Below are 72,089 nucleotides of genomic sequence, written 5' to 3'. Positions count from 1 at the left end.
GGTAGAAAAAAAGGTCAGTTGGCTTTAATTTAGCTTATTTTTTTTTTTCGTGTTAAGGGGAATGTTGTGAATTGCATTATCTTAATCGTATTTTATAATTATTTTTGTTAGTCATCATAACTGTTACTTAGTTATGACTTTGATACGTTCATTCTCTCCGACGGAGAGAATGCTTTTTCACTTTTTAATGTTTTAACTTTGAGATTAGTTCACTTTTAACCACGTTTTTATCTGTACATAAGTAGAATTAGCTGTAACAAAGGAACATTTTATCATGTCGCAGTCAAACAGTAACGAATCAAACGTGAGAGGTTTACCTTCATTTTGGAAAAACCATACGGTGGACCCTCCAATTCCCTGGGAGGAGTGGAGCTATCTATTCCAACACAATTTCTCTTTTGTCCACCGACTAGTCATTATGAGAGGCTGTAAACAGTTTTGACGAGCTCGTTGATCTCGATAGTGAACACTTTAATGCAGAATTAAAAATTTTCATTGGAGACGACAAATTGCAAAACTGAAAACTTTTAAAACTTAAACCCTTATTACCGAATGTAGTACCCAGTGTAACTTTTAGTGCTAATTATTGTGCTTAGTTTTAAAATCACTCAGAGCCTGTAAAAAAACCCTGTGCAGAGTGGATTACTTATTTTAACTATTCAACGTATTTTTTTTCTTTTGGGGCGTTTTCCGCCGGATTCATCATGCCTCTCATGCTGATTTAACCTTATTAAGCTTATTATGCCTTAGTTTAACTGCCTTCATATCATAAATTTGATCTTACGGAGTATTAATCTTTTACTATAGTATTTTTGCGGTATTATTAAAATTTCGTCAGCTTGCTTCAGGGAGAGAAAATGGTCAGTTGCCTTTAATTTAGCTTAATTTTTTTTTCGTGTTAAGGGGAATGTTGTGAATTGCATTATCTTAATCGTATTTTATAATTATTTTTGTGAGTCATCATAACTGTTACTTAGTTATGACCTTGATACGTTCATTCTCTCCGACGGAGAGAATGCTTTTTCACTTTTTCACTTATTTTAACTATGCAACGTATTTTTTTTACTTTTGGGGCGTATTCCGCCGGATTCATCATGCCTCTCATGCTGATTTAATCTTATTAAGCTTATTATGCCTTAGTTTAACTGCCTTCATATCAAAAAGTTGATCTTACGGAGTATTAATTTTTTACTATAGTATTTTTGCGGTATTATTAAAATTTCGTCAGCTTGCTTCAGGTAGAAAAAAAGGTCAGTTGGCTTTAATTTAGCTTAACTTTTTTTTCGTGTTAAGGGGAATGTTGTGAATTGCATTATCTTAATCGTATTTTATAATTATTTTTGTAAGTCATCATAACTGTTTCTTAGTTATGACTTTGATACGTTCATTCTCTCCGACGCAGAGAATGCTTTTTCACTTTTTAATGTTTTAACTTTGAGATTAGTTCACTTTTAACCACGTTTTTATCTTTACATAAGTAGAATTAGCTGTAACAAAGAAACATTTTATCATGGCGCAGTCAAACAGTTACGAATCAAACGTGAGAGGTTTACCTTGATTTTGGAAAAACCATACGGTGGACCCTCCAATTCCCTGGGAGGAGTGGAGCTATCTATTCCAACACAATTTCTCTTTTGTCCACCGACTAGTCATTATGAGAGGCTGTAAACAGTTTTGACGAGCTCGTTGATCTCGATAGTGAACACTTTAATGCAGAATTAAAAATTTTCATTGGAGACGACAAATTGCAAAACTGAAAACTTTTAAAAGTTAAACACTTATTACCGAATGTAGTACCCAGTGTAACTTTTAGTGCTAATTATTGTGCTTAGTTTTAAAATCACTCAGAGCCTGTAAAAAAACCCTGTGCAGAGTGGATTACTTATTTTAACTATTCAACGTATTTTTTTTCTTTTGGGGCGTATTCCGCCGGATTCATCATGCCTCTCATGCTGATTTAACCTTATTAAGCTTATTATGCCTTAGTTTAACTGCCTTCATATCATAAATTTGATCTTACGGAGTATTAATCTTTTACTATAGTATTTTTGCGGTATTATTAAAATTTCGTCAGCTTGCTTCAGGGAGAGAAAATGGTCAGTTGCTTTTAATTTAGCTTAATTTTTTTTCGTGTTGAGGGGAATGTTGTGAATTGCATTGTCTTAATCGTATTTTATAATTAATTTGCTAGTCATCATAACTGTTACTTAGTTATGACCTTGATACGTTCATTCTCTCCGACGGAGAGAATTTTTTTTCACTTTTTAATGTTTTAACTTTGAGATCAGTTCACTTTTAACCACGTTTTTATCTGTACATAAGTAGAATTAGCTGTAACAAAGGAACATTTTATCATGGTGCAGTCAAACAGTAACGAATCAAACGTGAGAGGTTTACCTTCATTTTGGAAAAACCATACGGTGGACCCTCCAATTCCCTGGGAGGAGTGGAGCTATCTATTCCAACACAATTTCTCTTTTGTCCACCGACTAGTCATTATGAGAGGCTGTAAACAGTTTTGACGAGCTCGTTGAACTCGATAGTGAACACTTTAATGCAGAATTAAAAATTTTCATTGGAGACGACAAATTGCAAAACTGAAAACTTTTAAAACTTAAACCCTTATTACCGAATGTAGTACCCAGTGTAACTTTTAGTGCTAATTATTGTGCTTAGTTTTAAAATCACTCAGAGCCGGTAAAAAAACCCTGTGCAGAGTGGATTACTTATTTTAACTATTCAACGTATTTTTTTTCTTTTGGGGCGTAATCCGCCGGATTCATCATGCCTCTCATGCTGATTTAACCTTATTAAGCTTATTATGCCTTAGTTTAACTGCCTTCATATCATAAATTTGATCTTACGGAGTATTAATCTTTTACTATAGTATTTTTGCGGTATTATTAAAATTTCGTCAGCTTGCTTCAGGGAGAGAAAATGGTCAGTTGCCTTTAATTTAGATTAATTTTTTTTTCGTGTTAAGGGGAATGTTGTGAATTGCATTATCTTAATCGTATTTTATAATTATTTTTGTGAGTCATCATAACTGTTACTTAGTTATGACCTTGATACGTTCATTCTCTCCGACGGAGAGAATGCTTTTTCACTTTTTCACTTATTTTAACTATGCAACGTATTTTTTTTTACTTTTGGGGCGTATTCCGCCGGATTCATCATGCCTCTCATGCTGATTTAATCTTATTAAGCTTATTATGCCTTAGTTTAACTGCCTTCATATCAAAAAGTTGATCTTACGGAGTATTAATCTTTTACTATAGTATTTTTGCGGTATTATTAAAATTTCGTCAGCTTGCTTCAGGGAGAGAAAATGGTCAGTTGCCTTTAATTTAGCTTAATTTTTTTTTCGTGTTAAGGGGAATGTTGTGAATTGCATTATCTTAATCGTATTTTATAATTATTTTTGTGAGTCATCATAACTGTTACTTAGTTATGACCTTGATACGTTCATTCTCTCCGACGGAGAGAATGCTTTTTCACTTTTTCACTTATTTTAACTATGCAACGTATTTTTTTTACTTTTGGGGCGTATTCCGCCGGATTCATCATGCCTCTCATGCTGATTTAACCTTATTAAGCTTATTATGCCTTAGTTTAACTGCCTTCATATCATAAATTTGATCTTACGGAGTATTAATCTTTTACTATAGTATTTTTGCGGTATTATTAAAATTTCGTCAGCTTGCTTCAGGGAGAGAAAATGGTCAGTTGCCTTTAATTTAGCTTAATTTTTTTTCGTGTTAAGGGGAATGTTGTGAATTGCATTATCTTAATAGTATTTTATAATTAATTTGCTAGTCATCATAACTGTTACTTAGTTATGACCTTGATACGTTCATTCTCTCCGTCGGAGAGAATGCTTTTTCACTTTTTAATTTTTTAACTTTGAGATTAATTCACTTTTAAACACATTTTTATTTGTACATAAGTAGAATTAGCTGTAACAAAGGAACATTTTATCATGGCGCAGTCAAACAGTAAAGAATCAAACGTGAGAGGTTTACCTTCATTTTAGCAAAACCATACGGTGGACCCTCCAATTCCCTGGGAGGAGTGGAGCTATCTATTCCAACACAATTTCTCTTTTGTCCACCGACTAGTCATTATGAGAGGCTGTAAACAGTTTTGACGAGCTCGTTGATCTCGATAGTGAACACTTTAATGCAGAATTAAAAATTTTCATTGGAGACGACAAATTGCAAAACTGAAAACTTTTAAAACTTAAACCCTTATTACCGAATGTAGTACCCAGTGTAACTTTTAGTGCTAATTATTGTGCTTAGTTTTAAAATCACTCAGAGCCGGTAAAAAAACCCTGTGCACAGTGGATTACTTATTTTAACTATTCAACGTATTTTTGTTCTTTTGGGGCGTATTCCGCCGGATTCATCATGCCTCTCATGCTGATTTAACCTTATTAAGCTTATTATGCCTTAGTTTAACTGCCTTCATATCATAAATTTGATCTTACGGAGTATTAATCTTTTACTATAGTATTTTTGCGGTATTATTAAAATTTCGTCAGCTTGCTTCAGGGAAAGAAAATAGTCAGTTGCCTTTAATTTAGCTTAATTTTTTTCGTGTTAAGGGGAATGTTGTGAATTGCATTATCTTAATCGTATTTTATAATTATTTTTGTTAGTCGTCATAACTGTTACTTAGTTATGACCTTGATACGCTCATTCTCTCTCTCCGTCGGAGAGAATGCTTTTTCACTTTTTAATGTTTTAACTTTGAGATTAATTCCCTTTTAACCACGTTTTTATCTGTACATAAGTAGAAGTAGCTGTAACAAAGGAACTTTTTTTATCATAATCTGCTCGAGGGATTTTTCTCCGGACTAGAATGTTCCTTTAACGATTTGCTGCAAAGTCTGTTGCCGCAAAATTTAAGGTTGCAGCTGTTTTTGAAACTAAATGAGTCAATTTGGACAGAAGAGAGCGAGAAACTCAGTAAATTGGAGTAGTGCAATTAATTGCATTTACTTGCTTATTTTTATTTTTTGACACTCTTTCATTGCAATTATTTTTTTTTGGCTCAAAAAATTGATTGCTGAAAGTGCAGCCGTTTGAGGACTCAAAAGACCCAATGCTGTTTGGAATCTAATTCTAATTCCGAATAAAGAATAATTTGAGTAAAACTACTTTTAGCTTTCGCTATAACTCTGCAAAACTAGAAGACTATAATTGTCGACTCCCAAAAAAAATTAGAAATCTAAACATCTGCTTATAGATTAAAAACAACAGGAAAATTTTCCGAGTTTTTCATCATCAATAAAAATTCAGATGCAGCACATTAAGGCTAGCATTTCTATTTCAAATCAACTTAGATAGAAAGTTAGATAGAAATCATAGAGTTTCAAAGTACTATTAGTACAAACTCAATTTATTATAGAAACACCGCAACAGTTTTAATTTAAAAAACTTTTAATCTAATTTTGATACAAATTGTGATTAAAAATTGAAAACCAATTGAAGGGTTTCAGCCAAGGAAGGATGTAAAAGGACGTAAAAGACATAACGAATTAGTTCTGACTTTGATTACGATTATAACTATATTGATAGTTTTTTCAACACCTTTGTTAAAATTAAAAATTTAAACAGAAAATGTATTATCTGTAAGCATAATATAAAGTTCAAATGATGCTTAGAAAAAATCAAAACAAGAAAAAAAATCAGTGTGGAGATGAACTCCGTTTTTTTCTTTTAGAATCAACACAGGTATCCAATAAAAAAATGCACTTGAAACCAAACACTTTCTTAGTATTTAGAGACGAAAAAATGCAAGTACCTATTTTTCAGCTGAAAAACTTTTGATCAGAGTGATTAGTTTTTGGACGTTGTTCAGTGCTGATTTAAATTAACCGAACAAAACGCGTTAAACTTGAAATTTAAAACGCGTTTTTCTCAAACTGTGTTGAGTTTAGGTGAAAACTTATGGAGACAAAACTTGCTGAAAATTTCAGCTGAATTAATATGGTGTAATTTGTTTCGCGAAATTCGGGCCAAAAATTTTACCCCAAAAATGGGTCATTTTGGTTTTTCAAAAATTATACCCAGTCAATCATAGACATAATTATTTCAAAGAGAGCGTCTTACGTAGCCCAACAAACTTTAAGAAGGGTACATTCTCCAAAAAACTGCAAACCGTTTAAAAAAATTTTTTAAATAAAAAGTTGGTCTTTTATAGAGTAAAAACGACTTTTTGTCAATCAAACAAAAATAAATTAACTTATACAATGTTTTGAAGAATATACCCATCTTAAAGTTTGTTGGGCTACGTAAGACGCTCTCTTTGATATAATTATGTCTGTGATCGACTGAGTTTATTTGGCATAATTTTTGATGCACTAAGAAAAGCCGAAATGACCCATTTTTGGGGTAAAATTTTTGGCCCGAATTTCGCAAAACAAATTAAACCATAATAATTCTGCTAAAAATTTAAGCAAGATTTGTCCTCATAAGTTTTCACCTAAACTCAACCCAATTTGAGAAAAACGCGTTTTAAATTTCAAGCTTAGCTCGTTTTGTCCGGTTAACTTAAATCAGCACTGAACTATGTTTGGCTTTACTTAGTCAATTGAACATTTACGCGAAAATTCCTAATTCAATTGCTGCTAACGTTATTTAATAAAGAGCTTCTGATGAAATACAACAAAATTTAAGCGGGGTTTAACTTTCAAAATTGGCGCAAAACAGTTAAGATTTGTTTTGAAGTACAGCAATGGTATTTATCTAAGTAGAAACTACTTTTGGTGGCTACCCAACGTGAAAAAAAAAAGAATTATCTAAGCAAAATTGAGAAATTTATACGCCTCTTAAGCATTGTTGGCTACATGATATAATTTTGTCGACAATTGAACCAATACTTTTGGTTTAGTTTCTGATGGACTGAAAAAACCGTTTTGTTGGTCGTTTTGTTGTGTATTACGGCAAAAAATTTTTAGCAAATTTCAATCAACAGTTTGTAATTGTCAAGTTTTGTATAAATTCGATCCAATTCGAGAAAACTCTTTTAAGTTTTCAAGTTTCATTCGTGTTGTCCAGATAGTTCATTTGAATTATCCATATTTAAAGAATAAAACTTGAAAGTTAAAACTCGTTTTTCTCAAATTGTTGAGGTTTTTAGCAGAATTGAAGGAGCATTTTTTGAAAAATCCTGATCCAAAATTATACCCCAAAAGCTACAGTGCTGATTTAAATTAACCGGACGAAACGCGTTAAACTTGAAATTTAAAACGCGTTTTTCTCAAATTGGGTGGAGTTTAGGTAACAACTTATGAAGACAAAACTTGCTTAAAACTTCAGCTGAATTAATATGGTGTAACTTGTTTCGCGAAATTCGGGCCAAAAATTTTACCCCAAAAATGGGTCATTTTGGTTTTTCAAAAATTATACCCAGTCAATCATAGACATAATTATATCAAAGAGAGCGTCTTACGTAGCCCAGCAAACTTTAAGAAGGGTATATTCTCCAAAAAAAATTTGCAAATCGTTTAAAAATTGTTTTTAAATAAAAAGTTGCTGTTTTATATAGTAAAAACGACCTTTTTTGTCTATCAAACAAAAATAAATGAACTTATACAATGTTTTGGAGAATATACCCTTCTTAAAGTTTGTTAGGCTACGTAAGGGGCTCACTTTGGTATAATTATGTCTGAGATCGATTGGGTATTTTTGGCGTAATTTTTGATGCACTAAGAAAAGCCAAAATGACCCATTTTTGGGGTAAAATTTTGGGCCCGAATTTCGCAAAACAAATTACGCCATACTGATTCTGCTAAAATTTTAAGCAAGTTTTGTCTTCATAATTTTTCACCTAAACTCAACCCAATTTGAGAAAAACGCGTTTTAAATTTCAAGTTTAACGCGTTTTGTCCGGTTAATTTAAATCAGATCTGTACTATGGGAAGGAAGAGAAACCATCATGTAATCATTGTGTGGTGCATTCACCAACTTTACAAAGCCATCAAAATTTCCACATTGCCCATTGCATTTTTTGGTCAAGTCAGGGCAATCACACTTAGCAGCTCTAGAGAATTGGTGAATTTTCTGAAATTGGTTGTTTTTGTGTTTGCGGATCTATAACTCATCTTACTTAGTATTTCTATTATGGACACGTTAGATTCATTACCGAAAGGCGTATCTATACATCAGGAGAGCCAAAACAAAAATTTTGTTCGAAATCAATTGTGCAGTGCAATGGAGAATTGAGGATACGATTCTCTATTCCTAAAAAGACATGGCATGATTTTATACTTTGCTATGTGATATGCTATGTTCAAACTACGGTGGCACAGACCGCGAGACTCAGATCGCAATGAGGAGTGATCATCTCTAAGGAATCGCATGAGAGCTAAGATTTTGCAGGCACTCCGTGTGAACTGAAAATCTTGCTTTTGGATGTGTTAAAAACATGTTTTTGTGAGAAGCCATAGATTCAATAAAAGGAAGGAATTGTGAAAAAAGCAATCCAATGCATTTAATTTGTTGTCACCATTCAACAAAAAACCAAGACGCAGGGTGCTGAAAAGACTACTGGTTGTTAGTGTAGCGCAAAAAGAGTAGAGGCCTAATTTAATTTCCGATAAAACTCTGCTGGAACTTGGATTTGAACACTCTTGATATAAACTCGTCAAAAAAAACAAATTGCTTCCTGACATTCAGAGATGAGTCACTGATAAATTGAATAGTCGAGATCATAGAAATTTTTCAAAATCCAGATAAAGAGCGTAAGTTTATAATTCATTCTCTTTTCTTTCGCAAATTTTCAGAAACACAAGAATTTGAAATACAAATGATTACTTTTTCTTTTTCGTAACCGGAACTGGTGATCAGAGCAGCGCTGATGCTCGGAAATACCCAGAGACTGGTCATATATTTGTAGCTCATTTACTTCGCTGCTGTAAGGAAGGATCGGCTTATGTGAATAAATAAAACTTTGTCCTTGGGTCCGCTTAGAAGAGAGGAAAATTAAGACTCAGTTTTCAATGGATCGGAAATTGTCTTGTTTTTTAAATATTTTTGTAAAGATATGCGTAAGCGGTTGATTTTAATTAGAACTACAGGTCATAGGGAGGCACGAGGAACACCATCAATTCCTGTCGCTTTGTTGAACTTCAGTTGATATAAAGTTGAATTGAATTTTTTCTGACCTGTGTCGAGATCTTCTTGGAGCAGAACAGAAGGAAGCTGATTTGAAATTTAACCCACTGGAACTATTGGTTGAGTTATGAACTGCAAGAAAGTTGTGGTTGAACTTGATTAATTTTTGATAGAAGACTTATCGTAAATAGGTACATTTTGTAAGCTGCTGGTAGAAGCTGTGATGAGCTTACTCCCATGATTTTTTGGACATTTTCTCTGTCTCTTTTTCCAAATAAGTGGCCTTATTGTCTGCCAAAAATTTGACGGAATATTTTGTATTTTCGATTAAAATCTCAAGTTGTTCTTCAGAGTCAGAGTCTTTATCGAATTCGGCTTTAGATTTCTGAGTTTTATAATACAGCTGGAAGTTTCAGGCCAAGTCCATATGGCGATGATCTATGTTATTTTTTGACAGCACGAATTTGTTTAGTGCTGTCTCAATCCAAGTGGACCACAAATGCATCATCAGATTGGGAATGTTCCAGCAATAAAAATTGAAGGCTGAAGCCTAAACCTAAATTGGTTGGGAAACTCTCGCAAAGACTATTTTATTTTAAAAAAAATTTATGCCTCCCAAAACTTGCTTTGTAAAAATTAGAAAGCTGTTTAGGCTAACAGACAGTCGATTAGGGTCGAGCAAGTTCTTCAAGTGCGGAGGAGCAGGGGAGATTTGATAGTTTGTTTTCAAGGTCTTCCGAGGGAACAATGAACAATATTTGATTTTATTTAGTTTTCAATCTAGTAAATTTCAATTGTTGTTCTTTCAAGTTATGGATGATGCTTTTTCAAGAGATTGAACACAACATACCACATTGCAACGGCTCAATTTAGATCTCCAATCCAGAAAACAGGCAAACACTTCAACGCATTATCTGCAACTTCACTAGTGTCAGCGAAGGGAGAGTTGGCTATAATGTTTCGATTCAATCGGTGGATTAAGGCCAGATAACTAACATAGGGCTTGCAAACTTGGATAGTTAAAGCATTTCAGCAACAACCTTCGGAAAGATTTAGGGCTTGGAAAAAAAACATTTGTTTTATGATTGCACCAAAGGTTGCCAATGTTGTCAGAGATGTTTCTCAAATTAGTCGTGATTGGCAAGATTCGATTGCTTACGGCCATACAAAAAATATTCTGGATGGTAAATAATGTTTTCAAACTTGGATAAAAATATCAGTAGCGTACGTATGATATGGAAAAAATCTATCAGAATGGATAGCTGAAAAGTCAAAATATGTCTAGAGAAATAAAAGCACCCTGGTCGCAAATCTTTGAAAGTTGAAACAATTACGTTGCCTTACGCAGCACTAGTAAAAAAAATTCCTCAATTGATTTAAAAGAAAACAGTTTTTCCCTGTGTTGTCACTCTATTAATTTTGCAATCTCTCTCGCCGTTTTTGCGTGCTATCTTTGATTGGAAGTTTTATTTTGCATCCGCCAAACTTCTATGCTTAACCTCATACCAAATAAAATACTAACGGCTATACGACCGATTGAAAATAATCAAACTTAAGGTGCCTGGTTGACGCCCACTTTTCCACATTGCGTCACTTCAGTTCTTAATTTTGTGTTAGTAAACTTTTATTTTAAACTTTTAAATTTTTTTAACCTGAAAAAAAAGGGCGGAAATCAAACGTAATAGAAGAAAAACCCGGGTTGACCAATAATGCTAGTCAGACAATTTTCATATATGGAAAAATGCTAATCATACACTTTTCATGCAATTCCATAAGTACAGAAAAAAGCAAGAAAGGTCTATGATTAGTATTTTTTCATATATGGAAATTGTATGACTAGCATTTTTCCATAAACCAAAAACATGGATTTCTTACATTTTAGTTTCTCAAAGTTTTTTGGTTGTGTTCGTAACCGAACACTACTGACATACACTTTGGTTACTTAAACGTAGTAACCAAAGGTTTGGCCGTCTCGCATTAAAAATGCATTGAAAACAGCCTGAAATGTTGTAATCATGTCTCATACAAATATTATAACGAAAGTAACGAACTTTTAAATTTTGGCAAAAATTTTCAAAGATGATTATTTCTAAAATTTGAATTTTTAAATTACCAGACATTGATCAAGGAATACAAAAGAAGTTCTAAACGTTTTTGAAGAAAGAGAAAACAAAAAAAATCCAACATTAATATACACAGGACTACGTTATACACACAAAAAATTAGATTTCGCAGGCAAAATTTTTTTTTCAAAAATGTTTGTTTGAGTACGAAAATCAATTTGCAACTAAAAAAACTCAAAAAATTTTTTTGAGGCAATTTCAAAATAATTTGAAAAATTTTTGTTTTCGGTATCAAAAAAATGCTAGTCATACACTTTCCATATATGGAAATTACATGATTAGCTTTTTTTGGCAAAAAATTTCATTTTTTATATAGTACGACACACCGAATTTTATGTCAAAACAAGAGAAAAGTTTTTCGAAAATTCGCGACACCATTTTAGCAAAATTTATGAAATTTGTATGATTAGTATTTTTTCATAAACTTAGTTTATTGAAATGTAATATTACCATTTTTGGTCTATGGAGGTCAACACGAGAAGTTTATCATTCATTTCCGCACTAGAAATCTAAGAAAGTGCATGACATACAGTTTATTTTTGCAAATGAACGATAACAATTTTGACAGGATTTTTGCAACCCATCAAAAACAAATCAATTTAAAAAAGGATAAAGATAAAATAAACGTTAAAAACCTGCGTATGTTTTTTTAAGTGGCATTTTGTATTTGGTGTGTAAAATTTGTGCTTTAGTTCTTTAATTTTTGTTTCTTTTTAGTTTTGTTTTCCACGCCATATTAGCTACCAAAAATCATAAAAAACCGATCAAATTAGGGCCTTTTCAGTCGTTATTTGAGTGACTTTAAAAGATTTTCAAAAACTCCCTCAACATCCAGAAAAACTGAGTTGAAACTTCGGATTTTTGGTCTAATTTCGAGCAAGTATTGCGCTCGAGAAGGCGCACAATAGCTTACTTTTGCTTAATGTAGGCAATGAAAACCTACTTCTACTAAATTGAAAGTTGTGTTTGAGCTTGATTAATTTTCGATAGAAGACTTATCGGAAACAGGTTCGTTTTTGTAAGCTGCTGGTAGAAGCTGTGATGAGCTTACTCCCATAATTTTTTGAACACTTTTTCATGTTTTTTTTTCCGAATAAGTGGCCTTATTGTCTGCCAAAAATTTGACGGAATACTTTGTATTTTCGAATAAAATCTCAAGTTGTTCTTCAGAGTCAGAGTCTTTATCGAATTCGGCTTTAGATTTCTGAGTTTTATAATACAGCTGGAAGTTTCAGGCCAAGTCCATATGGCGATGATCTATGTTATTTTTTGACAGCACGAATTTGTTTAGTGCTGTCTCAATCCAAGTGGGCCACAAATGCATCATCAGATTGGGAATGGTCCAGCAATAAAGATTGAAGGGTGAAGCCTACACCTAAATTGGTTGGGAAACTCTCGCAAAGACTATTTTATTTTAAAAAAAATTTATGCCTCCCAAAACTTGCTTTGTAAAAATTAGAAAGTTTTTTAGGCTAACAGACAGTCGATTAGGGTCGAGCAAGTTCTTCAAGTGCGGAGGAGCAGGGGAGATTTGATCATTTGTTTTCAAGGTCATCCGAAGAACAATGAACAATATTTGATTTTATTTAGTTTTCAATCTAGTAAATTTCAATTGTTATTCTTTCGAGTTATGGATGATGCTTTTTCAAGAGATTGAACACAACATACCACATTGCAACGGCTCAATTTAGATCTCCAATCCAGAAAACAGGCAAACACTTCACCGCATTATCTGAAACTTCACTAGTGTCAGCGAAGGGAGAGTTGGCTATAATGTTTCGATTCAATCGGTGGATTAAGGCCAGATAACTAACATAGGATTTGCAAACTTGGATAGTTACAGCATTTCAGCAACAACCTTCGGAAAGATTTAGGGCTTGAAAAAAAAACATTTGTTTTATGATTGCACCAAAGGTTGCCAATGTTGTCAGAGATGTTTCCCAAATTAGTCGTGATTGGCAAGATTCGATTGCTTACGGCCATACAAAAAATGTTCTGGATGGTAAATAATGTTTTCAAACTTGGATAAAATTATCATTAGCGTCCGTATGATATGAAGAAAATCTATCAGAATGGCTAGCTGAAAAGTCGAAATTTGTCTAGAGAAATAAAAGCACCCTGGTCGCAAATCTTTGAAAAATGAAACATTTACGTTGCGTTACGCAGTACTGAGTAAAAATTCCTAAATTGATTCAAATGAAAACATTTTTTCTTCCTTGTGTTCTCACACTATCAATTTTGCAATCTCTCTCGCCGCTTTTGCGTGTAATCTTTGATAAGAAATTTTATTTTGTATCCGCCAAACTTCTAGGTTTAATCTCATACCAAAAATAATACTACCGGCTATACGCCCGATTGAAAATATCCAAAAAATTTGAACTACCTGGTTGACGCCCATTTTTTCACATTGCGTCAGTTTAGTTCCTAATTTTGTGTTAATTAACTTTCATTTTGAACTTTCATTTTTTTTACCTGAAAAAAAGGCCGAAAGTCAAAAACACAATAGAAAAAAAAGCTTATCATTAATTTCCACATTTCAAAAAAATTTGAATCTTGCGCAGTAACCGGCAGTTTTTGTTTGGATTCTGTACTTTTTGGATGAACTCTTTAAGTGCCTGGCTTATCAGAAGAGAGTTGCAAAACCAGACAGAAAATTGCGCAATTTTTTTTAATATATGTTTTGAGGTTGAGTGCCATAGCTAAACGAGTTTAACTTTTTACTACGAGTCTAAAAATTTTCTTTGGAGATGCGTAATTACGATTGAAAGAAAAAAGGATTCCTTCTTTTTCTTCATGCCATCATTTTTACTTGTCAAGGTGGAATTATGGCTTGAAAGTGATTCTGTTTCCAATTTCATTACATTATTATAGATCAACGGATGTTTTTGTTACGGGGTAAAACTTTGTTTTATTTTCCTAACTCGCTAAATATAAGAGATATCAAATATACTTCTCCAAAGTGGGACTCTGTGAAATGAATTCAGACAGCTCAAAATGGTAATTTGCAGCGAAAATTCGGGCGTTAGAGTTCTCATTATTTTAAGATCCCCAAAATTTTTCTATTTGAGATACTTTTCATTGTGTGTGTGGGTCTGTCCTTAATCAAACAAGCGTAAAAGCTGTAATCCAGAAGTTTCATCATTCATCCACAACTCCGGAGTGTGGATTCTTATCACTCTCTCGTCGAGCAACAAATCAGACTAAACAAAAATATTACAGCATTTTCTAGATTTATACTGAACAAACCGATCACTTTTTGTACATTTAGGCTATAATCCTAAGAAGAAGTTGAGAAAAGTATTGACGACAGTGCCATTTTCTAATTTAAAACCAGAAATCAGCATTTGTTGTGTACTTTTAAAATCATAGATCAATTTCTTCGGCTTAGTTTCTCATGTATTCTTCAATGTCGTTGTGACCAACCTGAGTGTTTTTGAAAATTGGAGGAAAACATGGAAATGTGGATTTCAGCTCGTCGGGAACAATCTTATCACATTGGACATAGCAAGAAAGGGCTTTTGTTTTTTTTAAAATAAAACTATCAGGAAATACCAATTTTTGGTGGGAACACTCATCTTGACATAAATCTTCGCCAAACAATCTGTTTTGAATTGCTCCCATCTCTTGCAAAACCACATTTTCTGAAAGTGGTAGCCGTTTTCTTATGAAATTTTTTTTGTCTAAACTTTTGTTTTCCTTCTCAGAATCTTGCTCTGACAAAAAATGGACGAGTTTTCTGACAGGAGAGGAAGTGATAGTTTCAACTCAGAGCTTCAAACACTGTTTTTCAGTGATCGCTCTACCCCTAAACATAGAAACAGTCATTTTTGTTCTGCTCACTCATTGTGCAATTTTCATTTTTACAGTCAGGTCATGATTCTTGATAAGAGTACATAATGTTTTTCTCGAAGTTCCTAGATTTGTTAATTCTAGCTTTAAGGTGATTACAATCAGATTCATACTTCCATCTTGCGTAAGTCCTGTAGGCGTCTCTTGACACATTGAGAAGGAATACAAATGATTTGCTTCATTTAAAACAATTGTCTTGAACACGTTGTCGAGTTACGAACAAAAATTTAATCGAGAACTGCTTTTTGCGTGAAATTACGGATGCTCCAGCAGTCACTTCTTGGTTTTTATTCGACAAATCCTTGTCAATTTCAAAGAATGGATCAAACTTGTGATTTTTCGATTTGTGTTAGCAGGTATTTGCTAGATTCGTCAACGTGACTCTCAGTTTCAACACGTCGATGCCTTTTTTGTAGGAATTCATAACTTTTTGAATGGCTTCAAGAGGAGCAACGTATTGTTATTATACCATCGTTAGAAATGTTCGAAAAAATCTAAGTTGTGTTGTTTCCAGTTGATTTTCAATTTAAGTTATTTCCGAACCCTGCTGGTGGAGTTGATTGAAAACGTAGCTTTTGCAACGCACTTTGTTGATTACGTCATCCCTTCCTTTATTACGATTTCAAGATTTTGGTAATCCTTGAAAACTTTTTATAGAGGGTTGCTAAATTGTAATCTGCTGAAGAAGTAACTTTATTGGTATTCAATCCGTGCAGTTAGTTGTCTGGACTGTCGAACCACTCAAAAGGGAAAAAACTTTTTGTTTCAGTAGCTTTAATGGCGCTTAGAAAAAATTCAAGATTGTCCCATCTCCCACAAACTTCATCATATCGAGAAAGTGAAAATCTCTCAATTTGAAAGCTAAGAAACCATTTGATTTTTTAATAAGCATTGGTTTGATTTCTTTTTCTAAAGTAAGGCATGGAATCAAAAATGTTTTGTTGTGATTGCGATCGTTTCTCCCACTATTGAATGAAAAAACAGGAAGAGTATTTGTAAACATAGCATTCTAAATTTTGTTTTACATCGATCAATTGATTTTTTTTGAATTCTCAAGGATTATATACACTTGCTATCTTCGTCCCAAGTTTAATACAACTGTTTTCATGTTCAAACACTTCTAGCGTTTTATTCAATGTTCTGCCATTCAGTTTATCAAAGCTTTTGTGGACTCGGTCATTGACAGTATTTTCACTAAGTCTGTTTCTTAGAAATTACTAGGAAAGAAATTAAAAAGCGATTTTTTAATCTAATCAAAACAAAAGCTAGAAGGAGTTTGTCACATAGCAGCAGCCATCTATAACTATAAATTTGCTTGGAAAATTGTTTGTATATAAAAGACATAAACGCCTGCTCAGTTTTCATTTTTGAAAGTTTACACGGAATTTTTTTTTTCAATACTACTTTTGTATGGTTATTTATATGACTCATACTGCTTACTGAGTTTTTCATTTAATCTCAAAATTGTTTTGCTTATTTCTTTTCATCTAATCGCTCTATTCTTTTATTGAAAAATGATTTCAAGAAAATATAAGACTTCCAATTATATTGAAGTTTCAAAAAAACAAAAGAGATTTGGGAAATTTGTTAGGTACAAAAATTCCTACAAGGGAAAAATTCACTTGAACGTGTTTCCAAATATTTATAAAAAAAATTGGGTTGGGACAACTCGAAAAGCAAGAGCAAGTCTATATCGGTAAGAAACGAGAGGAAAACATACTTGGTAAATAAAAGTACTGTTATTACCAACGCTGAAATTTTTGGATTTTCTCCTATAGTGGCACTCAGTTCTGGCAAATAGTCCATTATGGATCAGGAGCTCGCTAATTGCAATTAAATGTAGGACATAGCAACATAAACTGGAAGAAGATTTTGTGTCGTGATTGAATGTGAAATGTGAACAAGCCTCCCTACATTCAGATTTGACCCTTCACTACAAACGAGAATGAAGCAAGGAAACAAGTTGCATTTATCAAATACACTTTGAACGAACTCAAAGATCTGATAAACTTTGGTACTCTGTATTTTTGTTGATAACAACGCGATGGTGTTCCCCATGTCTTATGATTTCGTTCAATTGAAACCCTAATCCGCCATGCGATGCATCGCATTTGACTCTATTTTTTTGGTCACATTGAAATGGTGATCCATCACCGTCTTAGAAACTTCCGTTTCGGTTTTTTTCGCAAATGGTTCTTGATGGTTCTTTATCCATAAAAAAGTTTTTTTTTGCATTATGTTTTTAAAGAGTGACAAGATTTCGGCTGATATTGTCCATAAATTTTGGTTCTTTCAAGTTTTAAATTCCATCTGCTTTGTTTGCAAGAATTTTTTTCCGAGTTGGATGATTTTGAATCTAAGTCATTCAATCTCCTCCGTCAAAAAATGACATTTTCCCCATTTGTCTTCCATCATTTTTGACACTTTTAAAACAGCTGCACTGTGTTTACAGGCTGTTCCGACAACAGCTATTACCATTTTATCCAAAAAACCATGAGAGTTTCAAGTTTTTTGTACCAACATATCCTTGATCTGGTAAAGTTGAATAGGTATGTCTCCCAATTCGTAAAATGCGGTTTTAAAAAAGCACAAGCCCGTGACATCTCCACGCGCCATATCAAATTTGCATTGGTTACTTGCCTTACAGGTTAGTGGGATCTGGCGTAAGGCGTATTTAAAGACTCTTGACGGGAACCATACCAAGCTTGTTGTATTTCTGCTCATTGTAAGAGCTACATTGTCTATTTGCTCGAATAGATTCGTCATTTGGTAGCGGTTTTAGTCGATTTAAAAAAAATCAAATTAAGAGCAATGATCAATGAGTCATCACGTTTAGAAGTTACTACAATGGGAGTAATGAAAGAATCTTTCGAGCAATTGGATAGTTTTCAAATATGGCCAGCTTTTAAAAATTTCTTTTTCTGAAGGGTATGGAAATCCTGACTTGGTCTTAAAGGCTCGATAAAATACGTTTTTACTTTCAGACTTTTGGATTAACCTTTTTTGTAGCAATACCCAGAAACTGTAGAAGAATAAGTTTTCTAAATTCAGTTTGTCGTGGGTTCTCGGTGGTTGAATTGGTTTACTCGTCGGATTCAAATAGGTTTTGTAACTGTTCTGCAGTAGTGTTGGCTTAGATTTGGCAAATTGACTGTTTTGTTTTGTTTGAAGGAGCGCGAATTTGTGACACTATGACACGCAAGTTTGGAGGAAAGAAAATTCTCTCTGCCCCGATGGTTTGGAAGGGCCACTTTTCGTTTGCGTTCCATCCATTTGAATAAAACTTCACGACAACTCTTCCTATAATGTTTATAGTGCTTCCACACCTTTGATATACTGGTTTCGTAACTTGGCCAACTGGCTCTATCTTCAAGAAACGATCAATAATTCTCAGTTCATGTAAGAGATCCTTTTCATGCGCGATACCGGATAGCTGATTTAATCTCCATTTCGGTTTCAAACGTATCGTTGTCGCCTTGGTATGCCTTCTGCTATTTTTCGATATCTGGTCCTTTGTGAGAAAAACTGTTCTAATACTACGCTATCCCGTATGCTATGGACTTCAATTTCCTCGATAATTGCTAAAATATTGAAGTCATTCATCTTAAGGACAAATTTGGGGTGTGTATTATTTTCCTGGTGCTGCTTGGCGTTATCAGTATATGAATTTGCTTGTTCGACTGTATTGGTTTGCACCTGTGGTTTTTCTTTGCTCCTACAGTGTTTTGCAAGATGTCCCTTCCGACCACAGGGTTTTTCAGATCAGTACTCGTAAACTTAAGTAGGTCTTACTGACTATTTGCTTTTTAGGATGTACCAAAGAGGGCACAAAATCAAATTAGTTGCTAGAAGTTTGACTTCTGTACATTTTGAATTTGTTGAAGGTTGTTCTGGAATTAAGACTAATGTGGTAACTAATGAAATCTCAATTGTAATTATGCTGGAAGTAAGCTCTGTAGAAACAAAAAAAATAAAGGTTTGAGTCCTTTGCTCAATTTGGTCCTAGAGTGTTCGGTCTAATAACTTTTTGCGTGATGAAACTGTGGCTAACATTTGTTTCTTTAAAAGAATGGTCTGTGTTTCGAGACTCGCCATCAAGTGTGCTTGTCAGGCAATATATCTTGACAAAAAAATAACTTTAGGTGCACTTTAAGGAGAGTCAGTTAGCAATTTTCCATGAACAATGGCATGAGAAACTCAAATCTTGTTTTTTTTCTTGTGAATAAATGGCATTCAGTTTAATTCAGATCAAATTTAGTCATAAAATTCCAGTATTCATCATAACAGCTTATCGTCAAAGATGAAAACCTCCAGAAAAGTAGCCAGTTGACCAATTGATGTGCAACTTGGACAGAGTGTTCCGTCCGAATACATATTAAAAGCAATAAAAAATAAAAAAAACTGACCAACATTTTTAGGTTTTTTTTTCTGATATACCATTTCGAAAACTCAAAATGAATCACTGATTGGGGGTGCAGCTACTATAAATTTGAACTATAAACCAAATGAGATAATAGTTTAACAAAATTTAATTCAGAAAACAAGATTCGAAATCCTTTGATACTCTGTCGACTCGATGGTTGAAAATAGATAAAAAAACCGGAATCAGACCATGTTTTGCATTTTTTTCTAAATTTGTTTTGGAAACCAAGTTGTCATTGCAAGTACTTCTCTGCCATTTGATTCCTCGCTAAACCATGTATAAAGTATACAAATAGTCAAAACTAAAACCAACATGCTCCATAAACCATTTAACACTGTACAATAGTGGTCGCTACAACAATAATGTTTTTTCATGGTGTTTTTTCATAGGCTTCTCAGAATAGACGCCAGTATATAATCATTATCTTTCTTTGACAAAAAAAAACAATTAACGGTTTTCTTGACGTTGTATTTCACGTTAACACTTTTTCAATTGTTTTTCACCCTTCTCAAAAATATAATCGGAGTATAACGGAATAAATATGATCGGAGTGGTTTTTTTATTCAATCTTTTTTCGCCGATCAAAATAATGGTTTTCAACAGAATTTTTTATATCCTATTGAAGATATTGACTTCCTGAGTTCAAATTTTAAAAAATATTTTAGATCCAATTTTTTTTTGTAAAAATCTGGGGCTCGAAAATCGCCAAATTGGCCATGTTCTGTACTGAATTATGCGTGCTTTGAAGAGTTAATTCATAATGCTGAGACTGTAATGCTAATTATTTATGCGTGGCGATTTAACCCGCACAACAAAATTGTTCCAAATTGAATTGAGGCTAGCTAGGTGGTCGTATTAATTTCGTACGTCTGAAAATTTTACTCACTGATATTGTCCAAAATGTATAGGTTATCAATATTTTTTTCTGAAAAACTATTCGATATAAATCAAGGGACAGTCGGAACACTCAGGCGCTTTGCCCTGATATACGAGCAGTCTTGTTTGTCCTTAAGTCACTAATAGTCTTAATACTGTAGTAAATAGTTCAGCTAAAGTTCAGGGGCGGATTTTCAATAAAATTTCAAAAAACTTGTCGACCTTTATTTAGAGATCTCCCGAAGCAGTAAAAAGACCCTGTTTCATCCAAATATTCTGCGCCGCAGACAAAAATATGAAAAAAAAAACGCCAAAAAGGCGTTTTAGGCTCTTTTTGGAAATTTTGACCAAATAATCAGGTTTTTTTTGGCGCGCTTCCCCCTCAAAATTAGTATATATTGGCGCCATAGGCGCCTTAATAAAAGTTTCAGTGTCAGTCACCAAAAATGGATATCTCAAAATAGTACAAAGGGGGACTCTTTGGGTCGGCAGGGGGTCGAATCCCTGAGGTGGGAGGGGGGGGGGGCGTCCGCATCTCACTCGACCCCCCCCCCCCTAAATCCGCCCATTGTCATCAAAGTTTCCAGCATATTGTATGGGGCTCTGATGTTACGATGTCACGATGGCTTTACCGCTAGCTGATCTTAAAACATGTCTTTTTATGATTCGACTTTTTGGAAAAACCTGGTCTCCGAATTAGGTTTGCTGTGAGAGACCAAGTGAATAATGGCTTAGGTATTTTTTGTTTATTTTTGAGACCATGTGTCATGCATGCATTCTAAATAATTTTTTAAAAAAATGATATGTGACACTTGAAATTTTATATTGCTTATATCTCTGAGCAAGTACAGGATATTTCACGCGGCTATTTTTGAATTTATTTATTTTTGTTTACTCCCCCACATTCAATTCTTTAAATGGCTGTTTACATTTTGATCAGATAGATACACTTTTATTGAATCAACCAGAACAATGGATTTTATTTTTCATCCCAATCTAATCAACCGGTTATCCAAAGTATACATAAAGTAGCACCTGCTGAAAAAAAATCGTAACCACGACAAACAAAGCAGAGTTAGTACGCTGATTTTAAATTCTTTTAATTTCATTCTTCCCTCCGTTCTCAATAAAGGTGAGTCGGTTCCGCTAATCATTTTGTCTCTCTTTTTTTTGTCTTTTCGCATACTCAAATATCACATTTCCTTGTTTTTTAAAACACTATTTTGAATGCTATTCTATATTATATCATATCAACTGAATGTTATGAAAAATTATAATAAAACCACCTATAAGTTTTTAACAGTTTAATGCCAATTATTACAAGACTTATTTGTCTAACTTGTGTTAAAAGCCACAGTATATCAAACCATTTTTCTTCATCTTTTTGCTCAAACCTAACATGCGTGTACTCATCTAATTTCAGAGCGCAAGTTTGATTTTATAACTTATTTATGAAAGTGTATCGAAAAGCTACAAGTTTTGGCATGAACCCTTGAACGCGCTCAGAAAGCCGCGATTTGATTAAAGCAACTTTAATTAATTTTTTTTTTCAGTATATTTGTTATTGCTTGTGTTTGGATTATGCATGACAACGAAATTTTGCATGACAACCACCTCCAACAAAATCTTGATTTGTAGCCATTTTCATTTGTAATCACTGTTGAACCATTTCAGCTTTCTGCTTTCTCAGCGCACAGTTGCTCAAAACTTCTCTCAGTTTCACAATAGAAACCTCCGAAAAAACTTCAATCTCAAAATGCGTGAATGTATCTCAGTTCATGTCGGACAGGCCGGAGTCCAGATAGGAAATGCCTGCTGGGAGCTGTACTGTCTGGAGCATGGGATCCAGCCCGATGGTCAGATGCCTAGCGATAAGACCATCGGAGGAGGCGATGATTCATTCAACACCTTTTTCAGCGAAACAGGTGCCGGCAAGCATGTTCCCAGGGCTGTTTTTGTCGACTTGGAGCCCACCGTGGTTGACGAAGTCCGAACTGGAACTTACCGACAACTGTTTCACCCGGAACAGTTGATGACCGGAAAGGAAGACGCCGCAAACAACTACGCCAGAGGACACTACACCGTCGGAAAGGAGATGATCGATATCGTCCTGGACCGAATCCGAAAGTTGGCTGACCAGTGCACTGGCCTACAGGGATTCCTGATCTTCCACTCCTTTGGTGGGGGTACCGGATCAGGATTCACCTCCTTGTTAATGGAGCGTCTCTCCGTTGACTACGGAAAGAAGTCCAAGCTGGAGTTCGCCGTCTACCCTGCTCCACAGATCTCAACCGCCGTCGTGGAGCCATACAACTCTATCTTGACTACCCACACCACTCTGGAGCACTCCGATTGTGCATTCATGGTCGACAACGAAGCCATTTACGACATCTGTCGACGAAACTTGGACATCGAGCGGCCTACCTATACCAACTTGAACCGACTCATTGGCCAGATCGTGTCATCGATCACCGCATCTCTCCGATTCGACGGTGCATTGAACGTCGACTTGACTGAGTTCCAGACTAACTTGGTACCCTACCCTCGAATCCACTTCCCTCTGGCTACCTACGCTCCTGTGATCTCAGCCGAGAAGGCATACCACGAGCAGTTGACCGTTGCCGAGATAACCAACGCGTGCTTCGAGCCTGCCAACCAGATGGTGAAATGCGATCCTCGACACGGCAAGTACATGGCTTGCTGTCTGCTGTACCGAGGAGATGTTGTCCCTAAGGATGTCAATGCAGCCATTGCGACTATCAAGACTAAGAGGACTATCCAATTCGTCGACTGGTGTCCCACTGGCTTCAAGGTCGGCATCAACTACCAGCCCCCGACTGTCGTTCCCGGAGGTGATTTGGCCAAGGTGCAGAGAGCCGTCTGCATGTTGAGCAACACCACAGCTATCGCCGAGGCCTGGGCTCGATTGGACCATAAGTTTGATCTCATGTATGCCAAGAGAGCTTTCGTCCACTGGTACGTAGGAGAGGGCATGGAAGAGGGAGAGTTTTCCGAGGCCAGAGAGGATCTGGCAGCCCTGGAGAAGGACTACGAAGAGGTAGGAGTTGACTCGGTCGAGGGTGAGGGCGAAGAAGAGGAGGGCGAGGAGTACTAGACTGTCACTCACTTCAAAAGCACTTTGATCACACAATCCAAAGCGGAAACTGATGATCACACATCTCATGCAACCAAGTATCATATAATTTATTTAATAAAACTTTTTGTCTTTTGACGTGTAGACGATGTTTTAGACATTGATGCAATTCCACTGACAAAGTTCACGATTAAAAATTGCAGTACAAGCTTTTCATTCATTTTTGAGCAGTAGCCTATGCAACAGAAAAGAAGATAAGAATAGTTAGCCATCATAACCTGGTGCGCATAATTCATTCTCGCTAAAACAGTGACCGAGAATTCCAAAATTTCGAAGACCTCTTTAAAGTCGGTAAAAATGCTCTCCGAGTCCTCAAAAAGTATCTGCTAGAATTTTTTTGGAGATCTTGAGGACAACACAAACCAATCGTCTTACGACAAATCTCAAGAAATTTTGGTCAGAAAAGGAAACCATCCATGGGAACCATCCATAGGTACCATCCATAGGAACCATCCATAGGTACCATTCATAGGGACATATTTAGGAAGATTCTGGTTTATATTCATCTTGCTGTTGACTTGATTCAAGCATTGGCAGAGATCGTACTTGGGTAGAGATTGTCCCGCGAAAGCAACCCCGATTGTCACCAAAATTAGTTTCAAAGAGTTTGAACATTGTCCAAAACTAAGTCTAAACTTAGTCTGACACAATTGAACAAAGTCTTAATATAGTGCCAAACAAAATCAGATCCTACGCGCAGCGAGCGTTCTTGGATCATAATCGGTTATATTGTCCTTGTATAGTAAATATCCATAAAATTCTCAAAAAAATTATTGACTTTCAAAAAACAGATAAAAATTCTTATTCAGTTCCGTTGCTCTACTGTGCCCTACAAATTTTTGAAATTTTGACCTTTCTTTGATTAATTTTGGAGCGCTTAAACTGCAAACACTTTGTTCAAAATTATCTTAAACATTTCAAAAATAGAAAAACAAATACAATTATAGAAAAAAAATGTCTACTGCTAGTTCTAACATTTCCCCTATTAAAACTGCGTATGCTTGTCCCTAATTTGCTTTTCTAAGACATGACGAGTGGCAGAACCTGAAGGGGAATTATCAGACAACTTATGCATTGATTGATATCAACAGGTTAAATGAAACCAACAAGTTAAATCAAAGGATGCATTTTTTTCTAAGTATCAGCAGCACTTGGAACGTCATGAAGCTGGATGGGATTTGGAGCGTGGCAGTCGTCATCTCAACAGGGTTTGTTTGCTGAGAAGCTAAGGGATTTTGACCCAATCCCCTTTACTAGTGACCATTGTAATCTGGTTTTAGGTCCTAGCATCAATGAGAAAACAACAACCGACAAAATTATTCCTCAGGACTGCGCAATTCATGCATACCTGGGTTCTACAACAATAAAGGGTGAAAAGGTGAAAATTTTGGATAAATACTCGAAAAAGACAAAAAAAAACGATAACCTTGCAAGATGCTAAAATTAATGTGGTCAAACATAACAAATCTGCAATGGAGATTTTTGATGAATTTACTTCTCTTGTGGATAAGTGTTTGAATCTGTTTGAACCTGGTGGTCTCGTAGTTTGCGAAATAAAGACTTTCAAAAAACAACCGAAACTAATGCAAAAAAAATTGTTGACATCAAAAACTTGTTGGATGAGAAAAAAAAATTATGATAAAGTACAGGCTCTCAAACTAAATTGTCTGATCAAATCATACCCTATTTTTATCTGTAAATTGCATTTTACAATGAAACTTATTGTGTTAGGTTGCAGCTGAAATAAAAAAAATAAGTAGTCCATACCTGAGGAAAGCGCTAGTGGAGCATTTGTTCAATACTTTGCATGGTATCAGCCAGTCTGATGTTAGTGGCGACACTGCGAGCCAATGTGAGGTGCGTTTTAGACAGCACAGATATCAACAGCTCTTTTTTCAACCCTTTTTTAGATGTCCAGATTATTTTTCAAGTGAAATTTTTTAAAATTGCTGTAAGCGGTCGAAAGTTCAAGTGTCATATCTTTGTAAGAAAAATGCGTCTAAATGACTTCTTATTAAATTATCTAACTGGGTACTCATTGGTTTTATCTACTCAATGCCACTGTTGCCCAATCATAATGCTTATAAGAACACTTTTTCTCAAAACCAGAAGCTTCAATTATAATAACCAAAATAATCCTATTTTGAGTTATTTTCACTAGAGATATTCAACTAAACCCAGGTCTAATGCTGCCATACGACAATGTTTTCAAAAACTATCTAAGCTTTCAATCAAAGTTGAAGTTTTTTGTGTGATTACCCCAGTCTCAATAAAAAACTATCTTCAGACAAATAGACTAGTAAACGATATAGGCCACAACTGTGTTTATGGATTTAATGAAACATGGCTATTATTTAAAACAAATGTGACACATACAATCACAAAAAGACCTTTTTCAGATTTTCCATTGTGATAGGGGCTCGGATAAGCAAAACAAAAAATGGAAGACTGCTTTGATTAGAGTTTAAAATTATGTAAGCACAGTTGAGGCCTGATTTTAACACTTTGATTCTCGGTTCAAAAGTTTGTGGATTGATTTTCAAGTTAATTGAAGTCAATCAGTTTTAGTTATTTTATCTTTCTGCCCTATGACAAATCTGTTTACTGACTTTCTTGAACAACTTGAAAAAAGCATCGATAAAGCAGGCATAGGTAAAAATAGGTTAAACCAGATGCTTGATTCTAGTTTGAATAATGTAAATAGGGAAGATTTACCCCTAAAAGACCTGCTGTTCATTCACCCATCGATTATTTTTATTATGACACCAGTTTAAAAACAAATGATACCTCCGTAATGAACTGTCCTATAAAAAGCGAACACCTTGCTTAACCAACAATTATGCACTTCAGCCTGAACAAAAAAGATCATGTGAAATTTATTAAACCTCTGATTAAAAAATCTATTCAGCTGATGAAAACAGAAAGTCAGTGAAAACATCAGTTTGGTTAAATTTTTTAATGAAAACTGATGCTGACAGTATGTTGACGGCCTTTGCAGATTTTTCGCATAGAAATAATCATAATCATGACGATCAAAAAAGTTTTACTAAGAAAAGAAAAACCGGTAATTTAATTTGTAAATTTTTAGGTGTCGAAACTTGCACGCACACTAAACGTGAAACGTGAGAAATCATGTTGACAAAAAATTTCCAAAAAAAATATAAATTTAAAAAATTTTTTGTCCAAGGAGTACAAGACATATTGTGATAAACTTTAAGACCTACTTATTGAATCAGGCTCATCAGATAGAAAAGTAAAGAATCTAATAAACGAGGTGAGGAACAGGAAAAAGACCGCTTGTGATACTCCTGGGATAAAAAATTTGTTTCGCATTGTTGTTTCTTTTTGAAAACAAACAGTGTGTTTACATAAGTTCAAATTCAGAGGCTACTTTTTGTAAATCCAAAATGCGTCAACTTTTGTAAACACATCATCAGGGGAATTTTTCTTTTTTAGCTTTGTTACCCGATATGAACTACTGAAGCTTCTTCTTGCTTAAGAAAAACTATGCCCTTTGGTCTTTCTAAAGCACCAGCATGGGCCCTAAATGATGCAGCCATTGAAATAGCATATCCAGTAACCCACTTAGCTGATGAATGCCACGCTCTCAATACTGTTCCGGAGATAGACTTAAATTGGCCAACAGAATACTTTTGTTAAAAAGGAATACCGAAAATTCAATAAACTCCAGACCAATATCTATAACTTCTACATTGGCAAAATTTTTTGAAAAAAATTTTCAACAACGAATGGTTGAGTACATAGATGAATTCTATTGATGAGACAGTAACATCAGAAACAATCAGAAATCAAACCGATCATAAGTCGCTGGTTGCGGGTACTTTTCTTGATATATCCGAAGTCTTCGACTCAATTGATCACAATTTTTTGTTCAAGTTAGGCTTTGATTCAACTGCTCTGAGCGTTATGAAGAGTTATGTGATCAACAGAAGTCATAAAATTGTCATTAGTGGAACATAATTTGATTGGCTCACTGTCGTAAGAGGAATTCCTCAATGTAGACAATCTTAGGATCTTTTTTGCTTAACTCATCTGTCATTGATAATTACAAAACTGTAAAGCAGACGAAACAATACTGCTAAAAAACGGTCAAAATATAAGCCATTAATCTTTAAAAGCCAATAAAAAATATTAAAACTCGATTATAAAATTTTACCTATTGGTTTTTTTTTGCTTTTTTACAGATCATCATTATACTTTCACCAACTTCTAAAAGGTAAAAGGTCAAAAACTTGCTTTTCTAGTTACCAACAGCAAAAAGTTATATACATGAGAGAACATGAGAAAACAAACATAAAAAGTGCAACAGAGAAATTTTTCGCAAAAGCAAATTATTCCACATCAAAAAAAATACAAAACAGTTTTTCTGAATCAATTCATGAACAACACACGCCAAGTATCGTAAGAAAACTTATCATGGAAGAATTTTAAGTACTCGAAGTAACTATTGTATTTGTCATATAAAAGTTCAGTTTCTACACTGCCTGTAGTTTTCGAATTTTACTTGTTAATATACATCAAATTTCAGGAAACTCAGTGTTTTTTAATCCATTGAAAACGAACTATAATCGTAGGTTTTTTTGAATAATTGTAATCCACTATAATCAATTGTAATTGAATAGAGTCCCTTTAAAACTGATTATAATCATAAAATTTTTTAAAACAATATAATTCATTGTAGTCGATCATGCTGATTTTTTTGGGAGGTTTTCGATAAATTTTCCGAATTATGAAGTTACTTTATTTCAAATTTCCTGTTTAGTTCGGTTGCTACCAATTACCGTTCATAAAATTCAATCTTTCATGTAAAATTTTATTTATTCGAATTTTTCAACTTTCGCAATATGGCAGTTTAACATTTTATATAGCTGATGTTTTTGACATCGCCATAGTAAAAAAATGGACATTCAACCACTACCCCTACCCCGCCTACTACCCCTTCTCTGCCCAATACCCCTCACTTGCCCTTTAACTCCCCCCCCCCCCCCCCCACTTGAATAGGGGGTATCTAATAGTTGAAAGGGGAGGAGAACGGTTTTACGGGGGTTGAGTTAAAGTAAACTCCATCACATCTTTTTCCAGAACACCCCCGCCCCTCCCACTGGTTTTGCCCCTCCTCAGTTCAACACCGCTACCCAGTTTTCATGGTCCTCAGCTGAGGACTGAACTGAGTAACAGGTAACTGAACTGTTTATACCCCCAAGTAGGGGGGTTTAATTGGCGGTTGTGGGGGTCAAAACTGTGGGTGTGTGGATAGATAAGGTAATGGTGGTAGGTAAGGCGGTGTGGGGTAAAATGGGGAGGGGTTATATAGACGAATTAGAAACTGGGAGCGGGGTTGTAAACTTGGACGGATGGATGGAGGGTAAATGTTTTTGATTTATATATAGAAGGGTGGGAGTGAAAGCAAGGGCGGATATGTCAAACAGTGACGGGGGTCATATAAACTGGGATGAACATGTTCGTTCGGGTTCTAAGCTTGCGGAACGATGATTCAATAATATTTAGGTGCCAAAAAACTTTTCAAAAAGTGTAATAGTGCAAAGTTCTCTGACAAAATTTCAAGAGTCCACATTGAAAAAAAACTAATTATAATCCCCTAAATATCACTTCATGGTTGGATGGGTCATGGAAATTGATTTTTTTTGTCAATTTAATCCATTAAAATTGGTGATTTTTTTGAGGTTTCAGTGCGCATAGTCCCAAACAAAGTCTGAACATAATCTGAGTCAAAATTTAGGGCTAGGTGCAAACGCATGCCCTACTTCTCACACATGCGTTTCATGGAAAACAATAGATAGTAGTTAAATATTTTTTAATGGATTATAGCCAATTCGTTGCTTGCGTGAAAAAAGTTGGAATACCTCGTATGTCTCGTTCCGTTCTTTCTTGAATTTCCCTTCCATCGCGTCCAACACCCGTGGATATCTCGTAGCCGCCAAGTCCAAATGTGGTTTCCGTTTGTGTAACTCATCTTGCCCTTTTCTCCGAGGCACAAGTATAAGTTGGAGATCAATACTTGTTCTGATTTCATTCGTGGTTTTCCATCCACATCCGCTGGTTAAGCAGCAATCTGTGTCCCGTTAAAAGTACTTGCAAAGTAAAAATTTTTCGGATTTATATAAGTGTTTTGCTACCATCCCCCACTGGAAGCGGTGGAGCCAAAACTCCCACAGCATTTAAGACGTAATTCCTAATGGGGTTTTTCCCCATCTTTTCCTGCTTGCAGCGCCATATTGAGAATGCTGGTTCCGTAACGTTAAAATCCAGTCTTAATAAATAACAGTATTCAATCAAGATCATAAGCGACAACTAAATTAGGAGTTTACCAAAAGTGGCAAAGCACTCCGAAGATTGATACCTGTCAATTGTGTCCAGCACCGGTGTAAGATTAATTGGTTGACAGATGATTTAACGAACATAACAAGATACGATGAGTGAGCTAGTTTAATCACTATGACACCTCCCTCCCCCTCATGTTTCAAGTTTATCCTTTCCCCCAGTTTATCGCTCCCCAAGATTTAACCCCCACGCAGGTGGAAAGTGGTTAACATTGGGGGAGGGGTAAACTGGAGGATGGGGTTAAAAAAAAAGGCTCGTGGGATGGAGAATAAGGAGGGAATGAGAGACGTAAATTGGGCAGAAGTTAGAAAAATCAATAGAAAATAGAAAAAAAAGACCGCTCGTACCAGGGTGAAGCCCTGAATGCTCCGACTGCCTTTTAAAGTTTATGGAGCAGCAGTAATAACATAAAAAAATTACGTGAAATAAAATAAAATTAATTTTTTTTTTTTTTAAATTTGAAATTTTTTATGAAAATCATCTCCCCACACGCCATATAAAGTACAAAAAGATAGATTTCGTTCCTTGTAACAAATCAATTATGGCAAATAAGCTTCGTTCAACCAATTTGGAACGATTTATAAGACGGATTAAATCTCCTCTTACGCGTTAATAGCGCGAATTATATCGCGCGTTAATTGTCCCAAATTGGTCAAAATGGGCAAAATGGCAATCTTTAAACCCTCATAACATTATGAAAAATGATCACAGGTTTGAAATATCTTTTCAAATTTAAGCTCAGGACAACAATACCTTTTGAATGATATAAAAAACCGTCAAAAATTGCTAGTTAAAAAGTCGAAATTTGTCTGAATAAAAAAAACCCACCCCGAGCACAAATATTCCGTTACTTTTGTATCGAAAGTCGGAATCAAAAACATAGAAATTTATGAATGGGAAAAGTTGAAGACAAGACAGCAAATCACTTGAAAATGAAAAGTAAGTTTCAATTTTGCAATTTTCTAATGAAACGTGCGGTAAATCAAAAGCGACTGCCAATTTGGGAGAACACTGCTTTATGTTAAAAACTTCAGACTGTTTAGAAAAAAATTAAAAATCAAATTTAATCATTTATAATTGATTAAAATGAATCATATTCATTTGTCAAAAAAATCGATTATAATCTATTTTTATTCAATCAAAAATCAATTATTTGTTTCTGGGGACTGACAATGAAAGCATAATATAATCGATTTTTAACCATGAAATTCAGTGCGCGTTGGTTGATTTACATTACCCTCATAATCATTATATATGAACTGATATTCATGCTAGTCCCAAGCAAAGTCGGAAAATAATCTCTACAAACTTCGCACAAGATCAAACGGAGGTCATAACTATGATCAGGCACCAAGATAAATTTAAACATGATTTTAGCCGCTAGTTTGAGAGATGAAACTTGCGGCAAAGTCGACATATCATGAATAAGCTGACCGCATCTTGTTGCCAAGAAAATTTTAGAAGATCCCTAAATATTAGATTTTACTATTTTAACAGGCTTTGAACAAAGTACTTTTAAATCTATACGGATTTTTGAATACATTATACGGATACATTCAAAACTGTGCACGGTAGACTGAACATACTGCTCACTGTCCCATTGGTTCCCAGGATTGTTATCGTCACCGTGACCTTCAGTACCTTCAAATTTTTGCGGTGCTTCCCTGCATGTCAAATCTAATTTCTTTGGCTCCCACAGCTCAGAGCACGCAAAGGAAAGGCAAAGAAACGCAGCGCAGAAGACCATTTTAATGTCTTTGTCGGCTCAATATTTCATTCTCGCCTGTGTTGGTGTAGCAACTTAAAATTTCATGGTATATCGCTCATTCATACCACATGATTCAAACCTTTGAAAAAACTTATGAGCGACATCTACTTTCAATGTTTTTCATCGGCTAGAAAACAATACCACCAGTTCAATTTTTGAGTTTGAAAGTCCTGGTATCGAATTTCATAGTATGGAAAAAATGTTTATCTTACAATTTCATAGTATGGAAAAATACTTATTTTGTTATTTTCATGCACTTACTTTTGCTCTATGAAACTGTATGAAAGAGTATGATAAGCATTTTTTTTCATATATGAAGATTGTATGATAATCATTTTTTGTCAACCCGGGTAGCTCACAAAAACCTGTGTTTAATCGCTCGTTCTAAGTTTTATGCTCCAGAATTTTTCATAGGATATACTTGATTTTCCGGCTGAAAATTTGCGTTTTACACAAAAGGTTTCTGTGGAAAATAGATGTGACGAGTTGGAATGGAATGTTCTGACCCAGGTACTTAGTGTAAAACAAAAGAGATTAAAAAATATAACAATGGCTAAATTAAAAAGAATTCTAAAAACAGATTTGGTACGAGGGAGGAGTGATTCAACGCATCATTGCCTATGCTTTATTCTGAAACTGAGTCTGAAAAACTTACTTGGTTTTTTCTCGACACATACATTTTTTTGAATTCAATTCACCATTTAAAGGGATTGAATATACAGTGCTGATTTAAATTATCCGGACAAAACGAACAAAACTTGAATTTTCAAACAGGTTATTCTCAAATTGGGATAATATTAGACAAAAAGTGAAGAGATCAAAAGTTGCTTAGAATTTCATCAGAATGAATATGGTGCAATGTTGTCTCCGAAATTCTTAACCAAATTTTAACCCCAAAAATGGGCCACTTTGGTTTTTTCAATAATCAAGAATTACGCTGAAACTATTTTGTTAATTGACGAGGAATGTATATGACAAGAAGCCTCTTACACAGCCCAACAATGTTCTCTAAACGTTAAATCTCCAAAAATTTGAGTAAATTGTTTAAAATTTGATTTTAAGCAAAGCTTTTGGGTTTTATTTAGTTTTGTTATGTGCCTATAGATCACACTCGCCAATCTTCTCTGCCACAACACTTAGATTCAGAAAGATCACTGAAAGATTTTTGGACTGCCAACCAAGATGTTTTGCCAACGCTCTCAAAAATTGCTGGAAAACACGCTTTCTTGTACTCAATATCAGCAGAAGTGGAAAAAAGCTTCTCCGACTACAAGCGTATTTTATCAGTAGACCGCAGTAGAATTAAATATACTACGCTTGAGATGCTTAATTTCCTTTATTTCAATCTAAATCGTAAAGATTTTTAATTGGAACGTTCAAAAAAGTATGTTTTGTTACCGCATATGCTTGAAAAGACCGCATATTTTAGCTCTTATACGTGTAAAAAGAAATCGGGTATTTAGGAAAAATTACCGCATAAAACCGGTGTCCCTGTTAAGGGGATGCTCGGGTTGAAAATGCTAAATTTATTCTTCGAACAATGAGCAAAACAAATTCGGTTCAAAGTCATGCAAGATAACCTTGTAACTTTAATTATGTCTTCGAGTTGTAAGATCCAGTTTGAACTAATTTACCGTAAAATACCAACAGTATTGACCGAGTATGGCTGAATTTGGCTGGAAACGAAATTCTTCCGAGGGTTGATGCAATTTAGCTTTGTTTTTATTCAATTCTTTTGAAAATTAATTAAAAGGGTTGAAGATTTATCGAGCTACTGCAAAGAACTTTTCTAACTGGGTTTTCATAAAATTTTAGCAACAAAAGCTAAAACTCAGTATTTCACGCCGCAAAACTTTAAGAGGGATTATCAAATGCCCATGAAATTTTCTCTACGATACAAACTATCAGTCAACTAGTAACCAACTAATTTGTTTATTCTTCTGACATCTTTTTATCTTATCTCCGTCAAACAACGAAAATACTTTCACTGAAGAGGATTATACTTAAATATTCGTTATAATTGAACCGTGGTTCAATACCTTTGTATTTCTTAGGCCGACGATTTCACATGTCAAGTTTGCTCGATCAAACACAAAATAATACCTTCACAGAATCGGGTTACATTCAAATATTCTCTAAAATCGAACTTTGGGTTCATATAAAGCTTGAAATTTCTTAGGCTGATGATTTGACATGTTAAATTTGGTTATTTTTTCTACTTGCGTGGCGATAGTTGTCTGCAACTTCGCGGTCCACGAGACGCCCCAATTTCCGTCCAGCTATCAGGTGACTATCATCTTTTGAATACTATAAATAACCTATTAGCCTTCCAGTTTATATTAAATCCTAGTTTTTTCTTTGAAAAAGAATGAGCACCAGAAACGGAACATCAATAATAACGCTAGAAAATTGAAGAAGTCAGCCGATATCTTTTTCTACAGTTTTCGAAAAAAAAACAATTATCAAAAAATATCAAAAATTGAACATTAAAAATCCCGTTGGGAATGATTAAAAAAACGTACATGTTTCTTAGTACCATTGAACGTAAAAATAAATAGTCGGTCGTCTAAAAACTTTGTGAGTCGCACAAAATTTGCAACTCCAAAATTTAATTCAACAGTCATGAATTGCACTTGTTTTGGACAAAAATTTTTTGATGTAATTGACATCAAAAAATTGTGGCGTGATAAAAAGTGGTGTGATGAAAAGAACTGTTCCAAAAATATAAAATAGGCATGCTCGACATATATACTCAAATTGGCTAATTGGAAAACAGTTTTTGTAAAAAAACAGACTAAAAAACCCGTAATTTTTTTTTTAATTTCACAAAAATTTTCAATTTTTTTGCAGTTTTTTCAAGTTTTTGAAAATTTTGGTTCTCAAAAATGCGCTAAAAACTCCAGAAACTAGCTTTGCTCGAGTAAGACAAAATTTTCATGGCCTAAATAAGCTATTTTAAGCCTGCACGCTAAAAGGGTTTAAAGTAAATTATAACTTGACCCATTCCAATAATTGTTTGTGGTACTTGATTTGGCGTGGAAAACAAAAAAAGAAAGAAACTGAAACACACCCGAAAACAATGTTCCTCCACATTTTTCAAATGGTCGGAACAATAAAAAATTATTGTTTGCTCTTCATTAAAACTATTCAAAGCATACACTTCCACGGCTGATACAAATTTTCAACAGCAAAATATAATTTTCATAATTGTATGCTTTGAATAGTTTTACTGAAGAGCAAACAATAATTCGTTATGGCTCCATATGACCATTTGAAAAATGCGGAGGAGCTTTCTTTTCGGGTGTGTTTTAGTTTGATATTTGTTCTGAATTCATCACAATATAGGTTTATATAACACAGAGTCAATAAAAATATTGTTGATATGAGTTATGAAAAATGAGTTATGAAAAAAATTGTTGCAAAAATTATAATACATAGCTAATAAAAAATTGTAAAGTTTAGTCAATGCTTTTACATCATGTTTGTCGAAGATAAAAAAAGTGGTGGCCAATTGAAACTAAATTAAATTTGCTGGTAAGTTTTACTATGGATCCGTGAAATTTTGACGTGCTATAGTTGTTTTGAAGGAATTGTGTATGGTATCAGTCTTACGCATTAGTTTCAAACAGGTGCTCAGTGTCGAGAAGAACTTGTACTTTTTTCTTTTTCACAGAAATGATTTTTTAAGAGTGGGAGTTTGAGAATGAATTTCTGATCTAACTCTTCTCGGAGCTTTTTTTTACGGCTCATCAATCAAGTCGCCCTTCTCTCACAAAGTAAAAGACAGTCAAAAAGTCACAGAAATTATGAATACTGTTCAAAATTTTCAAACTGTTTTCTTATTGTTTTTTCTTAAACTAGGTGAAAGGATATGTTGAGCTTCCATATGCGGAGTTGAAAGAGGACTTCCAGTTCTGGGTTTTGTCCAATGACACTTTCCAGGGCTCCAGGCTGGAATGGTACAATGGACTTGACATAGTCATCGACCAGCCCCAGAGCGGTGAGTGTTGTTCGTTATGAATCAGAATTGTCGGAAATCTGAAAGTCCAGAAGCCCTGAAGTTTTGAAGCTTTGAAGCCATAAAATTGTTTCTATTATGGCTCCTCCTAAAAGGTCAGAACATTTAAATTTTGTTAGGCAATTTTAGTGATAAACTTGAACATTGCAAGAAAATAAATTTGTTATAGTTATTGTTTCGACCATTGAAAATGGGGAGGAACTTTGTATTCGGGTGTATCAGTTTTTTTTCCGCGCAAAAAAAATCAGGTTCCACAAATAATCATCGGACTGGATTGAGGGATATATCATATTAAAGCCCTTTCAGTCGTGATTTGAACGACATTAGAAAACTTTGAAATAGGTTTAAAATTTTTGATTTTTGGTCTAATTTCGAGCTAATAAGGTGACCGTATATGCTCATAATAGCTTATTTAAGCTTAACTTCAGCCGGAAAATCTTAGTTTTATTCAAATAAAGGTAATTTTTGGAGCTTTTAACGCAATTTTATTAACCAAAAACTCGAAAATTAAAAAAAAATTGCAAAAAATTGAAAAAGTTTTGAAATTTTTAATTTTTTTAAGTTTTTTTTTCGTTTTTCTCATGATTTTTTGTTCAAGAACAGTTTTTCAATTGATCTATTTTATTATGATTCTCAATTATGCCTAAATTTTATTTGTATAGATTTTTTTATAACAACATGAAGAAAAATTCATAACTTTTTTTTTGTATTTTTTAAGACTGGTCGGAACATTCTGTGCTACTTGCCCAGTAACCGGCTATCCTCGTTTAAAATTTAAATTTTGCAGGGTCCTTCGGAACAACCTACCAGGTGTCATACACAACCCTGACTAAGAATGGAAACACGGTGCGCAGCTGTTTCGAAGTCTACGGCAGCAACCACTACCCGGTCAAAGCGAACTCAGTGCTGCCTGACCTGGAAGGGTTCACCTATGGGGGTACTGTGGTCAAAGATGGCCTCCAGGTGGACATGATGTTCATGAAGGAGCAGAAGGGTGGCAAAGAGAACTCGTACAAGTTCTACTACACCATGGACCGTAAGTTTAATGCAAATAGTTTGTGTGCTTGAGTCGACAGTTCGTAGCATTTTCAGAGGGCAACAAACCGAACCGAGCGACGAGACTTTTAACAGCACAGCAAGCTTATTGTAATTGGCGATTTTAAAGCGATGCAATTCATGCAAAGATTTTCGCAATGGCTTCGGGGTGCATTAGAAAAAAGAACCAGCGAATGATAAGTACGTTTAGCACTAAATTTTAATTGAATACCCAAATTTATATGTATGGTTAATTATTACGATAAGGTGAACGCTAGCAGCGCATTGGCAGCTAGCAGCGCTTAAATTAGACGGGTGTCACTTCAATCGGTTCATATAACTTTTTCATTTCATCTCTCGGAACTACACTTACTACTTTCAAAATTCCACAAAATCTCAAATAGCAACTTGTCCATGAAAGTGAAGCGAAACATTTATTTTGAAGCGCCATAAAACATCACGTATAAATGCAGCTGACGATCGAAATCAAGACCCTAGAAAGCAGCTATTACCATCATTGGAAACAAAATAAACAAGACTGCTCGTATCAGGGCGAAGCCCTGAATGTTCCGACTGCCTTTTAACGTTTAAGGAGCAGTAATAACCTATAAAAATAAAATGTAATAAAATAAAATGAAAAAAATTTTTTCTTAAATTTGAAATTTTTTTAAACGAAAATCATGCCCCCACACGCAATATTAAGTACAAAACGATAGATTTCGCTCCTTGTAACAAATCAATTATGGCAAATAAGCTTCTTCCAACCAATTTGGAACGATTTCTAAGACGGATTAAATCTCCGCTTACGCGTTAGTAGCGCGAAATGTATCGCGCGTTAATTGTCCCAAATTGGCCAAATTGGCAATCTTTAAACCCCAATAACTTTACGAAAAATGATCACAGGTGAAATATCTTTTCAAATTTAAGCTCAGGACAACAACACCTTTTGAATGATATCAAAAAATTCCGTCAAAAATGGCTAGTTAAAAAGTCAAAACTTGTCTGAAGAAAAAAAAACCCACCCCGAGCACAAATATTTCGTTACTTTCGTATCAAAAGTCGGAACAATAATATGCCGGAGAAAATGGTCACGATAATATTTTACAAGAGGACGTCAATAGTAATTATGTTCATGTTTAATTAGAAAAAGCCAAAATGAGCACTTCTTGGGGTAAAATTTTGGTTAAAAATTTCAGAAAAAAGTGCATCGTTTTAATTCTGGAAAATTCTAAGCAAATTTGCTTTTCGTTTTTGTATAAATTTAACCCAATTTGAGAAAAACGCGTTTGAATTTTCAAATTTTGTCCGTTTTTCCCGATAACTTAAATCAGCACTGTATCAAAGATCAAATTTGTAAAATAATTGATGCGTACAAAAATAATACGACCGATTAGCTAGCCTCAATTCAATTTGAAAGATTTTGTTGCGAGGGACACTTCGCCACGCATGAATAGTTCGCGTTACGTTTTCAGCATTATGGATAAAAATTTAAAAGCGCGCATAACTTAGCCTAGAGCATGGCCAAGTTTGCAATTTTTAAACTCCCAGAACTTTCCAAAAAAGATCGAAAGTAAAATACTTTTTTTTACATTTGATTTTAGCTAGTCAATATCTTCAATGGGGTAAAATAAAGTTTGTTGAAAACCATTGTTTCGATCGCCGAAGGTTGATTGAATAAAAAATTCACATTAAGCTAAAATGTTCCGTTTTCCTAAAAGCAGAACTAAAGGGGTTGGTATCTGTGCGGGTAAACTGATGACAGGATTATTACAGGATCATAGAATGAAGAAAAACAAAAAACAATGTTTTGGATCATGAGACTTGTGAAAAACTTGCCCCTTCTATAGATTAAGGTTGTTTAAATAAAATCATGCGATGAATACTACGTGTAGAACAAATGTTGTAGTATGCAGAGGAAAGTTATTAATTCTTTGGACTGATGACATTCCATGGAAACGTATTTTTAACCATTTTTATGTGTTTTCATGAAATCCATAGATTGGGATGGGGCAAATCTTGTCAGCCAGTTAAAAACCGTAATCTTATAAAGTGAAAAAAGCTATTACGAATGTGGTTGAAATATTCATACCATTTCGAGACAACCTGAGTTGAAAATTTCAAAGGCGCTGTGGGAGGAGGGCATTTACCTATAAACCATTAGAATGATTTAATGTATCCCAAAAGTGGAGACAAAAAAATTTGCAGCAATTTCGACGATTGGAATAATTTCCATTATTCAAAAGCTTGTCCGGTTTGTGAGGAAAAAACAAAGCGTTTCCGAAACCAAGCTTGCTCTAATTACTACTGTATAAAAGGCTGATACGGTCGCAAATTATCAAAAATGCTTTTTTGTATTTAGTTTTACAGAAAAAATTTTTAAATGTTCGCTCCCTTAATGCTCGCATTAAAAAATTTTCAATGCTCTCTCATTTTTGAAACATTTTTGTGAAAATTGGCAGTATATATATTTTCGATGACAAGACGGAAAATAGAAGTCTTAAAAGAGCGTCGAAAAAAACTGCCATGCAACCTGCATGCTGAATTAGAGCATTTATGAAATGAGCCGATTCTTTTATTTCAGAGAACAAAGTGGCTGTACCTGTGTCGTACGAGTTCCTCGGATACGACAAGCTTCTCGGATCCCACTACGACAAATATGAGATCGTCTACAGTGTCTACACCTCCGAGGAAATCTCAGTGGCTGTGTTCGACATCGGAACTATCGTTGATGAGTCCACCTGTGGAGACTTCCCTGGACCCGGTGGGTAGTGTAATTTCAATTTCTATACCGTAAAATAGTAATTTAGTAAAGACACATACGAACCACATATTAAATAACGCGTAATGATATGTTCACCAAATTCACGTTTTCACGCTTAAGAACACGTTTTTGACAATTTTCATTGAATTTGATCGAATGTACTTCAAAAAGTTGAGCTCAAAAAAAGTTGTAAATGTAACTTGAAATTCCTGCAACAATAGGCGCGTCCTCGGTCGAGCACCAGATAATGCTCAACCCGATGCACGACTTACTGCGAACCAGCCGATATGAAGACGCCCACGCTCAATTTGCATCCGCCTTTGGCAAACAGTACGATAACGAGTTTGAGAAACGAAGAGCAGGGATTAATTACATGAAGAACTTGAGACTGATTCACTCTAGGAACAGACAGGGGAAGAAGTACAAGTTGGCGGTCAACTTCATGGCCGATATGGACCAGGATGACAGGAAGGTCTACTTGGGTCTGCGGAAGAAGAACGACAGAAGTAAACTTTCATTTTACATTTCAACAGGGACAGAATAAAGGTTCTTCCACCAGTCATCAATGTAAAGGGGAATGATGTAATTTGGTTCTAAAATTGAATTTTACATAATTAGATTGGAATTTTTTACCTGAAGAGCTAAATAAGTTTGGGCCGAATTATATAAGGTAGGGGGTTGGGGGTTTGGGGTTGGACTGAGGGAGTGGAGTAGAGTTTGGTTTGTTTCTCCTTCAACTGTTATTTTTTATCACAAGTGTTGAAAGTATATGCATTAACTACACTAAGAGTATTCACTAAACACTTATTTTTTTAATGCTAATGATTTTTCTTCAGTGGTTTTTTGTCTACGCTAGTATATTTAAAGGAAGCTATTTAGATGCACGAGAAAATCCCTTACTAATTTTTGTATTCCATCGTGAAATTGTAACTTCTAACATAAATCATACTTCCTCTGAAAATAATGTGGCAAACTCAAAATTGCATGTAAATGTTTAAATAACTGTTGAATTGTTTGATTTTAATTTGGGTGCTTATCTTAGGAAAACCAACGGGACTGAAGGTGGGCCCCAAAGATTTCACTAAACAGCAGATGGACTCTGTCCCAGAATACCTTGACTGGAGACTAGCGGGAGCAGTGACCCAAGTCAAAGACCAGGTACATAATAGCAAACAGAGCCAATTTATTAATCAATTGGGCGATATATAAAAAATTATCACCCAATCGTTCATTACGAACGAGGCCAAACAGAGTAATTTGTGAATTGTAAGCGAATTCCGCAACAAGGACGATTTTTTTATTCTTCTTTTGCTTTTTCATTCTCACTGATCGTTCCCACGAAACTTTATCATGTTTGAAGACTCTCAGAGAACTAAAAACACCAAATTGTATCTATCCAATGCACAGTTTGGCCTCGTAAAGTAAGTTGACTTCAAAAAACTGCTAATCCTACAAGTCCATGAATGGAGTCTATCAAAAAAGTAAATCGAGCTTGTATCGAAAATGACTAATCATGCATAGCACATACTTTGTTTCGAAAACCGTTAAAGTAGCATTTTGTTGAACTAAATTAGGTTTAAAACAACTTTTCATCATTATGCAGACTGCTGGTAAGGTATGAAAAATTTTCATCAGGCAAATCATACGTCGCAACACATATGTTGCTATGTATGGAATATATTTTTCATGGCTACATTTTTTCCCTGAAAAAACTGAAAATTGACTTTAATATGCGAAAATGATTTCGAAAACATATCCTCAATACACGATACGCTTTTCTTGGTTTTCGATTTTTTGTACCATGCAAGTCATGCGTCGCAACACTTATGGTGCTATGTATGAGAATTAATTTTCTTGGAAAAGCCCCGTTATTAAAAAAAAACAACCAAAACAATATCAATTTTTATGCTATTTCTTGTTGTCAAAATTTTCAGTTATTTCAAAAATCTTGAAACAATGAGATGAAAAAACTTAAATGAAAAAAAGTCATTTTTTTGTTTCGAAATCTTCCAATAAAACAAAAACTGAGAGGAAAAATTATTTAGCCAGCATCGGATTGACAGAACCTACGCAATCAAATCAACGGATTGACAGAACCTAGAGAAGATAAAAAAGGTTACTTAAGTTGATGAGTTCTTCAGTTAATTTTCTTCAGCTAAATCAAGGTGTGTTGGGATGATTTCGGCAACATTTTGCCCAGTGTGCCGAGATACACTGACTACGCGTTCAAGGCATTCTCATCCGCTAAAGTGTTTGGAGTAAAATAGTACAAGATTAAGCACAGTGACGTTGTATTATGATCGGTGGGATGAAACTTTATTCAGTTGCGACGCGATCTTTTGCAGAGGCACGCAAGACACTTTTCAAACTGCAGCGTTGATAGGGACCTTGCCTAGGTTAGGTGGGCAACATTTTTGAAGCATTCTGTAGAACAAAAGAAATCAATTCTTTCAATCATATCAAAGACAGATAGGATCAAAACCTGAAGCACTTTGGAATTCTTGAGGAATGAAAAATTTTAAAAGGACTTTGGTTAAAGTTTGTCCTATTTGCGTGCGGTCCTTGAATTTAACCGCAACAGAGTTTGGAAAACGTTTGTTGCAAAAAACGGGATTTTTTTTCAAACTTGGAAAAAATCTGGAAGCTCATCAAAAATTTTTTAGTTTAATATTTTCTATACGTTGCGCCACATTTTTTCCATTGTAATGGTAAGCATTTTTTCAAATAAAATTAAGATTTTCAGAAACCCCCACAAAATGTCTACCTTATTTGGAATCAGTTTCTTTGTAGTTGAAAAAACAGAAATAAGTTTTCATGTTTTTAATTTTCCCTAACGCCTGAAGTAAAATACTTTTTTGCTATTCTAATTACTCATAATTTTGACCAATCAACGCCTTTAATTAATAGTTGAATAATTTCTGGGCTGATTGTTTCCCCGCATTTTCGATGCGATAAATTGAAATCGGAAAAACAAGTTTAAGAGATAGCCCAAGATGGCAGTAAAGAGCCCCCATAACTTTACAATCCAGGACCACCAGTTTTTGATGTTGAGAACAGAATTCAGATTTTTTCAAATAGTATAATCAAGACTGCTCGTATATCAGGAAAAACCTTGAACGCTCCGACTGCCCCTTAACTGTTCTCGAACAGCTTTTATTGAAAAAAAAATTGGTTAACTATAATTTGTGTACCGCCAAAAACAAATAAAAGTGCTATTATCTGAGTAGAGTTAATATGACCAATTATCTTTGAACTCAAGTCGATTTGAAACGATTAAGAGGCCATGCATGAATAATTCGCGTATTGAAACTATCTAAGAAGTGCTCGAGCAGCGATGCTGTTCGCATTTTAGTCTAGTGCAAGCATACTGTTTTGGCATAATCCGAATATTTCCGTGTCCATACCCATAAGCTGCCAAATTTTGTAAAATCGGTCTGAATTTTAGAAAAAAAATCAATCCTATGCATATATATTTCTCTTTTTCTTCGAAAGTTGGAACAAAAAGACTGCTCGAATTAGGGTAAAAATTGCCATGTTCCGACTTCATTTGAAGTTCCAATTCGCATCTGACTCTTCTTTGGATAAGTGTTCAATCTGAAATAGGATTGATAAATAAACCCCCAAATGCTATATAAATTACAAAGTGTAAGATTTTGCACATCTTGAAGTAGACCAAACAGCATGTCTCATATCAATTTAGAGCAATTTCTAAGACGGGTGAAACCTCAGCTGACGCAAAAAAAAACATCGCGCGTCAATTATCCCAAAGTGCCTACAATGCCAACCTTTAAAGCCCCATAACTGTACAAAAGCAAACATACGTGAAATATCATTTCAGGTTTCAGCTCGAGCCAACAATACTTTTCGAATGATATTGGGAATAATTTAGACAATTCCGTCAGAAAATGGATAGTTAAAAAATCCAAGTTTGATTAAAAACCACCCCGAGCACAATTACTCCGTCACTCTTGTCGAAATTCGGAAGCGAAATAGTTGAGAAATTAAATTCAAAACCGAGAGTGATATGAGAAACAAAATCCATCCAAAACGCAAATATTGCGTCATCGACACACTTTTTGTCCCTAACATCTTTCACATAAAATGCCCTAACAAATGTGGGCAAAATATGTGAGCGGTTTAACGTGCCAGATTCATATTCCATCAGTTTTTTTTCAAAACCATAGCGACAAGAAGTCGATTGCGTATACAAAACTCGGAAAACCATATACATGGACACAGGTGGTAGATTTTGATCACAAAGAATATTCTTACAAAAAAAGATTTTGTCATTAGCATGCCCGAACTGAAAAAAATGGTTTCCGATCAATTTAAATTGATTTTAAATAAATCTAAACCGATTAAAAATGTACATTTGAGGAACGGAAATGAATTTAAGTTGTTTTAAGTTTTTTCTTGAAAATTATCGATCAATTTGAGTAGCTAAAATTTAAATTGTTTTGGATGGAATCTCCTATTCACAGAAATTCATTTGCATCAAGTTAAATTCCACTTAAATGCATTTTAAAAGACCCCTGAGCAGATCGATTTAAGTGTCTGTTTGATTTATATTAAATCTGTTTAAGCAAAAATCTATGTAACGCATCAAGAAACTGGTCAATATAAATCAAATTTTGAGCTCAAATATACGCAATTGAATAACAGAAAGAACCTGCGTAACGAATCAAGAAAGGTTCAAAACAAGTCAGATTTTGAGCTCAAAAGATTTCAATGAAGTTATAGAAAATATTCAACGTAAGTTAGATTTTTAGCAAACTCGTAAATAGAAAATCAAAACAATGGTTGATATAACTCTTGTTTTGATTTTCAAAACTATATATAAATCAAAACTATAAATCAAAACTATATATAAGATGGCAACTTAATTCATTCCAAACAGGAAAAATTTTGAGTTTTCAAAATTATTTGGCCGTTTTATTATGCTACCGAACACCATTGATGTCAATTGATAAATATTGGCAAAAAATAAATGCACCACAAACTCGAAACTGCTGAAAATGAAAAAACAAAAAAACAAAAAAGTGATTTAATTCGAGTTATATCCATTTTAATTTAAATGTTTCAAAAAACTCAACAATCGTTGGATATGATTTGATTTGAAATTGATTTAAATCATTTTTTTAGGTAGGATTAAAAAACAATTTAAATCAATTTTAAAGTGATACTAATTAATCATAATCTTTTTATTATATTTCCAAAATTTTTTCATGCTAAAATCAATCTCAATTCATTCAATCTTCGTACTTTTTATCCTTATTCATTTTTGTCAGTTGTTGATAATAAAACAAGGCAAACCCTGCAAACATAATCTGAATTATTGAAATTTTCAATAGTGATTTGCTTGTTTTCTTCAACTACTTTTTTAGGCAATTTTGAGGGCAAACCCTTGGACCACAGTAAAATTGTTTTGTTTTAGAACTCTCTTTGACGACAAAAAAGTGCTCTTCTCAAAACTGAATTTCAAATTCCGCAGTAGATTATTTAGAAACTTGAAACTCTTTAGGGTTAAGCAAAACGGACAAATTTCTGTTCAAACTTTTTTAACGGCTCCAAACAATAGTTTCAACGCAATAGTTTCAACACAATTAATTGAGCTTTTTAAGGTTCTTAAATAATTTAACAGCGCAATTGAAAACAGTGCGTAATGCTTTCTGTCGTCCAAAAATGTTAATTGCAGAGTATTATTCCACTTTCTGAATTTGTTTTTCAGGTTTTTTTTCTGAGGTAATTTCATAGATCATGCTTTATTGATTAATATTTTTGTATTAAAAGTATAGAAAAATGGGGCTTCAATGGATATTGGAGCGAATTATTTTATCCAGGAGAAAACACGTAAAACTCACATAAAACACGTTGAAAGCAAGGTAGCCCAATATCAGTATAAAGCCTTGAAATTTCCGACTGCCATTTAACTGGTCTATTTGGTCAATTGGTCGAATAACCTAAGTAAATTAAAAGTAAAAATATAAGTCTTAGGCTGATAATATCACAATTTGAGTCAATTGCGTATACAAAACTCGGAAAACCATATACATGCCCACAGGTGGTAGATTTTGATCACAAAGAATATTCTTACAAAAAATGATTTTGTCATTAGCAAGCCCGAACTGAAAAAAATGGTTTCCGATCAATTTAAATTGATTTTAAATAAATCTAAACCGATTAAAAATGTACATTTGAGGAACGGAAATGAATTTAAATTGTTTTAAGTTTTTTCTTGAAAATTATCGATCAATATGAGTAGCTAAAATTTAAATTGTTTTGGATGGAATCTCCTATTCACAGAAATTCATTTGCATCAAGTTAAACTCCACTTAAATCCATTTTAAAGACCCCTGAGCAGATATTTTTAAGTGTCTGTTTGATTTATATTAAATCTGTTTAAGCAAAAATCTATGTAACGCATCAAGAAACTGGTCAATATAAATCAAATTTTGAGCTCAAATATACGCAATTGAATAACAGAAAGAACCTGCGTAACGAATCAAGAAAGGTTCAAAAAAAGTCAGATTTTGAGCTCAAAAGACTTCAATGAAGTTATAGAAAATATTCGACGTAAGTTAGATTTTGAGCAAACTCGTAAATAAAAAATCAAAACAATGGTTGATATAACTCAGATGGCAACTTAATTCATTCCAAACAGGAAAATTTTTGAGTTTTCAAAATTATTTGGCCGTCTTATTTTGCTACCGAACACCATTGATGTCAACTGGTAAATATTGGCAAAAAATAAATGCACCACAAACTCGAAACTGCTGAAAATGAAAAAACAAATAAACAAAAAAGTGATTTAATTCGAGTTATATCCATTTTAATTTAAATGTTTCAAAAAACTCAACAATCGTTGGATATGATTCAATTTGAAATTGATTTAAATCGTTTTTTTAGGTAGGGTCGAATAACCTAAGTAGGGTCGAATAACAGTTTTTAATTGGTCGAATAACCTAAGTAAATTAAAAGTAAAAATATGAGTCTTAGGCTGATAATATCACAATTTGAGTTGTATATGGAAACAATAAAACCAATTCGCTGCCTCAATTCAATTAGGAACGGTGTTGTAGCGCGGGACAATAATTTGACACGTGTAAAGTATAAATTGAATAGTTTAGTCTGAATCTTTCAAGGATACACTAGTGGTGTGCATATCCATCTGGAACCATGCAGACAAAGAGATCGATCCCCGAATACCAAAATTTTGTAAAAATGGTCTTAATAAATAAAAACAAACACGAGCAACTGGTTTCGAAGGCCAGAAAAAACTTGGTGGTAAATTTAAAAAAAGGTTGGTTGTTCTGATTTTCGAAGACTTACAGAATATTTGAAGATATTTTTTTCTCCGGGCAAATTTCAACTTTTTAAAAAGCCGTTCCTTGCGAAGTTTTTTATAGCCTCCAAATTTAATTGTTGTATTGAGCTCAAACTTAAAAGTATTTTTGTAAGGTTTTTAGGGGTTGCAAGATTGGCAATATGGTCAATTTGGGAGCATTAAAGCGCGATACGCTGTTAACGTGTAAGCGGAGGTTTGATCTATTTAAGAAACCATTCCAAAGACTCTTTGCACGCAATTTTGTAGGCGACAATGTTTTAAAAAGCGTTAGAGACAATGATGCAGAAAACATAAATATCCTGGAACGCTGTTTTCAACCCAAAGTGTGGATAAATTTCAATTTAAAGTCTTCATATCGGTCAAGGTCAAATGTCCAGAGAGGTTGTTTTGAAAATTTGAGAAGTTTTACATCAACTTTTTTAAATTATAATTTTTAACACAAAAGTTTGAACCCTTGCTTGCAAACTAAGGTTGTAAAAATAAAGCTAAAACTCAACAATTCATAAAATTGCACTTTAGAAGATATGGACGGTTTTACGAATCTTTATAAAATTCTAAAAACCTATAAAAAATCAACAAAAGACCCAAATTTTGAATTTTGTACGCTTTTTGTAATTCAAGAGAATTGGAAATATTTATTAGAATTTTTAAAAAGTTCTAAGAACAAAAATCATACAAAACCTTTTAGATTCCGCAAAAAAAAAAACTAAAACTGACTGAATTAAAAAAAACCCAAGCATAAACATTCTGTTATCTTCGAAAATCGGGACAAGAGCACGACCAGATAGCTCTGGTAACCGCAGAAGCACGTATCAAGACGCATACTCAGTTCAGTATCAATATGCGTTCTAAGAAAACAAGTTCATTGAAAAAAGAAGTTGCTTGGAACGAACACTGATTGCCACGGAAATGGTGACCAGGCTCAATCCACTCTGTAAATTTATTTTTTAAACGCAACGCCAACAACTCTATGGACGTAAAATATGAGCAATTATTTTTTAGGAGACAATGTTTTACAAAGCGTTAGGGACAATGAAACAAGAAACATAACAATCCTATAAGTTTTTTAAATTCAAAGTGGTTTCAATTTGAACTTAAGGCCTTCTTTTAGGTCAGTTTCAAAAGTTCAGAGAAGTTGTCTTGTAAAGTTTTTATCTTGAAAATTTGAGAGTTTTTACATCGATTACATTTTCAAATTAAAATTTTTAATACACAAGTTTGAGCTTTTTGTTGCATACTATGGGTTTTTAGGGTTGTAAAAACAAACGTAACCATTCATAAAGTTGTACTAGAGAAGATATGAGCAGCGGTTTTACGAATCCTACAAAAAAAAATTTTAAATCAACAATAAACCTAAATTTCGAATTTCGTACCCGAGGGTGTATGCTTATGGAAGGTGTTGCATAAGCTTATGATTCCCATACCACATTTCACTTTTCAGAATCTTGTAAATCAGGAGATTTGGAAATCTTTAATAGTCATTTAAAAAGTTCCAGAAACAAAAATTACTCAAAAAAAATTGGATTTAACACTTTCTACCCGTGTTTGCTTGCTAACTGGGGTGAAGTGTAGGGTTACGATTTATCTTCTACAATTTTTAATGCAATTTTTCGTTATTGCATGGTAACGTGGATGTAGTTTAGAAATCCAATTTTCATTGCTAATCTGGACTTTCTGAAGCTTGTAACTTTCCGAGAAATTTTCAAAAAAGTCAAGAAATACTTTAAAGTTCAAATTTTTTTTAGCAGTGGTTGAATGCAAGCGTGGGTGTAGTTTTGAATTGTGATTTTAGTTCCAAAACTTTTTTTGACAACTCTTAGTTTAAAAGAAATGCAAAATTTTTTAAAGCGTAGGGTTCTAAAAGCATAGGAAATATTCGGAAACTGATTCACTCTTTGACAAGAGTTGATACTATTCAAAATTTTAATGCTTGAAATATCTGCTTAGAAAATAGTTAGATTTTCATAAAACATTTTTTTGGAAATAAGTCAAAATTTTATGCCTGGAAGAGCCTGCTTAGAATTTAACTTAATCGAACCAGTTAGCTCTATGACACAATTTGAAATGATTCACAGTTACATCGCGTCGCTCGAGTAAGTTGCTTGAAAAAAAAATTAAATTTTTGCAAGCCAAGTTGTTCTATGAAACATGTTGAAAGTTTCTTCCATTGAATAACTTATTCGAAAATCCGTCAATTGAATAGCGTGCCCGTGCCTTGAATACTTTGAATTTTTTGCAAGCCATTTCTGCATTGAAATGACAGGAAAATTCTGAGTTTCAATGTTTCAATAATTTGCTAAAGAAAAACTTTTCAGGAATCTGTTTACTCTTAAAAAAGCTGTTTACTCTTTTCAGGAATCTGTTTTACTCTTGATTAGCCTGCTTAAAAAAATCCTTAATTTTTTGCGAACCATTTCAAAAAACTTTAGCATATTTTACATATTCATTGCTTGAATAGCTTGCTGAGAGAAAAACATTTTTTGTTAATGAAAAAAATATTGACTTTAAAGTGTGAAACATGGATTTTTTCTTCGCTTGATTGTTTGCGTCTAAAAAAAACTATTGCGAATCAGTTTAATTTGTTGAACTTTTTTTCAAATAGCGTGTCTGAAATCACTTCAATGGAGACGCTCCTGCTAGTTTCAATTAATTTGAGGCAAAGTGAGGTTACGAATCGTTACAAGCCATAAATTATAAATGTACTTTCGGATTTTTTGAAAATATATTATATATTCAAATTTTATATGATTTTTGAAAATTTCATCACATGTTTTCGAACACTTTGAAAAACCGAAAAACAAGTTTAAGTACAATCTAAAAGCAGAAAACTTTGTCTTGACATGCAGTCTTGTTTGGACTGAATTAATGCGATAATGCTGACATACAGAAGCGAAAAAAGCAGAGCAAAAAAGGAGTCTTTAAAAAAGAGTGTGAATGAAAATCAATGTCATGAAATATGATGAAATAAATAAATAGTACTTGTAGAAATAGTTTTTTGTAGAAAAATCGTTAGCCAACGTTTTTACAGATTTTTGACCATGTATGAGTTAAACTTTTTCGTGACATATTAGTTCGTGAGAACAAAATTTCTTCTGCTTGTTCGATCAGTTTTGGACTAATATTCAGACTGCGTGACAAAATCCATGCATACTCGTCCTTATAAATATAACTCGAAATTTCCCCTATATAACAAGAATGAAGTAGCACATACTCGTCCCGTTTAAGATCGAGCACTCGTATAACTCGTAAGTCGTAGGAATCGTCGAATTTCAACGTAAAGTTCTGCATATCATTGATATCGTCTGTTACTAGATTTCCGAAATGGAAATACCTTGGCACAAATGGATGTATTCCAGTGAGCAGGAACTGGATCTTTTCACCTGTAATTAGTTTGAATTTCAATTGCTTTCGGATCAAACATAAGCAGATTTTTTTGCTCTTTTCCAGTCCCTCCCTATTTATTTTTTTGATGAAACGATTTTCCTAAACGATGGTAAACAAGAAAAAAGCCTATTTTTAATATATAGCAAAACCTTGGATGGAGAGGAACGTCACGACTTCTTTCGTTTTTGAAACATACGAGACTCAAGGTTAGGATAAAGGCCGCATTTGTTTTGAGAGGAAGTAGCAAAATACATAAGATATTCAACTCAACCCTCATAATCTTTGATGTCTTGAAAAGTCTTGGTTAAACTTTTAAAAAGTTCTGGCTGTTTTGGCAAGTTCTTGCCAAAGAATCAAGAAGATATCATAGATTCTTCAAGAAATCTTGATGAAAAACAAAGATCATTACGAGGCCAAACTATGCACTGGATAGACGTACAATTTTGTGTCTGTATGTTCCTGGATTCCAGAGACAAGCCTTTAAACATGTTAAAATTTTGTTGGAAAAATGAAAAAATTAGAGAACAAAAGAAGAACAAAGGGAGCGTCCTTGTTGTGGAATCCGCTTACAATTCACAAAAGGCACTGTTTGGCCTCGTAATGATAGCAAAGAGTTTCTTGAAAGAATTTTGACAATTTCCAAAGCAGATGGGCATAATTTCACATTCAAGATTTTCCCAAGATTTCAAAAACTTTTCGGCCTACTTATTGAAATTTAATCTACGCTTTTCAGAAAAAATCTCCGGAAATCTCGGCTTTAAAAACAAAATTGTAAAAAACAAATAATTTCAAATTGGGCATACCATTACTATAACAGGTTCAAATAATCAATGAGTTAAGCTCATTACAAATTATGAGCTTGAATAACAATCACCATAGTAAATATGAAACCACCCGCATCCAGTTTCAAGCGTTAATAATCAATTATAATATGATTTTAGTACCACTTTTACAAAAATTTTGGAAAAATTGATTTTAATCAATTAATAATCGATTATAATCTTTTTTTTTGAAATCAAATGTAATCAATTATAGTTCATTATAATCGATTATAGTCGTTTATTTTATCCGAATTTCTAATTCGTTTGTTTTGCAGAAAAATCTATTATAATTAATAATAGTTGATTATAAACCCTTTAGTTTGCTTATTTTGTCTTCGACCTTGCACATAGGTTGCTTATTGTTTATGCTTTTCGTAGACGTCAAATCAATTCAAATTTATAACGTTATTGTTTCTTTTCGTCTTGATTATAGTTGTTTCATGATGCAAATCTTAGGTTTTATTACCACCAAAGTATCAGCACACTGCTTTAGTTTCATGAGATATATAGAAGAGTTATATTTCACCTATCGCGGGATTCTTTCAACTAACATGAAGGGATATCTATGAAACTTTTGTTTTGTGGTAAAACTTTGTGTTCAGGTGAACCAAAGAGTGACGTCATGACATCTCACTTTTAAAGATTTTTGACAAAAAATGGATTATAATCTATTATAATAGATTATATTTGAATAGAAAAATATATAAGAGATTATAGGAGATTAAAATGGATTATAAGAGATTTTCGGAAAATTTATAATCAATAATAATTGTTTATAATTTATTATAATGTCACGAAAAAGGTTATCATTTTAAACAGCGAGATCTGATGGCTTTTTTTCTCTGACAACTGATCCGCAGTCAGGGTTTGATTTGGGGGAGGGGTAGGGGGGTTTGGGTAGCTGACACTTCCTTTTTTTCAGGGATTAGACACCTTGCCAACTCAAATGGTCTCCCTTTGGCACTATTTTAAGACATTCATTTTTGGCTGACCGACCCTAAAATATTTGCAAAGGCGCCAAAGGATTTTAATTTTTGCAAAGGCCCCAAAGGATACTAATTTTTGCAAAGGCGTCAAAGGGGAGCGCGCGCCAAAAAAACATTCAATTTTTTGTCAAATATTTCCAGAAACTGCCTACAAAAGCCATTTTTGCCCATATTTTTGGACATTTGCCAGAGACGCAGAAAATTTGGTCAAAATAAGGTTCTTACAGTGATTTATGAAAAAAGATCAAACATTTTTCAAGAAAATCCCCCCTCGAGATTTTCCTAGATCCACCTCTATCCGCAATACCACAGACATATTTTCAAATTTGATGCTCTAGGACAGCTCGGAAAATCAATTTGGGCAACCAATCGAAGTCATTTTTTCAACTCCACTCCGTGCAATACACAAATCAGGCTAATTTTCAGAGCCCTTCTACGTCACCGCAAAAACTCTATTTGCTAAAAAAATTTGCGCCGGAAGTTTAAGAAAGCAAGCCATATTAAAACTATTTTTCTTTGTCACCATCAAAACAATTGAGCATGATGGCGACAAAATAGCTTCCGAAAACTTTAAGCTGATCGGCCTAAAGTATAAATCGTGAAAGCGAGCCAAAAGGAGGCTCTTTGTATGATGGGTGGGGAGTTCTCTTTCTTCAAGAAATCCGCTCCTGATATAGTTTAAGAGTAAGGTCAATTGGATATTACCTTGAGGAGTTTCAAGGCTACTGATTTCGAACTTGGCGCATCTCAGAAAATTTTCTCGTGGAAATGGTGTGCGTTTGATTTCGTACCAAGTGCCCAAAAGGTCGCTCAGCTCCACTGAGATCTTAGAAAAGTTTTCTGCAGCCAGACAAGTGATGTCCCTTCTGGCATCCAATTTTGAGATGATTAAACTCATGAACACAGCAATGATGCAAACTCTAAAATCCATTGAAGCAATCGAAGGATATGCGAACACGCGAGTCTCAAGGTCAAAAGATGACTGCAATGTTTACGGAGGTGTAACGAAGAACAAATTAACTCTTTTTGGATGATTGGAGCGTTTAATTCCAGGACTACATTAAATTATGACATTCTAAAAATAAATGTCCAATTTGAGCCAATCTTGAGTACAAAACTGTTAAATTATTCGTAGTCAATTCCAAGATACAAAAAAGTCACTGTTAAACATTATACTTGAAAATCTTGACAACTCTTAGAATGCTTTATGGCGCTCTTCGATACTTGCAATTGCAAAAAAAAATAGTTGAAATTATCAAACAGAACAAGAGTACGCAAAAACAAGAGTACACAAAACTGATTCAGTTTTAGCTTTCGGACATTTTGCAGTTTCAAATTTTAGCCAATTTTTTTTGATAATTCTTCCTTTTTGTAAAAAAAAAATGGGTGGTAAAACTAACGAAGAGATATTTATAAAAAAAACTAGTACCGCAAAATATATCAAAAGTAGCTCAACAAGTTTTAGAAAGTATAATTTCTCCACGTTTGTGTAAATATTTTTACTTTGTGGTCGAAAAGTTTTTTTTAACCAATTTAATGCCAAATGTTGATTTAAAATTGTTTGAATGTTTTGCGCATAACTTTATTTGGTATTTTTGGCTTAACTTTTGATTGACTAAAAAACCGAAATCACCCTTTTCTAAGGGTAAATATTTTGTCCGATTTTCGAAAATAAAATTTCGCCATATGACTTCGCCAATTTGAAATTATTTCACCAACTAAAAATGCAAAAACTCCTAAATAGTTGTTGTGTTTATCATTTTTTTTTGTCTCACGTTAACCTTTATTGAAAAATACGCAGTTAAATTTCCCAATTTAGTTTTTGTTGGGTTAATTTAAATCAGCACTGTATTCAGTTATAGTACAAGTTCAGAGCAGGTTCAAACTATCTGGACAAAACGAATGAAACTAGAAAAAAAAAGAATTTTCTCGAATTGGATCGAATTTATACAAAACTTGACAATTACAAACTGTTGATTGAAACTTGCTAAAATTTTTTTTGCCGTAATACACAACAAAACGACCAACAAAACGGTTTTTTCAGTCCATCAAAAATTACACCAAAAGTATTGGTTCAATTGCCGACAAAATTATATCATGTAGCTAACAAAGCTTAAGAAGCGTATAAATTTCTCAATTTTGCTTAGATAATTCTTTTTTTTTTTCACGTTGGGTAGCCACCAAAAGTAGTTTCTACTTAAATAAATACCATTTCTGTACTTCAAAACAAATCTTAACTGTTTGCGCCAATTTTGAAGGTTAAGCCCCGCTTAACTTTTGTTGTATTACATCAGAAGCTCTTTATTAAATAACGTTAGCAGCAATTGAATTAGGACTTTTCGCGTAATGTTCAATTGACTAAGTAAAGCCAAACATAGTACAGTGCTGATTTAAATTAACCGGACAAAACGAGCTAAACTTGAAATTTAAAACGCGCTTTTCTCAAATTGGGTTCAGTTTAGGTGAAAACTTATGAGACAAAACTTGCTTAAAATTTTAGCAGAATCAATATGGTGTAATTTGTTTTGCGAAATTCGGGCCCAAAAATTTACCCCAAAAATGGGTCATTTTGGTTTTTCTTAGTGCATCAAAAATTACGCTGAAAATACCCGGTCGATCTCAGACATAATTATACCAAAGTGAGCCCCTTACGTAGCCTAACAAACTTTAAGAAGGGTATATTCTCCAAAACATTGTATAAGTTCATTTATTTTTGTTTGATAGACAAAAAAGGTCGTTTTTACTATATAAAACAGCAACTTTTTATTTAAAATCAATTTTTAAACGATTTGCATTTTTTTTTGGAGAATATACACTTCTTAAAGTTTGTTAGGCTATGTAAGGGGCTCACTTTGGTATAATTATGTCTGAGATCGACTGGGTATTTTTGGCGTAATTTTTGATTAACTAAAAAAGTCAAAATGACCCATTTTTGGGGTAAAATGTTGGGCCCGAACTTCGCAAAACAAATTACACCATATTAATTCTGCTAAAACTTTAAGCAAGTTTTGTCTTCATAAGTTTTCACCTAAACTCAACCCAATTTGAGAAAAACTAGTTTTAACTTTCAAGTTTTATTCTTAAGTTTTATTCTTTAAGTTCAAGTTTTATTCTTTAAGTCTGAATAATTCAAATCAGCACTGCAGTTCAAATCATCTGTTTTTTGTTTCTATAAGCAGCTTTTCAGGGCTAAGACAATATTTAATTTCCTGAAAAATAAAAACTAAGCAAATCTTAGTCGAAGTGAACAGATACTCTTCACTCGAAATTTGTCTAAAATCAAAATTTTCAAACTTGTTCGGATGTTTCGATAATTTAATTCGCGAAGGAAAGGGCTTCGTTTTGATGTATCAATCGACATCACATGACGTTTATTTGTGATTCCTGATTTCGTGTGAAAACAATAACTAAAAACACTGAGTACAAAGCTCTTATCTACTTGAAGTGATTATAGCATGCCACAAACCATGTTTCTTGTTTGCCTGATTTGAAGGCTTTCTGTGGCTCGTGCTGGAGCTTCGGCACCACTGGAACTCTGGAGGGCGCTTACTTCCTCAAGTACGGACACCTGGTGCGACTGTCTCAGCAGAACCTTATGGACTGCAGCTGGGAGCAGGGCAACAACGGCTGCGACGGAGGAGAGGACTGGAGGTCATACGAGTATATACAAAGCCAGGTATATGTATTTGAAGATGTCTTTAGCACCCCTTCCCCCCACTCCAATGGAAAAAGAGGGGAACTTCATTGCTAAGTTCAATATGCGTACGCTATGTTTTCTTCCCCTTCTAGCCTAAGAATTTATATTGGAAAAAAAATTGTGTTCACTTAGTTTGATTGATATTATATTTGATAGATGTGATTTGGCAGTTCAACGAATAACCTTGTTCTTTGATTAAAACACAACCTTGTTAAACTACTGGTTACATCGTAACTTTGAAGTTTAAGTAAGGAGGGGAGAAATGAGCGTATGAAAAAAGCTGATAGATTAACAGTTGGGGTAGACGCATTAGAGCAAATATACTCAAGAAAAAATCGAGTTTTTTTTAAAGGAAGTTTTTCCTTTAAAAAAACTCATTTTTTTCTTGAGTATATTTGCTCTAATGCGTCTACCCCAACTGTTAATCTATCGGCTTTTTTCCTCCGCTCATTTATCCCCTCCTCACTTAAACTTCAAAGTTACGATGTAACCAGTAGTTTAACAAGGTTGGAAAATTTGGCATCCTTCCACCCATTGGGAAAATTTGGCAGCCAGAATTCAGAAGGGGCGGTCGCCCTACCCTTCCCCCTACCCCCGTCGGCACGCCGCTACTGGACCACGAGGTAAAAATAGGGCGTAAACTTGATAGCGAATGCGGCCAAATCAAGAAGAACGCTTCCTTAATCTAGAGCTTCCTTATCCTAAATTAGTGGCGAGCGCAGAAGTTCTTCAGGAGGGGCGGTTTTTCGAAAAAAAGAAAGTTTTGTCGTTATTTTTTTAGGTCGATCAATTTGATTTTCCAAAGTCTCTGAAAATACTATAAGGACCCTGTTTTGCTCAATTTTTTTGCAATAAACAGGCTATAAATTACGTAGCATTTTTAAAATTAATTTGACCAAAAAACTGCGTTTTTTCACCGCGCGATCCCCTTAACTTTATTTAGATCCCCCTCAAATAATACTTCAAGTTTTTTTGATGTTGCACACCTCGTAAATTTATACCAAAAGGGACACCCATTGGGAAAATTTGGCAGCCAGAATTGAGATGGGTGCGATCGCCCTGCCCCTCCCCCCTACCTCCGTCGGCACGCCGCTACTGGACCACGAGGTAAAAAGAGGGCGTAAACTTGATAGCGAATGCACCCAAATCAAGAACGCTTCCTTAACCTAGAGCTTTATCCTTAATCAATAGCAAAATCATAGTGGCAAAGTCTCGACTATAGGATGAGCAATTTTCAAAATAATTTCCTAATTCTCCAAGCAAATGGCAACATGAGTTTAATTCTAAAGCGTATTGTTTGTCAGAAAACTGTCAGGTTGAAAACCAGAGAGGCGCAAAACTTTACAACTCAAGTGGACTACTCAATTTTTGAACGCATTTTTACACAATATTTAGTTTGGTGCTACCAGGGTCGATGTCCTCGACTTATGTTTTGACTTTTGAAAGTCGACCGAGTGCAGTTTTGCGACTGAAATTACGCGGTCGAGAAGCACTTTTAAGTCAACCGGAAAGTCGAAACATACGTCGAGCACAGTCTAAACATACCCAACTTCGGTCGAGAAAAACGAAACATAGGTCCAGCACACTTTAAACATACCTGATTTTGGCCAGAAAAGTCGAAACATAGGTCGAGAACAATCGAAACATAGATCGAAATCGGTCCCAAGATAGACCGAGCATAAATTGATTTTTTTCAAAATTCAATTTTTTAAACTTAATTTTGAAGTACTAATTGGGCAAAAAACAATCTGCTCATAAGAGATCTCCGTCAGAAAGTTGGTGCACTTTTTCTAGGTTCACTCTTATGTCTTACAGGAGAGTGCACCATCGCAATCAGCAAAAACCAATTAAGGAGATTTGCTTACCGCAAAAACTAAAAATCTGTGAGGGAACCCTTCAATTTTTTGAGATTTAATGGCTCCTGTAGCAAGGAAAAGTACCTTCTTTGAAATCTCCTCAATTACGAGTTTTTATATCAACTATTTTTGTCCAGATTTGTTCAGAAAACAAAAACAAAATGGAGAAATAGTTTCTAAAGATTTATTTTCGATGCGAAAATTTTGCATTTTACTGATTCTTATAATTTGTTTTCATTTGATGATTTGTCAAACATCATCCCAAAAACATAACTGAAATGCGTAAATTATATTTTTTGTCATAGTCCTCGTCTTATTTGATAGTCAAGTAAGTCGAGAGAGTCGAAACATAGGTCGAACACAGTTGAAACATAGGTTGAGCACAGTTAAAACATAGGTCCAGCACAGTCGAAACATAGGTTGAGCACAGTCAAAACATAAGTCGAGCGCAACCAAAGTTTCAAAAATTAGTTTTTTTTACGTTGGAGTTATTTTAAGGTGGAGTTATACATTCATTCATACATACATACATACATACACACATACAAACATGCACAAATACATAGATACGTACATTCATGCATACATACATACATACATACATACATACATACATACATACATACATACATACATACATACATACATACATACATACATACATACATACATACATACATACATACATACATACATACATACATACATACATACATACATACATACATACATACATACATACATACATACATACATACATACATACATACATACATACATACATACATACATACATACATACATACATACATACATACATACATACATACATACATACATACATACATACATACATACATACATACATACATACATACATACATACATACATACATACATACATACATACATACATACATACATACATACATACATACATACATACATACATACATACATACATACATACATACATACATACATACATACATACATATATACATACATACATACATACATACATACATACATACATACATACATACATACATACATACATACATACATACATACATACATACATACATACATACATAGATACATATATGCATACATCTGAGTGAGCTCGAGACTAATTTGATTTGGATCGAACAAATTGTGGAAATAACTTTGTGTGTCAAGGAAGTCAAGACAGTTGAAAACATACCCATTTTTGGTCAATAAAGTCGAAACATTCATGCGGGGTCGAGCAAAAAAAATTTATAAAAAAAGACGGTCGAGACAGTCGAGAAGGTCGAAACATATGGAAGTTTGGTTGAGAAAGTCGAAACACTTTTGAACTGGTTCGAACTTTTTACCGAACCGAACTTTTTACCGGACTGAACTTTTACTTTGAAAAAATCCCGCACAGATCGCCGGAATGAAAAAAAAATCGTTTTAAACTATTAAATGAGGTTTCTGGTCTGCAGTGAGAGGACAACATCAAAAAGACAGCCTGCATTTTGTAATGTGGATTGCATGTTTAAAAATGCATTTTAGATGGGAGGCTTGATGACCGAGGATGACTATGGACAATATCTTGGACAGAATGGAAAATGTCACTTCAACTCATCCGAGAACATCATCAACATCGGTAAAATGCGCTCATGCTTGCAAATGTTCTCAGGATGTGTTGAAAAGTTTTGAAATTAAACTAACTTATCCGCGTTTTTGTCCTCGACATAAATCCTCCGTCTTATCCTTCGCTTTAATTTTGGTTTTAGAATTGTTATAGCTTCCAGAAATTTTTTAAAATTTGAAAAAGATTCAGCTTGTTTTATTTAGACAGTTATGCTTTTGTCACTGGTAAACAGGAAAAAACTGTCAAAACGGCCTTGAATATCCACGGACCACTCTCAGTAGGTATCGATGCCTCCCTCGACTCCTTCTCCTTCTACAGCCACGGAATCTACGATGACCCAGAGTGCAAGAACGCACTGGACGATCTGGACCACTCAGTATTGCTGGTCGGATATGGAAACCTGGGTGACACGTCCTACTGGCTCGTGAAGAACTCCTGGTCTACCTACTGGGGCAACCTGGGTTACGTAACATTCGCGACGGAGGGCAATGTCTGTGGCGTTATGACTCAGCCGAGTTACGTAACTCTGGCGAACAGCGCGAAGAAATTCCAAGGAGAAAAAGAGGTCTAAAAGAACTTTAAAGTCGGGCACATATAATCGATAAAGTGTGTAAATGGATAAGGGTTGTTTATTTTCACTGGAACTTGTTGTCGAAAGTGAAAACAGAAATCATATATAATTTAGCAAAAACATTATTTCAATACAGCTGCCTTTTTAACTTCTCATTTAATTGCGCCCTTTTCAAAACACAAAAATGTAGAGGACTGCATGTGTTTAAGTTTATACACGCATCTGGAAGGAAAAATTTCTACTCAGTTTCAACAGAGAAAAATTTGCGTTAGGACAACAATTTTTCACATTCATCGGAAACACTAGTACCTCACACCGAACGATTTGTGATGTAGAGTGTGTGCACACTACCCTCTGAACCGGTAATATTTAGGCGTTTGGGCCAAATTATGCAAAGTTGATTAAATTATCCGGACAAAACGCACACAATTTGAAAATTAAAACGATTTAATTTTGAGTCAATTTTAGAGTCATTAAAACGCGTGTCAAATTGGTTTGACCTTTGGTGAAAAATGATGAAGATAAAAGTTGCTTAGAGTTTTATATGACGCTAATTGTTTTGCGAAATCCAGACACAAAATATTATGGCTGTTTTCCACCTCCCCCACATTTGAATATCAGTTTCGAAAAACTAATTTTACGTAGTCGAAATGTATTAAAGTTTTGCATGTATCTTACTTCGTAACTTCACGCATTCATCCATAATAACATGCAAAGACAATTGAAAAAATGGAAAATCCAGAAATGTGTGGGGAAGTGGAAAAGAGCCAATTATTATCCCAAAAATGGATCATTTTTGGCTTTTTAGTCATTCATACATTGAGCCAAATCTACCGACTCAGTTACGGATACATTTATGAAAAAGTAAGCCTCTTACGTAGCTCAACACACTTTAAGAAGAATATAGTCTCAAAAACATTGTTTAATATAATTTATTTTTGTTTGCTTAACGAAAAATGTCACTTTTTCAATATAAAACACTATTTTTGTAAGACTATTTAAGAGGGTAACTTTGATTAAAAAAGTGTCCGTAACTGAGTCGAAAAGTTTGGCGTAACTTTTGTGGACTAAAAAAGCCAAAAACGATCAACTTTTGGGTTACAAATTTGTGTACAAACTTGGCAAAACAAAAAATTCTGCTAAGAATCTAAACAAGTTTTGTCTTCTTCATTTTTAACCTCATGTCAAACCAATTTGAGAAAAACGATTTTTAAATTTTAATTTTTATGTGTTTTTACCGGACAATTTGAATCAGCACTGTATAGCACACGCAATGAGAAGAAGCTTTTCTAGAATAAAGTTTTCTAGTAACAAGTCTACACCTGTACATAAAAGCATAAAAACACCTTAATATCCCATCCCGATCACCTCAATAAGAAAAATTTTCTGAAAAACTATAATGAAATTTTTCATCACATAAACCAGACACAAAAAGCATAGTCGGGAAAATAGATTGAGTCTGGAAAAGTTGAAAACAAAGTCGCGCCGTTGATTTAGAAAGTCGCGCCATATCCTTATCCAGAACCAAACCGTATCCAGTCGCGCTGACAGTTTGAGTCTGGATAGTCTAGATATGAATCACGAAAGTCGCAACGTGGGCATCGAAGGTCAGGAAAAACAAAAACGTGATCCCATTAAGCATACCATAAACTCGCAAAAATTCGAAAAGTTGCAAGCATCTGAACACGAAATTGCAAGCGTCTAGAAAGCGTATGTCCAGACATTCGCGATTTTATGTCAAGACTTTCGCGATCACTTGTCGATACATTTGTGACGCTATATCAAGGCTTTTGCGTTAAGTCCAGACTTGCGTAGACAACCGCGCGACTTTCACAACCAACGTCGCGACTTTCGCGGCCCATGTGTCAAACTTTCAAGACTCAAATTTTCGCCGCGACTATGTATTTTGATCTGGTTTCGGATGCGGTGTAACTTTCATAGTCTGCACAAGAGTCTCGGACCTCGACCCAGGACGATAGATTAGACGCGATTTTAAAGAAGGGGGATGTTGTGATCTGATTTTATATTCACTTTTTTAATAATTAATATAACAGGTCTCCTCCGACTTTTGGTGCGAACCACTCCAATGGAGTGCTTAGTTGACAGTTCTAACCTAATGTTTCAACTTAAACTAATCTACTTATTTATTCTTATTCATTTTAAAATGTTTTAGTGTGAGCATTAGATTCACTTTTTCCACTTTTAATTTCCCCTTTTTCGGCAAAACCACATGATTGACCCTCTAGTTACAGAGTTGACTCGGTTGACATATTGCTTTTGGCAATCATAACCGCAAAAAATATCGATATCGATTTTCTGCTGAATCCGGTTAAATGAAATCCTTAAAATTTGTCAATCATTGGTAAAAACCCTGAAAGAAACGAATCGGACGACCTAGGAAACCCAAAACTGGAACGAAATTCCGCTGAACAGAGACGCCACGAAGACCATGAAGCAGTCTCAAAACAAATGGGGCGAAGAAACAGAACGGCATGCTTCCCGAAGAGGCAGACAAAAAAAACGAATCGATGCTCTACCTTCACTTCGAACCTGTACCTTTAGTGGAGTTTTGAGACATTTTAGGGATTCAGCAGATATATGTAACCAAAATTTATTTCCATTGGAAGCATTAAACGTAGCGTTAACATACGAGAAGGGCATCAGTAAGCCTTTCAAGATGACCAATAATTCCATATCATCCGGATATTCTGCACATAGTTATAGTGATAGACAATTTAATGTCAAGAGGGAAGGAATGCACATTGATGATAGAGAGAGAGAGAGAGAGCGGAATTTATGTTTAAAAAGCAGAGAAAATTTTTCAAAAGAGGAAATTAACCTAACCGCCAAGCAAAAAAATTCTTTGCGGAATCTTGAAAAACGAAGGTCACTTCACAAAAAAATTAAATCAAAACGTTGTAATGAAAAACTTCAAAAAAGTCAAAAAGTAAATAGCACAGAATAGGAGACTCCATCAAATCACACCGTTGTAAAAAAGTAGATAGAGTACATAGACAGTGATGTGGAGCAATCAACGCATGGTCAAAAATGACAAAAACAACTACTCTGCTCTAATTGTTACCAAGACGAAAAACCATAAAAAAAACTACTGCTGAAATCACTCATAGAATTTGAACTGAGAATTGAAACTCATAACCTAAAGCTGGGAGACCCACACTTATAAATCAATCGTTGTATGAAGTCATAAAGAAAACCGATACTGTTGTTTACGTGACACTGATATCAAGTTCATTAGAAAAATAAACAAGCCATTTTTTCCAAAGAAAACTATTACGAAGAACTTCCATTCATTTTGACAGAAGACCCCGAAAGAAACCTTCTTGGTTAGGACAAACTCCAAAACAATGGAATCAAAACACTTGAAAAAGTTACGAATCTTCAAGGGTCCGCAAGTCGGTAAACCTTCCGGCCTCTCAAAAACAAGGTAACTTTTTTGACTATTTCAAAATTGGTTGTCTCGGCTCGGAAAAAAAGAGTAATTTTTCTCGAATTTCTACGAACTTAAAAAGCCAATACAGCTAGAAACACTGTGAGACGAGAGTCCTCTTTCATTTATTAAGCTCAGTAAAAGACGAACTCTTAAGATAGAAACTTCGGATGAACAAAGCCTGCCAGAAAAGCAAAATATTTAAACTGGCTGTGGACTAGAAAGTTATAAGTAAGCGAACCTAAAAAAATAAACACCAAATTTCCAACCTTCACCATTTAGTAGATGAAGTTTTCCCTTGAGTAGATTGTTATTTAGACGATGTTTTAATTGCCTCCCAGGAAAAAGTTTCACAAAAACTTATCATTATGAATCAAAATCTATCGAATGTAAGTTTTTTCAGAAAACGATAAACTGGTTAGGATTTTAAAGTACTCACAAACTAATTAATCTCTTTTGCTAAACCTCTGGCAATGAAAAACCTTCAAATTTTAAACAAAATAAATAACTGCGCTCGTTTTTTGGCTCAACTAATCAATGTATGAATTTGTTCCGAAGCTAGCAAGCTTACGTAGACAACTCAAATCACTTTCTAACTTGAAATCAGTATTCCAACGAAAGAAATTAATTTGAAGACACTAATCAGAAGTAGTAAATCTAATCAAACTAAAGAAAATCAGACGTATCACACAACTGATTGTGAGCCTCAATCGAACAAATCCATGAAATCCATAGGGGAGCGGTGGTGAAGTGGTTACGTCTCCGCCTCTCTATCGAAAGGTCGGATGTTCGAGGCCCACCATGATCCGTGCTCGTTGCTTGAGGGTGAAACAACATTACCCAGCCCAGGAAAATAACCAAAAAAAAAATTGCATGTAGTCATTAAACAGGGGCACAACAGCGTTTCGCCGTGATGAGCTGTACAGCTCTTGTGTTGGTCCTTTCCCCCGTGGATAAATGGTCTTAAAAAAAAAGAAAACGATCGGAAAACGGTTTCTTTCGCCACACGATTTGTAAATCCAAATGAAGATAAGTACTCAAGAATTAAACTAAAACTACTTGGACAGTAGAGCAGAACAAAAACTACTTTTACAGGCCAGAATTCGAAATGATTACCAATCATTAAACCTTTCTGACAGCACTTTTCACAAACCATTGAAATAAAGTTGATTTTTTCAGAGCTATCCACTGCGTCCTCAGACTTATTTTTGTTTCTCAAAAAACAACTAGAGGGTCAAGAGGTGGGTTTTACAAATGTAAAAACAATAGGGGCAATACTTCAGTCAAAAAACGGTCCCGTGTTCAAATTACGTCCAAGAATTTCCCGTAGCAACTGTTTTAAAAGTCAGTCTTACATCCGTCGGAACGAAAAAAAAAACATAGGCTGAAACACAAAAGAGCAAATTCCAAGAGCGCTAATTTTCAAGTCATCGCTTCGGTTCTAAATTACATAAACTCGGGAAAACTGGTACTCAAATCAGATTCCGTTGAGTTTTTAATTCTAAGCCTACTTTTATTTTTTAATTTTTAATTTTTTTTCCTGACTCTAATCCCAATATTAATTGCATCAAATGGATCAATATGCTGCATAGCAAAACTGTAATTAGCTCATCAAAATTCAGTAGAAAAAAAAACTTTCCAATTGAATGAAAAAAAATCCAAATAAAATCTATCTCTAGCTAAAAAAAGTCATTTAAAACCTTAAATTTGCCAAACAATTTCTGGATAATTCTGTTTTGTTTGATTAAAAAATTCTGGTCCTTCTAATGAAAATGAACACCAAGTTGAATCATTTGCTTTCGTATTGCAATGAAGCTTTACACGAATCCTGCTGATGCCTATAGTTTGATGGGAAACTATTTATCTGATTTGCCGAGAGAAATGCGATGATGAAAATTTTTTATTAAGTCTACCTTGATCGATTCGGCAGGAAATTTTTAGTTGAAAACATCTGGAGGCCTTCATTTACCACCAAAACTACCATTTTGGGTCAGTTTGTACGCCTTGCACAAAATCGGGGGAAAATAGTCTCCTACCAAGAAAGGTTTCTTTGCAAGAGCTACTATTCTATATTTCTTACATTAGTTAATCCTCAGATTTCAAGTTCTTTATTTCATATCTTGATAAGAGTTTGAAATTTTCAGATCCGAAATTGGATATGAAATGGACCACTCATTTACCACCAAATCTACCACTTTGGGTCAGTTTGTACGCATTGCACAAAATCTGGAAGAAAACCAAAACTAATACTCCTCATAATCTTTTGGAAAATTACCAGATCTTTCCGAAAGCTTGAAACTCAATGGTAGATATAGCTGGAGGGAAAATCATACGTAAATGTGAATCTGGTTTTCCAAAAACTGGGCTTAAAAAACTAGAAACTTTTCGCGGAAAAAACTTCTATACCTTACTTTTCTAATTCACAGACTCGGGCGATAAAGATTTATACGAAATTGTATTATCTTCCGGAGTCAAAATCATTGATACAAATCAAAATTATACGATTACTTTTGAGACTTAAGACAAAAGTCCGACAATTCCAATGTGTTCAATCTTAATCAAACCGGCAGGACTGAAACAGCCTGAAGGGAGAAACATAGACCAAAAAATAGAAGTGGAAGTGGAAACTAGAAGCTTTAAAAAATCAAAAGCGCTCAATTAGGTCAGATATCGGATGCCGGTGAAATTCCAGTCTTCGAGATTGTAGACCCCTACCAAGGAGATTTTCTGTGCAAGATCTACTATTTTTTTATTTCTTACATTAGTTGATCCTCAGATTTGAAGTTCTTTATTTCATATCTTGATACGAGTTTGAAATTTTCAGATCCGAAATTGAATCTGAAATAAACTTGAAAACATCTGGAGGCCCTCATTTACCACCAAATCTACCACTTTGGATCAATTTGTACGCATTGCACAAAGTCGGGAAAAAAATCAAAATTAATACTCCTCATAATTTTTTTTAGAAAATTACCAGATCTTTCCGAAAGCTTGAAACTCAATGGTAGATCCGAAATTAGATTTAAAATAACCCATTCCTAAAGGTTCGATCGACAGGAAATCAGTTTTTTTTCCAAGAAATTGTCATAAAGCAGAAGAGATTTTCCAAAAGACAAGTGAGTGAGTTGATGCGTTTGAATATTATTATAACAACATAAGCCAGTAGCTGTGAGGAAGCAGTCAATATCAGGGGTAGATTTAGGGGGGCTTCACCGCCCCCTCAGGGATTCGACAACCTCACCAACCCTGTTATTTTATGACATCCATTTTAGGCCGACCAACCCTAAAATTTTTCTAGAGGCGCCTTCGGCACCAAAGTATACTAATTTTGAAGGGGAGCGCGTGCCGATCAAAACGCAATTTTTTGGTCAAAACTTTTCAAAAAGTGCCCAAAAACAGTTTTTAACCTGTTTTTTTTTTCAAAAATTCACCTGCGGTGCAACATTTTTAATCAAAATAAATATAATGTTCTAAGAGTGCTCGGAAGTTCGACAAAAAAAATCGACAAAACTTAATCCGCCAGAGGTCAAGGTGATTATTGGGGGCAATTGAAAGGCCAGTTCTTTGTAATTCAAAGCACTAACAGCCTCAAAGAGTGGCATTGGATTTGTTTGAACGTCAAGAATAGGAGGTCTGCATGCATTGAGGAAGATAAAAAGATACCTTTATGCGAGCATGGCTGAAGCTTCGAAACCTTCTACGAGCATGGTCGAAGCTTGAAAGATGACCCTGAAGGAAGAATGAGCTGACCCTTATTTTTACGCATGGAGTTGGATGAGAAACAATTTTCGGTCAATTCATGAAAATCGCAATGGTCTTTATCTTAACACTGCTCCACCACTTGAGGTTTTCTATGTCAAACTGGGAGTTGTGCGAGGAGAAAAAAATTAATTCAATAAAAGGCTCGGTGACCAAAGAATTTACAGAATTGACAGTAGTTTGCACCCAACAAAATGCATCAAAAGCAACAGGAGCTTTTCAGGAACTCAAAAAACAAAAGGGTGGCACAACGGAGTTTGATAGCTATGGTAATCTATCGTTTGCTGGAATCAGTGGCACACTTGAAATATCACAAGAAAAAAAAATTGTTGAGACAAAGACTTAGATGAGAGTGGCGAGGCAGCAATCAATATAAAAATGAGCCAATTTTAGAGTAATACCGATGCCTTGATGATTCAAAGTGCTTTTTATGTAATCAACAGGTTCACTTCCCAGTGTTTAGATCTTGGAAAATCTTGCCAAGATCATGCAAGCCCTGGTTGAAATTACAGAAGTTATCAGCACTGTTCAAGTAAAACAACAGTTAATAAATTGCTGACCAGAAATAAACTGCCAGCTAACAGATTCTGACACATAACTGATATTATTCTAATACATTTCTGGAGAAGTACCGATTTTCTCTGTGACTTCAACCCGGGAGCTTTTTCCAAGATCATGCAAGATCTTGCCAAGTTAACAAGCAAGTTCGTGCAAGATCATGCAAGATATCCAAGACCCATGCAAGATCTTGGCAAGATTGTCATGTTACTTGGATGCCCTAATATGATCTTGGTAAGACTTTCCAAGATCTCGGAAACGTTTTTAAAGCGCAGCTTTACAAACACAATTCAGGATTCAAACTAAACATAAAGAATTGAAAACTCACATTGGCGAAAAAGAAGCTCAGTTAAATTAATGTTCGAATGTCCTGAATGACTGAGAGTTATACTCAAAAAGCTAGAAGCTTATTTCACGAATGTTGAGTGAAAAGACAGTTATAATTAAGAATTCCATCAGAAAAGAGCTAACAATTGAACAAGACTTCTCATATATCAATGCAAAGCTCTGAAGGTTCCGACTGTTCCTTAGTTTTGGACGATTACGTCTCAAATGGCATAATTCCCAAATGGCATTAAAATGAAAAATTTCCCAAATGGCATAAATTTCATGCAACAGTTGCTTTGGAAAAATCGAGAACACTTTTTTCGTGAACAATGTGAGAAAATTAGTCAAATTGTCAATTCAAATGTTGATTGACATTTTACCGTGAAAATTTTGTAGAACTTTTTATCAAAAGCAAGAAGCATAAGCATGCGATTATTTATAAGCTTCTTGTGGTCAATTTTTTTCGATAAATCTGTTGCTTAATTTTGTTTGGAAGCAATTAGTTCCAAATCTTGTTCACATGCTTTCGCTCCTGTCAAAATGATAGATAGAAATTGATAGAAAACGTTTAAATTACAATGAAAACTTGAAATTTATGCCATTTGGGAAAAGTTTCCATTTTTATGCCATTTGGGAATTATGCCATTTGGGAAGTTACCGTTTTGGACAATATCAAAGATCAAGTGTAAAAAGTTGAGTCGTACGAAATAAATACGACAAATCAGCTAGCCTCAATTCAATTTGGAATAATTTTGTTGCGCGGGATAATTCGGCTCGCATAAATAAGTCGCTCTACGCTTTCGCATGATGAATAATTTCTTCAAATAGCACATACATTATTCCAGAGCATGGCCAAATTGGCAATTTTCAAACTCCCAAAACTTTGCAAAAATTAATCGAAGGTAATTATCTTTTTATATTTGATTTCAGGAAGTCAATATCAATGTGGTGTATAAAATTTTGCGTAAAATCTGTTTTTTGTGAGGCATATCAAATTACTATTGCTATTTCTATATTTTGCAATATAACTATTGCAATTATCTATTTTGACTTAAAATTTCAAGCAATATACTGCTTTTCTTCCTGCAATATATTGCAATAGGTTGCAACATTTCTAATGCCGTAGATGCCAACTTTGTAGTGTTAGCATTTAAGATTGATTGATGCTTGCAATTTGCAAATAGCAATTGACATCAGTGAGGAGCCAGGTTATCTCGAATAAGATTGAGTGTTACTAGAAATTGCGCGTGGCTCCTAGTGCACGTCTCCTTCCTGCAAACTTGGAATTGCAACTTTTTTCCTTGTAACCGTAAATTTTGGAATATAGATACTGTTAAAGAAATTGTGGCCTTGAACTATTGAAAACATTGCAATATATTGCAAAATTCTATTGCAATTTTGAAAATACTGCAATATTCAATTAATTGCAAAAATTTTAAAAAGTAAAATTATTCAAATAGTTATTTGATATGCCCTGATTATTTCGATTGCCGAAATTTGACTTAAGAAAACGCATAAGGCATAAATATTCCAATTTCTCCGAAAGTCGGAACACTTACCAAATTTAATAATACAATTCTGAAGCGTTTGAAACTTTTTAGATTCCACTGGAACTGTTCTTTGTTCCCACTCCATAACTGTGAAATACTGACGTTGTTTTTGGTTGGTTTTCAAAAAAGTTTGTTAACGCAAGCGTATTCTCTTGTAAAATTTTTTTTTTCGCTCCTAACTGTTTGGATGCACTACTGTTTCCACTATATTTGCAGCAAAAAGAATTCTAATTTTACGCAAAGCCGAGGCGATCTTTGTAAATGAATCTAGGTACAAACCACGTCAAGTCTCTGTTTTCCCTAATTGATACCTGTCTCCGGCCAGTCTGACTTTCAATGGTGCTACCACCAATCTTGATGGTTGGACAGTCAATCGAAGAAGTAAAAGGCTCCGATATTTGAGTCGACAGGGCCTATACATGAGTGCTGCAATAAAGTTCAATAGTGGTAACCTCCTAAACCACTTTCGCTAATACCCAGATTTTCTTTGTTTTTACTTTCTAAGAAATATTAGTTTTGACTTCGGTTTGATTTTTTCAGACTATTCTAGGAATAACAGTTTTTGAAAGATTATTTCACCATTAAAAAGATATCGATATTCTATGCTCAACATTAGTCAGGTAAATCATCTGCGTACCTTTACCTGCACACTTAAAGAGCAGTTCGAAGATTCTGGGCAACGCCTTAAATGTCGCAGTCTTGTTTGCATTGGAGTTTCGAAAGAAAAATTAAAGTTGTGACGGAAGCAAAAATTTACACCCTGTTCGCCGAACATCGTTACTGAAAACCACCAGTTCTGCCTATCAAAACGAAAGTTTTTTGTTCTGACTGCTCTCAAACATACCTGAATTTTTTTCATCTAGAAGTTTTTCTCAAATGGAAAATGATGTCAAATATTTTCGAAATTTACTCAAAAAGTGAAATTTGTCAAGAGTAAGAAGAAACAGTTTAATCACAATTTGAACTGGATTTCATTACTAGCGCAGCATTTTTTTCAAATGAATTTGGTCTAATAGTTTGTTCCCGATGTTTAGAGCATGTCTTAAGAACCATCGCTTGAACCTGTTGTTTCGTTTTTCAGTTAAGCTTTTCATTTGAGACCGGCACGATTTTGCCCAATGTGTCCGAAAATATATACTTGACAGTCTAAAATGATTGAAAAGAAATTTTTGGATACTTCGCGTAGTTTGTGAATCCAAAAATGGTTTCCGAGAAAGTAACCACGCATTTTCCACGTTGATTTTGAGAAATCCAGGAGGTCGGACGCAAGAATACAATAGCATATACTCGTCTTTTTTAAAACCAAGAATATGCATCGTAAGTTTTTCCTTGTCTTTGAATGTTAGAGAAATTGTTGAAAAGCTTTCAGGATCGGTAAAATTCACTTCTGAAAAGAGCTGAAGGTCGCCTAGCAGAAAGTTTTGACCAAGCATCAGCAGCTGAACTTTCTCTCCTAAAATACAGAATTAGTTTTTGCTAACTAAAAAACACATGATTAAAGTGTGCTAGTGTCTCAATTTTTTCCGAATTTTGCTCCAAGTGTTTTTGAGTAAACCATTTACGTTTTCTTTTTTTTTCTCGAATAATAAGAGAAGAAAAATTTGGAGTGTTTTTAGCCAAGCTTAGAGTGTTTTTAGTCTTTAGCTTATCGAGCGTGAACCATATTTAGCTTAGCATATTTTAACCTGGTGGTCTTGCCCAAGAGATAACTCTCAAAACTTTCAGCATCTGAATCGGTTTGACAATGAAATATATAGTTGTGGAGATTTTTCGCGCCAAGAAAAGCAGCAAAAAATGTGTGTGATTAGGGAGGAACCATTGGCCAAATCCAAGACACTATTAAAGGCATTCGAATGTCATTTCACTCTCTCCGAGTGCACAATGTAAAAAGAACGAGGACGACGACAACGCCAACGACGACGACGAAAACCACTTGGCATGCTAGAACAGGTATTCGATTAAACCATTAGGCAAAATGATCATCCCATTTAAATTGTTAGGCTGGATCATCATCAATCACGCAATCTTTTTGTAAACATGAAAAAAATTAACATAATAGGTCAAAATACACTCACGCTATTGGAAATGTGTTTAGTGCAAAAAAGACGCCAAGAGAACAAATCACAGCTTCAGGTGAGCGAAGACTTTGAGTCAGACACACCATTAAAAAATAATCATTGACACTTTTGGTGAGCTATACGTGAAAATCGGGAGATGAAAAACTCATGTGATAGAAATTGAGTTCCTGGAATTTATATAACCGTATAGCCAAAAGGGCAAAATTACCAATATTTTCAAAAAAACTGGAAGCAGAACTAATCAAGAGAATAGACAAGGGTGTTAATATACCATTCATCAGCCCAATCGTCATAACTGGGAACAAGGATCGAACGATGAAACTTCATTGGGATTTATAACAGATAAACAAAGTCTATACATCAAAACAATAAATAGATGCCAAACGTAGACATCACAGTGAACAATGTGGCATAAATATTCAAAACAGGGAGAAAAGGGTGATCCTTTTCAGGATCATCAGACTAAGTTATACCTACAGCCAATAACTGCCTAATGATTGCACTTGAGAACATTGCAAACTTAGTCTGATTAGCGGAAAAGCAACGGGCACTTACTAGTTTTAAACAGTTTTTTTACTGTCTCACAGTTATGCCGG

General features: G+C 34.5%; 2 protein-coding genes and 1 long non-coding RNA gene across 3 annotated transcripts; 2 read left to right on the top strand and 1 right to left on the bottom strand.

Annotated features, from left to right (window-relative positions):
• Positions 1 to 21,985: 21,985 nt before the first annotated feature.
• On the top strand, positions 21,986 to 23,695 carry LOC134843667 (tubulin alpha-1D chain). Its single transcript, XM_063859881.1, has one exon. The coding sequence runs from the start codon at positions 22,150 to 22,152 to the stop codon at positions 23,506 to 23,508; it is 1,359 nt and encodes a 452-aa protein (XP_063715951.1). The 5' UTR covers positions 21,986 to 22,149; the 3' UTR covers positions 23,509 to 23,695.
• A 9,968-nt stretch (positions 23,696 to 33,663) lies between these two features.
• Positions 33,664 to 59,908, top strand: LOC134843664 (cathepsin L-like). Its single transcript, XM_063859867.1, has 9 exons — positions 33,664 to 33,964; positions 35,540 to 35,678; positions 36,484 to 36,732; positions 39,313 to 39,492; positions 39,714 to 39,998; positions 40,535 to 40,650; positions 55,522 to 55,704; positions 59,121 to 59,214; positions 59,406 to 59,908. Exons 1-9 carry the CDS (start codon positions 33,872 to 33,874, stop codon positions 59,771 to 59,773), a joined length of 1,707 nt encoding a protein of 568 aa, XP_063715937.1. The 5' UTR covers positions 33,664 to 33,871; the 3' UTR covers positions 59,774 to 59,908.
• On the bottom strand, positions 49,769 to 53,005 carry LOC134856940 (uncharacterized). Its single transcript, XR_010164868.1, has 2 exons — positions 52,734 to 53,005; positions 49,769 to 50,217 (listed from the first exon to the last, which is right to left on the bottom strand). It is a non-coding gene; the product is annotated as an uncharacterized LOC134856940 (long non-coding RNA).
• Positions 59,909 to 72,089: the final 12,181 nt, after the last annotated feature.

The sequence above is a fragment of the Symsagittifera roscoffensis genome, chromosome 1, assembly GCF_963678635.1.
Source record: "Symsagittifera roscoffensis chromosome 1, txSymRosc1.1, whole genome shotgun sequence".
NCBI lineage: Eukaryota > Metazoa > Xenacoelomorpha > Acoela > Convolutidae > Symsagittifera > Symsagittifera roscoffensis.
This window is presented reverse-complemented; position numbering and strand designations above follow the sequence as displayed.

Bases quoted from the DNA above. Each gene is read 5' to 3' on its own strand.
- LOC134843667 (XM_063859881.1), top strand. From the start codon at position 22,150: ATGCGTGAATGTATCTCAGTTCATGTCGGACAGGCCGGAGTCCAGATA.
- LOC134843664 (XM_063859867.1), top strand. From the start codon at position 33,872: ATGTTAAATTTGGTTATTTTTTCTACTTGCGTGGCGATAGTTGTCTGC. The intron at 35,679-36,483 runs GTGAGTGTTGTT...TAAATTTTGCAG, and splicing joins CATCGACCAGCCCCAGAGCG to GGTCCTTCGGAACAACCTAC. The intron at 36,733-39,312 runs GTAAGTTTAATG...CTTTTATTTCAG, and splicing joins GTTCTACTACACCATGGACC to AGAACAAAGTGGCTGTACCT.